Source organism: Cinclus cinclus, chromosome 6 (assembly GCF_963662255.1).
Source record: "Cinclus cinclus chromosome 6, bCinCin1.1, whole genome shotgun sequence".
Classification (NCBI taxonomy): Eukaryota; Metazoa; Chordata; class Aves; order Passeriformes; family Cinclidae; genus Cinclus; species Cinclus cinclus.
In genome coordinates, this window is record NC_085051.1 from 31,865,312 (window position 1) to 31,930,613 (window position 65,302).

The 65,302-nt window shown below is 37.5% G+C and overlaps 1 protein-coding gene across 2 annotated transcripts; it reads left to right on the forward strand.

The window, feature by feature from the left end:
* Window positions 1–25,044: 25,044 nt before the first annotated feature.
* On the forward strand, window positions 25,045–59,253 carry RASGRP1 (RAS guanyl releasing protein 1). Of its 2 annotated transcripts, XM_062494284.1 has the most exons (17): window positions 25,045–25,075; window positions 27,212–27,385; window positions 40,510–40,615; window positions 42,704–42,766; window positions 43,844–43,975; window positions 45,067–45,220; window positions 47,942–48,115; window positions 48,830–48,946; window positions 50,633–50,908; window positions 52,113–52,193; window positions 52,839–52,943; window positions 53,747–53,856; window positions 54,480–54,624; window positions 55,335–55,371; window positions 55,953–56,099; window positions 57,346–57,719; window positions 59,119–59,253. In XM_062494284.1, exons 1-17 carry the CDS (start codon window positions 25,045–25,047, stop codon window positions 59,251–59,253), a joined length of 2,361 nt encoding a protein of 786 aa, XP_062350268.1. The 2 variants fall into 2 exon arrangements, with proteins under 2 accessions (XP_062350268.1, XP_062350269.1); XM_062494285.1 differs by lacking the exon at window positions 52,839–52,943.
* The last annotated feature ends 6,049 nt before the right edge of the window (window positions 59,254–65,302 follow it).

A 65,302-nucleotide genomic window follows, 5' to 3' on the forward strand; every position in this document is an offset into this window, starting at 1 on the left:
AACTTCCCCTGTTCATGTTCATGGTTTAGCTCCAGTCAGCAACAAAGTACCACACAGCCACTCGTTCACTTCCCCTTGTCCCCACTGATAGGATGGGGAGGAGAATCAGGAGAGAAAGAGAACAGAACTCATGGGTTGAGATAAGAATAATTTATTAATTGAAACAAAGGAATAATAATAATAGTAGTAGTAGTAGTAGTGGTAGTAGTAAATGAAAGGAAGAGAGGGGAATAAAACACAAGAAAGACAAGAGCTGACAATACAGTCTCTCACCACATATTTACCAATGCCCAGCCCATTCCTGAGCCACAACTGTCCCCTTTCCAGGTAACTCCCTCCAGTTTATATATTGGGCAGAGCTTTTACGTTATGGAGTATCTCTTTGGGCAGTTTGGTCAGCTGTCCCAGCTATGCTCCCTCCCAGCTTTTGTATGCCTCCTTACTGGCAGAGGATGGGACACTGAAAAGTCCAGAATCACAGAATATGCTGAGTTGGAAAGGACCCAGGGGGAACATCAAGTCCAACTCCTGTCCCTGCACAGCACCATCCCCAAGAGTCACACCATGTGCCTGACAGTATTGTCCAAAAGTTTTTTGAACTCTGTCAGGCTCAGTTCTGTGACCCCTTCCCTGGGAAGCCCAGGGTTCCAGTGACTAGCCACCCTCTGGGTAAGGAGCCTTTCCTTAATATCCAACCTAAACTTTCCCTGACACAACTTCAGGCCGTTCCCTCGAGTCCTGTCACTGCCATTGCACAGAAGAGATTGGTGTCTGCCCCTCCTCTTCCCCTCATGAGGAAGTTGCAGACTGTGATGAGGTCCCCTCTCAGGGATCATCTCCAGGTTGAACAAGCCAAGTGACCTGAGCTATATGGCTGTCCCTCAAGGCTCTGCACCATCTTTATTGAGCTCCCCTGTATGCTCTAATAGCTTAATGTCTTTCTTATATTACAGTGACCAAATCTGCAGATAGGACTCAAGGTGAGGCTGCCCCAGTGCAGAGCAGAGTGGGAAGTCCTTGACCTAGGGTAAGTACAACTTAGCAACAACTAAAATATCAGTGTTTTATTCACATTATTCTCCTACTGAATCCAAAACACAGCACTGCATCAGCTACTGAGAAGAAAATGAGCTCTGCCCCAGCTGAAAACAGGACAAGAGAAAGCACACAAAAAGTTGTTAGCATATTACTGCATAAGCATACTGTAACTTCTGTTTGGTTTCAATCATTCATAAATATACAAATACTCAAGACAGAATTGAAACATACAGGTTGAAAAATCTCAACAACATAGGAATGTGAAGAAATTATCATTAGTAGTTTCTACATTTGTTTATGGCTTTTTGAGAAATTTTCATGTAATGTCAGACATACTTAACTCTATCCACTCACTGCACAAAAATATCTGTTAAGAACCTACAAAGATCAGACAATTCCTATGTTGATAATCTTAGCTGCAGAAAAACCACCACCCCTGAAGCTGACTTCCTGCTTGAGAAACCATAATCTTATTGCAAAACAAAAGGCACGTCTGGAGAGGTCCTCGACTTTCAGCAGTTAGCATTACAGTGTATCTGATGCCAAACAACTTGTAAATGTTTAGCATGCTCTTTGTTGAAGACAGTCTGGTTGATGTGTGCTGCTAATACTGCTGGGTGAGATGATAGAGCATGAAGGAAAACAAGCTGCATCCTTTACTGTCAAACTGTTCCATTTCAGTTGCTCCAAAGAGTAGGCATTTGGGTAAAGAGTAGGCAGCTGCCTTTTTTTTTTTTTTCCCCAGTCAGCTGTCACCTTTACCAAGTCACTTTTCACATGCTAGTTTTTGAAAAAATAAAAAAATAAAATCTTTCCCACTCTATTCAAGTCAGTTACTGAGATTCAAAGCCATGATGCCAGGCTAATGTTTGTTACATGACAGACTATGAAAATAATAACATGAAGAAAGCAACAGGTAACTTGTGGTCCTTAACAGATTGGTTTTGTGTGGCTTGGGTTTTTCTTAAACTAAAATAGATTAATTGATTTTTTTTTTTCATTTTACATTGATGGTGACTCCTAGCTTTCTACTCATTTTTCCAAGATAATTTCCAGTGTATTCAACATCCAGAAGAGCCTGGCTTCATCCTCTTGACATTCACCCTTCAGATACTTGTATATATTGATAACATCCCCTCTCGGTCTTCTCCAGGATAAACAGGCCCAGCTCCCTCAGCCTCTTCTCATAAGTGACCTGTTCCAGTCCCCTTATCATTCTCACAGTCATTCACTGGACCAGCTCCAGCAGCTCCATCTCTCTCTTGTCCTGAGGAGCCCAGAACTGGACACACACTCCAGATGTGGCCTCACCAGGGCTGAGCACAGTGGCAGGATCCCCTCCCTTGACCTGCTGGCCATGCTCCTCCTAATGCAGCCCAGGATCCCCTTGGCTTTCTTGGCCACAAGGACACACTGCTTGCAGGCTCATGGGTCAGCACACTCAGACTGTTACAGTTTAACTTCTGCCACTGAGACTTGTGGCCTTAAGTTAAATGGATTCCATAAAGTTGGCTGGAATAGTATTTCATATTTAAAAGAAAGGCCAGAGTGTTTTAGGACCTGTTTGAATTTAAATGCTGTTTTGACTGATAATCTCAATGTGGGACCTGATGCACAGCAATAGTCAAACCAAGAATAACTTGTGTAGCCACTAAAAAGCACCCCAGAGACCTGGATTTTCCAGTCGAGTGCAGGAAAGATTGCTATGACCACAGTGGCTGCTACTTTTAAAAACAAAGTCCAATTGTAGTTTTAAGGTTTTAAATACTCTAATTTCACTAATTTAGAGATTTTCAAAACTCCTGTCTGTGGATATGAAAACATTTCTCATCCATTATTATTATGACTCTATTTCCTTATTTTTATTGATTATGAGCCTAAGTAATTTGTAAATCATCAGCAACCCCATTAAAATCCTTCTGGCTTTGTTGTGTCCTAAGAAATAGCATCCTGTTAAAACCAGCTTGCAACTTGAATAGCTGCTTGTCTGTTTTTTTAGCTAACTACCACTGAAAATGTAAGATAGATAAGGTTTTCCTTGTTTTGCTGTGTATTACTTGATGAAAAATCATATATGACAAGACTTTAGTCAAAGGGGTCCTTCTGATTATGCCGTACTTTATACAAAAAGAGGAGAAGCAAGCATTAGAATTACATGAGGTAAAACCAGAGAGACAACAATAAAAGACAGGGAAGTGAGATACCTGATTTTATTTCTAGCTTGTTTTTCAGATTATCTAGATAATAACTCGATTTCCTTAAAGAAATTAATTTCCTCAAATATAGGTGTTTATACTGAACTTGCTTATGTGCCTTTTCAGTAAAATTTAATACCAAAGTTCTTGACAAATATTATAAAATATCACATAACTGTCAGGAAAGCAAATTTCACTCATCATCAGGAATGTAGTTCTCATCTCTGTCTAATTGTGTTATTTGGTGCACAGGGGGCGTTTCTCTGCATGGAAATTTCTTCTTCTTCTTTCTTGTTCCCTAATGGAAAATGAGCTCCTAGGTTCAGAGCTTGGAAAGCAATGAAGTTTCCATGCTGAAACCACTTTCTGTTTGTGAGTATCTCCTTCTGTGCTGGTAATGGAATCCTACACAGAGCCAGTCTATACTAATGGTTTTAGTTACTCTCAGTTGCTTTCAGTTGCTTATGACTAAGTGCAAAATCCTCTTTTCTACCCCACTACCAACCCCATCCCCCCACCATGAACCACAAGCCTAACAAGAGAACCAAATCTGTCTCTTCTAAGGTCTTCTTCATAGTGGAGCTAATTATATATAAAGACATGAACACTTCCTTTGAGAGGAAACATAAAGTCATCACATCTGTCTGTGTGCTCAAAACTGCTGCACAAGTATGTGTACCTAAGCTGGCTGTGAGTTCCTCACAGTATTTTTACAACCTGAGGGCTGGAAGGGCCGCAGATGATAAACTTTTAAAAATCTGTGTACATATTCTATTACTTTATAATGTCCTATGTTGTACAATGCCACCCAGTGTTGTCAAAGTATAAGAGACCACTCTCATACATGTGATCATTTCAGGCAATATCTGAGAAGTTTACAATATGAGAGTTTTTCTTGTTCGGCAAATTCTTAACCAAGATGAAAATTTTCCTGGTTTTTGGGTTGGAAGTGAATCAGTTTGTGCCAACACAGTGCAATCCCTGTTCTAGCCAAGGGATCCTTCTGCTGTGTGTGTGTCACTCCTGTGTAAGAGCTTGGGAAGTTTTCAGTTAGCCAGGTTCTGAAAATATAGCACTGGTGTATTGTTCCAGGGAGATGTACCATGAACTTGGCATAAGACAATATAAACAGAAATTTCTCTTGAAATACAAACTAAACATTTTTATAATTCACACAGTTGGTTTCCCCCCACCCAAAATAAACAACCCAAAGCTGTTTTCAGAGATAAAAAAGCAACCAACAAAGAGCACCAAGTGTCTCTGAGCCCTGGGTGGAGTTCAACTCATTCCTAACTGATAGCCTTCTGGTCTTGGGGCCGCTGGTACTGATACACATTTCTCTCTGATTTCTAGTGTTTGCTTCCAAGTCAAACAAGATTTTGCTGGGTTTGCTCAATGGCGCGGCCAACAGAGTCACAGCTTCTGGTTCCCATGTCGTTTGTCTAAGCTTGTTCTGTGCTTTCTCACCAAGCAAAAGATGTATCTAATTGGTTATGGTCCACAGCCCTGGTCTTTCATCTGAATGCCTGTGTATACAGAGGTGTGGTAATCAGAATGCACACAATTACTCTAGACAGTAGGCTAGTATTTAAGGCTTATTCTTAACTGAATGTTAGAATTATAAGTGCTATTTGTATTCTTAGGCTAAGTTTAAAATAATCAGTAAATCATGGAGGTTACAAGGTACAGAGTTAAATTCTTAAATGACAGCAAATAAACTACTGCTCTCAGAGGAGAGTGAGGACATGGAAGAGAAAGAAGTGAAACCAAAGCAATATTTCTAATAGGATAAATTTTGCATTAGGTGAGCAAGTCCTGGCAGCTTTTTCAATAACATGCAATTTTTTCTTCTTCACTTTTCTACACAGAAATTTACTCCTTTCTCTCCCTCAACTAATTTGTTGTATGAATTAAATATAACTCTCAACTGTAGAATTTATTTTAAAGATATCTAGTCTGATTTGTCAGGTGTTACATGCCATACAAGCAGAAAGGTAGAGTCTATCTCTTGAAGAGAAGTAAATTTTCACTTGCCTTTCATACCTAAAAAAAAAAAAGTAAAAAGAAAGATATGCTTTTACTATAATTCGTTCACTTGCTAAAATGGCCAATTTTTACCTTCTCTTCAAAATGAATGGTATCAAAAAATGACCCTCTTGGTTAAAGCATATGGCAAGTGAGTTTGGTAATGCAACATGAAGTGCATGAACATTTGAATTCTGGCTCAAATCGAAGGCTTCAATGAACATCTGAGAGAAAACTTCTCAAATGCATGAGTGCGACCTGCAGCACCTTAGTATGAGAAAAGTTCAGGTTTGACTGTTTCAGGAATTCTGACTAAACAGAAACTACTTGCATATGACTGAGAAAGAAAGTTGAAGAAGAAACTGATATCTGTTGGTGAGGTCAATGCACTCGTTCTTTCAGATTTTACAAAATCACTGCCTGTTTGGCAAAAAGATTTCTCAGAAGCCCATTTTAAAAGCCTGCACCAGGTCACAGTTTTTAGAAGCACTTATACATGCAGTGTAAAAATCAAAACAGAGCATGTAAAAATCAAAGCAGAGCATGTAAGGGCAGAGTAAAACCACAGCTTAAAAACAATATTCCTGTTTGGGTTTTTTTAAATAAGATGATAGTTGAGATACTTAACAGGGTTAGCATTTTGTAAGTGTTCTAATCCTTATGATTTTCCATAATAATATTTTTTTTCCTTGTTTTTAACTAGCAAACTGCAAATATTTGGGCTGAAATTCTTCATGCTACTGTTTGCTACTAGCTGGGTATTCCTCTAAATTTCAGCTACCAAGATAGCACCACCTCTGAAGCAAAATCGAGCAAAACTACATCATGTGGTCTATGTTCTAGACCTGTGTAGACTGAAAGGATGAAATAATAGGATCAACCTATAATCAGACATTGTCAGACATTGTTAAGTTCTCCAAAGTGTGGATTTTCTCACCCTGATTAAAACTTGTTTCACCTGGTAATGTTGTAATGATTACAGCCATTTTTACCAAACTGCAGTTCACTCTTTTGTCTCCCCAAGCAGTGGTCAGACATCTAGTGTCCAACACAGACATCGTCTGTGAGTCATTGCTCTATGAGAAATTATTCAACTTGATCATTCCTGGACTCATGAGGTGTTGTGTGTCCCCGCACCTAGGTTAAGCCAGAGCATCAGTGTGAGTCATTCTGTGAACTGGAGGGCTTGAATGATTTATGCTAAAAAGAAAGAAAACATGCACAAACAAGGCATATCAGCTGTCTGATGTTGTTCACAGCGCAGTGCCACGGTCAGGTATGAGGCAGGGGAAGTGGAATACAGCACTGGAGTCACAGATGTCCAGGCATGGCAAAGACAACAGTGCCTTAGTCTGGAATTACCACTGAAGCCCTGTAGAGTGGAAATAGAGCCTGTGAGGGCTTATCCTCTAACCGAGGCTCAGGCAGACAGTTACTGTGACTGATCAGATCAGCAATCAAATTACACAAATTCGACCTAGTTAAGTCCTTTGCACAACTTGTATCTTAACATCATTTCAGTTTCAACCCTTAACAGTCACCTTGAGATAAAACATTGCTTGCAAAAACATCTCTATTTGATAGGGACAAATTGGGTGCAAAGAAATATAGTCTTTTGTTACAGCTTAAACTAGTGTTATAGAACATAATGGGGGATTTTATATTAAATTGCCTCTTCCATACAGTTCTCAAATCTAAGTATCATTCAAGACAGAGAAAAGAATAAGGCACCTGTGATCTGACTTGTAGCAAAGCTGGGTTTCCTCTGCACAATTTAATGATAGGTATGATTTGAATATAAATTTCTAAATAATTGGAAAATACGATTATAGATATCTTATATGGGACATGCAACATGATTTCATTTAACTCTTTGCATTTTATTCTTACACTGTGGTTTTCTTTATCACAACATGAACAGGTTTTCTTTCAATTTTTACTAGATATAATTATTAACGTCAGAAATGGTAAAATGTAAGCTACTTCCTGTATTCAGTGCAGAGTGCAATAAACTGTAAATAATTCATGCAGCAGTATACTGCAGAAAACAGCAAATTCCTTGTAGGACCATACAAATATCAGACCTAATTTATGTTATAGGTTGCTAAACCTAAGATGCAAATACAGGATACTACATAAGCTAATTATTTTCCTAAATGTTCCAAATTGATCTTAAGGATTATGAATTGGTTGCCCACAGTAGGAAAAGCTATAACCCATCCATCTCCAGATCTTACTGACCATCTCTCCAGAAACTTCTAATGCTTCATCTGTATCATGGAGAATTTCTGTTTTTCCTGCTAGTGTTTTTCTGTTAGAATGAAATGTCTTATATTCAGCTAAATAAACAAGGATTTTACAACAGATTGGACTAGAGCAGAGAAATGGCACAGCTCCTTCTATAACATTTGTTTCACTCTGAAATCATCTTTCTTGAGCTTGGCTGTCTAGAGGTCTTGCAGATGAGATAGCTCCTGCCATCAAATAGCACAACTGCTTCCCAACACCACTGTAGCCAGTGTCACCTGGTGCACTTCTCTCCTACAGCCACATCACACCAGTGACTCATAAATCATTCTGTGATCAACCACCGTGTCCCCACCACGGCTGCTTCCAGTCAGTAAGCTCACAAATTAACAAAAACTCTCAGTATTAGTCCTAAAGAATACTTGTACTTGATACTAATTAATTTAGTCCTTTGCACATGAATGATAGTTCTTACAGTCATGCAGGTCTGCCTGGACACTGCAGCTGCCTCCCGTGTCAGTGAGAAACACGTTTGGCTGCAAGCCAGCTCCTAACTCCTGTACCACCCAACTAATCTTCTTAATGAAATGACAAAACAAGTATGGTTTGAAGACTGACCCTCTAAGAGCTCCAGTAATCACACCTCATAGCAACACTTTCCCTCTCAATGCCACTTTCCCCCCTCATAATATCATCTTCTCAACAATTAGTGAGCACTGATTATCATGTGCACTGAAAGTACAGTCATCAGGCAGGAGCCCTGCAGAAATAATATATTCTTATTTAGGTACCGACTGTCTATTGATGCATGTTTAATTTATCTGCAGACCAAAATAAGCATTTATATAAATCTTTAATTAATTAATAAAAAATATCTTTTTCTACTGTACTAGCACTACTTGAATATGAAAACACCAAGAGCAGAAGAATTAAAATATCTTTTTTTGCTATTCTTTGGGCAAAATATCTTATTTCATAATTGATGAAATATTTTTTGAAGTTTCATGTGAAAAATCAAGGCTAAACTAAATAAAAAAATTAAAATACCAAATGTTTGCAATGCTATACAGAATAAATTAATAAAATCACAATGAAGTATGTTTTGTGAATCCATACTAAGGAAACTGTTTGCCTAGAAGAAAAAAAATATTTTGGATTGACATATAAGAAATGTACTTTCTAATTGTTTTGATTTTGTAACAGAACCAAAAATATAATTAATTTAAATAACCTCTTTTTTTTTAGAAAATGTGAGCTCTGGTGTTCTCATACACCAACCGCATAACTTTGCAGGTTTAGTGTTCTTTTACCACAGGTTTTTCAGGACACAAATTAAAATTAAATATTAGTATGGAAGACACCACTCTGGTCCCAAAGCTCAGATGTCATGAGCACAAATTCTGAAGAAGACTGGACTAATGGAGGAGTGGAAGCACCAGGAAATCTCCCCAGTCTCTGCCAGGAAGCACTTAATGCAGGGACAAACTCAGTGCCATATGTATAAGCAAGCCTGTATTTCTATGATGAAGACATAGAAGCATGTATCAAAACCCATATGCATATTTGAGGTGATTTTTTCCCCTGGTCCTCAGAAAAAGCTAGGAGAAGCTTGAAACAAAAATGAAAAAAACAGTTAGAGACAATTAGTAATGTTGACAGACATGGACAGTGGGTGAAAACAAGCCAAGGAAAATCACCCAGGAAACTGCTCTTTCACATGCATATGGCAGAAATACAAAGTTTACTGAAATGGAAAAAAAAAGTCACATGCGTCTGTTAGACATCATGCGCAATACAACTAAATATTTATTTAAAGGCATAAACTGTCACGCCATTTGGTATAATTACCGGCAAAAATACTCCTTGAATAAACAAGTTCTACAAATTTGACCCTTATATACTTAAAAAATCAATTTCTAAGTGATACTTCATATGTCAGAGTGTTCACATGTAGCCTAGCAACCAGGATGTTATTGAAATTCTACATACAAGTGCATGAGTCATTTTTAGATATGAAGTAAGTATAAAAATGATGAATGTTTAATAAATAGCAGAATCAGTAAGATACGTGTTAGATTTTATAAATGTGCAAACTTAGTAAATTACATTTTTTCATAAATTTGCTGATAAGAATGGATAAATACCTATGGGATTTTTTTCCCCATCAGAATATTAAATAAAATTTTCTGTTTTCAGATTATTTCCCATATTTATCATCTGAAGATTTTACACATCAACTTCACTTATCTCAGGTGTAAGGATTTGGCCTAAAAACATGCATCATATCACTCTTATCCTGCCCCAGATCTGAAAAAGAGTCTTCTCTGCTTCATGTTCAGATTTGTGGGTACAAGTGTCCCGCATCTAACAGACAGAAAACATCTGCCTAAGGTATTTTATATGCCGTTCCTGACACCAGTTTCCTGATACCTCAGCTCTTTGGTGAAGCATTATCCATTTTCTAAGAACAGACTGTTCTGTAGTTAGTGCACAAAACTTGCTCAATGTGCTGCTTCAAAGATCACATGATGCCTGAAAAGAAAAAAAAAAAAAAGTGGAAATAGACTTAATACTCAAAGTGATTTTCTTTCCATTTAGGGGATCTGAAGAGGTCCTGTTTCATGACAGTACTGTTGCATTCATCACAAGCTTGGACTCCAGCTACTTGGGATTCTTGCCTAAGCAGCAGTGGAAGTAACAAATAGCCTATAATAAAGTCTACAAGCACACATGATGAAAATGCAAGATTCAAGGTTGAAAGGAAGGAGCATTGATGCACTCCAGGATGACAGTTCTCACATTCCTAGCACAGACAGCATATTTGCTTCTCATTATTCCAGGCCTTAATCCTCAGTTTAACTCCTCTGTTCCATGCTAATTTGCATGCAGCATCAGTTAATTCCACCTTAGAAGAATTGTTTAGTAATTGGGTTATCGAAGCTTTTTGCTTTAATTCCAATTATGAATCAGGAACAATTTTTGATCAGATAGGAAAAATTATCCAAAGTTTTTGAACATTGGAAATTCCTGAAAATAGTGCATGGTATAGAAATAGGCCTTTGCAAACATTGTATGCAAGAAAGAGACCTTAAAGTAATTGGAGGGAGAAGGTGACTCTGTCAATATAAAACTTATTGCTGGTTTAACATAAACTTGAGAATGATGGACAACTAATCCAAACTAAGATAAAGTTTCACTGATTGTCCCTCATAACTTGCACAGGTTAATACATTGCTGTATTAGTCCAAAGCACAGTACACATTTCTCATGCAAAATGAGACTACAACTGTTACGGTGAAACCAAGAACAGTTTTTTAACAGTTCAGAACCCTTATTTACAGTTGTTAAACCTAAGGCACAAATCCGTAGTTTTAGTCTGTGTTGAAAGAAAAGCATCTCAGAGAAGCAGAGTGAATGAAAAACCTGTCCCTTTTTCTGATATAACTGGGTGTAGGGGTGGTGTGCCCTTAATACTTTATCACAGAACCCATCCCTTGATCTTTTTACAGTAAGGTACTGAGTAAGCTAGGCTTGTGTAGTTCTTTTGAACTTAAAAAAAATTACTTCAGTTATCAGCGTTCGTTGCACCACCAGTAACATCAAAAACTGACAGAATTTCTAAATGTAGTTTTTAATCTTGATTTAGGGAAAAAAAAAGACAGTAATCCTTCCTTCCTACGATCCTGGTATATTTTAAATTGTCAAATAAATGATTGCTTAAGAAAAGAATCCTTAGGAAGGGTGCTTAAGAGCAGAAGAAAATACCAATTTAGATTAATTCTTCATAAGGAGAAGCTTATTTGATTTTTTTTTCTTTTAAATTATGCAGAAAAAGTTGTACCAGCTTAAATTTGGACGGTCAATAAACAAATCCGCACTAATCTGCAGGAAGATTTCAAAATGTTAGCTGCGAACAGCTCAATTTTTTTGTGCTTTGGTGACTGAATGTTGTTTCTGTTTTGGTTAGCTATACAGTAATGAATGAAAGGAATGTTGCTCTATGAATTAATTTTTGGAGTCTTCAGTGAGTATCAGCATGCTAAGCACTCTAAAGACAGGGACAAAGTGTTTGTTCCTCCTTGGTCATACCATTTTCAAACATGCAAAAAGGGAAATGAGATGAGGGAAATGAGAATTTGACCAAAATTACACAACTGACTGATAGCAAACAAAGGATTTCCTGCATTTAAGCCCGATAAGCAGGGAATGAAGCTGCTTTTTACACATACGCTTACAGGGGAAACTAAATACTCTGGTTTTCTTTCACTTGCTAGAATGTGGATAATATACTGGATTAAGAGAAAGTTTTGAGTTCTCTGGTTTTGTGCCTTGTTTTCAGTCTGGTTTGCTAAGGAAATGAAACTTGTGCAATCACGGTGGGTGTGTATGGGAAGCTGTGCACATGTCCTGGTAGTCACTTTTGAACCTGTTGGCAAACTGTAGGAAATTGGACACAAAGTATTGGTCTCACAGATAATGTAATTCAAAACTCTTGGTCTCAAAGGTAATGTTATACAAATGTTGTGAAAATGGGGGGACAGCTGTAGGTGCCAGGCTGTAGCCTGATTGTATGAAAATCCACGTGGCAGAAATCATACTACTTTAGTTTTGATATAAACAGAACCATGCACTTTCTTCAGTTATGTTTTAGAGTTTTCCTCTGCATTAAAAAATTCATTAATTAAAAACCCAACAACAAAGTGAAACCTTGTAAAACAATGCAACATTATGAACTCAGGCTTAAAGGAAGAAAGCCACATACAGTGTTATTCATAATAAAATAATGAACTGGAATAACTACTCAGGGATGGATGGTATCAGATTTTCCTTCAGAGGGTAGAACTGGTGGCAGCAAAAAGCTTGACTGCTGTACTTAAAGGAAGAAAGAGGAAACAGATGAAAACAGGGATGAAGCTATGTTCATGATGGGGAATATTTATGTTAGTGAGCTCAGATGCCATAATGAAGCAAGACCCAGTAAAATATTTCAGCACAGACAAGGCCTCACTAGGGCTCAAGGAAGGCAATGATTCAAGCTCTAACATTAGAGTATTCAGTTTGAGCTCGTGTCTCATGCTAGAACTTGCTTCTTTTCAAGCTGGTGAGATACCCTGCCAGGAGGATGTGATAGAAGCTGGAGAGTAGGTACATATGTTTCGTTTGAGTACTCTGGAGCAGGCCAGAAATTTTATTTCCATTTTTAAAACAAGGGTTCCAGGATAGTTTACTTCCCCCTGCCTCACTGTGAGCTGCCTTCAACTGTACCAAAGCACACAATTTCCATTGTGTCATAAACATTCATTCAGCATAACAATAAAATGGAGAGAGAGACCTTTTTTCATGGGACGGGCTAGGGAACAGTTTTATTCTTGTTGCTATAGTAATGAATACAGCTAATTGTGCAATCACTGTGATTACACATTTTAAAAGGGTGGCACTTTCAAAAAGTAGCAATACAACTGCAGCGTGAAAAAGTGATGTAATCAAGGAAAGATGGAAGCATAAGTCAACAGAATGTTTAAGATGTGTTCATTGGATTATGATGAAATATTTTAAAGAGGAAGTCTGTCTTAGTTAAGATATTTGCATCAGCTTCTTACATTAAAATCAGCATTTTGCTCTTCCACAGCTTTCTTTTGTGACATTAACCATGAAACACAAAGTTGACTAACAGTTATGAGCAGTAACAAGACACTTTAGGTGCTTGGCCATGGAACAGAATCCAGAACCTAAAGTTATTTAGGCTGACCACGGACTACAATCTGAGTTGTGAGCAAATGAACACAGTGGTCATTCTTTCTGATAGATTATATCCTAAAACATCATTTGAGGTGCAGAAGTCTATGCTGGAAGGAGGCATTTCCTTTAATTTGAGGTTATGGGATTTGTTCTGAAGACAGATTCTCTTCAAAGGGAAAGGAAGTTAACAGTCTGGTTTTGTAATGTATTTAAATTCAAGGGTTCAAATACTGGGAGTCCTAATAAAGATGCTCTCACTTACAGAGAATGCTCTGACACTCATGACATTCTCTGAAGTGCCTAAGTTCAATTCCTTCCACTGTTTGTAAAAATTCAAAACTTATCTTAATGTCTTAAATGCCAGGCTATGGGGTAGGATGTTCTCACTCTCCTATTCTATAACTAAAAAACCTTGTGTGCACAGGGAATGCAAACAGCAAACTTGAACACTGCCAACTGCCAGAATGCTTCCTCGGGAAGGAGAGAGTCAAGCAACATATCCAGAAGAGCACATAGCCAATGGATTTTGATTGTGGGGAGCTTATTAGCCTGACCAGAAACAGTTACCACCAGATTGAGGAAGCAGCTATGTCAGAACATTAAAAATTTTAACTTGGATCTAAAGATTTTGAAAAACAAAATACTCTATGGAATAAGATATCAATCCTGCTGAAAAGTTCTTCATTAGTAAAATGATAATGTTGGTAGTTCTTTAATTACCTCACGTTCTGTATGATTAACTACACTGAAATTGTTAGAATATCAGAAATTGCCACTGTATGGCCATGGACAAATAAAATAAAATTACAATGATTTAGCATAGTTAAACAGCTCCAGTGTAAAAGACTCCTTTAAGCAACTTTTCAAAGTATGAAAAATATTGAAAGAATGAAGCTTGCAAAAAGCATGGTCTTTGATCACACAAAAGGTAGCACAAGGACTTTGTATACTGGGAATGTTTTGCTGTTTTTCAAAACATATTCCATAAACTAACTATAAAGATCTTTAAATTATTGCTTTTAAAAATAATTTGTCTTGTGAGAGCCAGAGACAGATGAGATGTAAAGAAATAAAAAAGGAAAAAGAGGTATTTGCACAAAAGATAAACAAAATTTTTAAAAACCCAAAACTACACATTCTGATCTGTACATAAATGGCACAAAAATGAGAAACAAAAGGTTCATAATTGAGATAAACTTATTAAATAGCTGGAGTGACTTCCTGAATTTCCTCTTACTCCTAATGTTTCCAAAACCACTGAGATTAAAGTGCAAGGAACAGGAAAATGAAGTAAATGAAGAAAATAGTTGAGGGCTACAAACAATACCTGCAAAGGTGGCTGCAATGTAATTCATACTGTATATAAGTAAATACAGGCAATTAAAATACAAAAACTAAAGAATTAAAAATCAATTAAATAACTCTTCAGTTCCATATGGTATACCTAAGCATGTTCTACAACCTACACAGCTCCAAAGCAACAACTTCCTATGCAAGCATGTCAAATATTAAAATTATGTCTTCTTCTCTGAACAACATTAGTACAGCATAATCTTGGGAATTTGCATGAAAATGGGATGGTCTAGCACATCTACATATTTGCCTGACTTCCAGCGGTGATGTGCAATGCTGTCAAGTCAGTATGGCATGTGCATGTTTGCACTGGGTGCCTGAGAAATCAGCAAAGCTAGGTTAACGAGATGTGAGGTTGTGAAACCCAAACAGCAATTACTCCTGAGGTGTTCTACTATCTATTTTTTGCCACTTATCCTGCAAAAAAAAGCCAAGGGAGTCTACTGACCCATTCTGGTAAGAAGTCTGAACTATTTTTTCATTGTCACAAACACAGATTGAGACAAAAGCACTTAATTTTCCTATCTGAATGCAAATATTTTGCACCATTTAAAATAGTGATTTGAATATTGATAGAATCTGACATGTCCATCTAAGCATAATTTCTTTATTGTCATTGTTCTACTAGGGAACTATGAATTACATTTTTTTTGTCTATAGTCTTAAGTAATATTCTGTAACTAATGCTGAGAATAATAATGTGTGGCATGCTCTTAAAAGCAACATAAACCAATCTGCATTATGAACACTGGTTCGTTGACAGTCATTCACTGACTCATTAGGCACACAGTTTGCTGCCAATGTTTTCCCCTCCGCTTTGTTTTCTGAACTTTTAAAGATAATGCTAAGTTTAAATACAAATTTTAAAAGGTGCTTGTATTTGACAAAGAAATAGCACATTTTTTTTAACCTGTGAGTCATCCTGAGAAAACATTAACAGATCTTTCTTTCAAAATTCCGAAGTGATAAAATAGGACAGGTAGATAGGTAAAGAGAACACCAGAAACTCTAACTTTCACTATTGTATTATTTTCGGGTTGTCAAACGACTTCAAGGTTCATGTTTATACCACAGGATTTAAGAATCTTTCAGAAGTGTTTGTGCTGGTTTCAGCTGGGATAGAGAAAGGTACTGTCACCTTTTTCACAGATGATTGAAGAAGCAAAACAAAAAGCTGAAAACTAACAATTTTGAAAGACCTTCTACTTGAGGCTACAAAAAGCTTCAGGTACCTTACATAACTGTATTGTAGACTGACAAGCAGAAATATTAGCACCAAAAGTTTTTGGTATATCTTGGCAATTGTGCATTGTTTTCTAAGTTAGATATTCAGTGAGACCTATAATTAGAGACTGAGTTCCAGAACCTAACTATACTTGGGCTAGGGTTTTACAAGGACCCCTTGATATTGCCCCTAGAGGAGATCTTAATAATAAGGATCTATTTTAAGCAATATTAATTTTTAGCATATGAATTTTCAGCTCCCTGTTTGCAGCATTCTGCAATAAGAGTGCATTTAAAAGTGAATACACTGAAATTGCTGAATTGCTGTCTAAATACCTTCAAATGATTCAATTATTTATGTGCTACTGAACACTGACAGTGGTATATATTTACCATTACATGTTATTCAGTACTGCTACAGCTACTGTCCCTGATTAAAACTGAAGCCAACAATAGATAGCGCTTCTAATCCAGAGAAGTGACAATACTACTCAACAATATTGCTATTCTGAGTAGTCCTTTTAAACAGGAAACAATGCACATTGCTTTGAAGTTGATAAGGTAAGGAGGTATAAAACTGGGAAAAGGAAAGGATCTGAGGAGTTCAGGAAAATTTATATAATTTTAGGTCTAAGTAAGTGATGTTGGCCTCTACTGATTTCACATCTAACCACAATGGACCACCAGTACACATTTTCTCTCTGCTTGTTTAAAATTTTCTTTATTGCATTCATTTTCCTGATCCTGCTCCCAACAGCATTTATTTCAAAGTGTCTATTAAATATAGGAAACTGAGAAGCAGGTTTTATGTTCCCTTCTTGAAAGTATAACTTTGATGGTGTTAACAAAAGTGTTAAGTATTTTCCGGTAAAGTGTCTGAGAACAGTTTTGCTCCCCCACCTCTTCAAGGTATTTTCACCCTAACCATAAGACATATAGAGACTGACCAGTGTATTGCCCTATCCTGATGATATTCTTCAGGGACAGAACAGGAGTTCAACAAAGTACTGTGATGGTTAACAAGTTTTGTAAACAGCTTTGAAAAAACCCTCAGGATTTTTTCTAAATAGCTCAAAATATATTATGAAATATCAGTCTCTTCAACTTAAAAGGCATCAATTAAATTACTCAGTCTGCCACCCTTCCTCCTGGGCAGGTGGAACAAAGAGCCTCCAGGTCTAGTCATAAGTATACAGACTAACTGAGAACAAGAGAACATGAGAGTGAGAAATGGAGTCTTAGAGAGCTTAATCTTTCCCTTCATGTACACACATGGCTGGTAAATTTACCATTTGCAGCCCACACTAAGATTGCTTTTCCTTTTAAACAATGGTCAACTCACTGCTAGTTCTTGTACCTACGACAACAGAAGAGAGGCAGCCCTTGGCAGCCACTATTGCCTGTAACCACACGTTCTGAGCCCGGTTCTGCTTCCTTCTGATCCTCCAGAACCACGGGCTTCATGAGTTGCTGGAACGGGTTTGAGGGAAGGTGCTCTTCCTTCCATTTCCTCTCCCTTTCTTCTCCATTTGACTCACATAATGAGCACACCAGAGAAACACAAAGAGGGGCAAGTAAAACTTGGTGAGAAGAGCAAAGAACCTTTCCTTTAAAGTGATGCAACAAGAGAGCCCCTCAGTAGAGAAGAATGGGTCTTGTCTGTGTGGCATATCATGTCCCCTCACATTTCCAGCATTCAATTCAGTGCTCAGTTCAATTCAGCACAACCTTTCATTTCAAGTTGGAAAAGTTCCAACTTGAAAAAAGGGCAGAGAAACAACACTTACCACACCTAAGTCCTGTGAATCCCCTATGACTACTCCTTTCTTCTCACCTCACAGTCAGCAGGAGCTGTCCCTCCTACTTGTCCACACAATCCCTGCCACTGACTTTGTCACTACAAATAACGAGGGCAAAATTATTACCATTGACCTTGAACACTGCAGCAGCAAAACTAAATTTTGTTTGGAAACTCAGTTTGGAAATTTTGAAGCAGCTCTGCCTTAGCTCTTCCTCAGCACAGGGAAACCAGGTCTATATTTCTTTCCAACTTGAAGGACCAGTGTAATTTTAGAAAAAAAAAATTCTGTAAACATTACATTAAAAAAGCCAAACCCCAACACTTCTGTGAGCCCAACTTTCATCCTGTTATACTTTTTCAAAGGGACTTTTATATCCACAACAATTTAACTGTGAAACCAATTGAAAATATTTAAACAATACACTTATTATATTTCTAGAGAGTGATATCTGGCCTCTTGCTGCTGAACAAGAGATATCCTGTAAAGGAAGTAGCTAATTGCTGTCTCCTTGGAAAATGTTTACAAAGGGAGTTTGGGATGATGTTATCTACATCCTGTTTAAGTAGCTATTTTGTTCTCTTAAATCAAATGGTGAACCAAAAAGAAGAAATCTTAGTAGTATTGTTATGCTTTTCCTTTCTGTATCTTGAGTTTCTGGACAGTTATTTCAAGTGTACCAGCTGTTTTTCTTCTTATCTATCCATACTTTATACACTATACATATGTACATATACACTTTATACTCATACTATATGTGTTTTAAGAAATAAGGTGTTTTGTGCTATTCTTATCAAAATACATAGGTAAACTGTATGTACGTGTAAGCAACCAAATCAAAACTGACCAAATATGTTTATTGTGAAAGATCATATAGAAAAGAAAGCTACTTTGCTATGGACTACTGGAGGATAATAAAAGTTATGATAACAATGCTGTTGGACTCAGTTATAGTAAATAAAACTTTTGTCTTTCTCTTATGCCAGAATTAAATGTGATTTTATTGATACAGAATACAGACTCCAGTTTGCAATATTGTGACCTTTCACTGCATATTGCCCCACTGTGTGCTGCTTCTGAAATTCTTGTAAGGTGGGCAGATTGTCCTCATAGGCAGATGATCAGTGCTTGCTGTATTTCTGCATTTTCCTAAAAAGCAAAATATCAAAATCTTGAATCAATAGAAAGGCTGAGGACCTGTGCCTAAAAGCTACACAAATCAGTGTGAATCAACTCAGAAGAATGCCACCAGTCAGTAAAATTACCTAACTCACCAGACCTCTCAATGTTTTTATATACTATCAAGATATATGTTCATTGCTTTTTCTAAATTTTAACAGAATAATGAATTTTAGTCCACTTTTGTTTAATTTTTTTTCTTGATTAAAAGCAACAACAAAAATCTAAGTTTCAATTATACATAGCTGATAGTGCAAGACTGTTGCCAATCAGCAGTTTGCAAATTATTTGTACATTCACCTAATGATAAACTTAGGCATAGTTCTTAAAGTAAGTTGTAGACTCCCTGATGACTTTTAAGAGGGAGTCCAGAGTGCACACAGACTTAAGTTATTAAAAAGTAGAAATATCTAAATTTTACTGCGCTGGCTCACTTCATATTGCAAGATTTGTCTGAACAGAAGAAAAAGGGAAGAGGAATGTGGCCATTTTGGAGGGATTTGTCTCTGCTCAAAAGCCCAATCAGGGCACTGATGAAACTGAAGTACTACATATGCTGCCTGATGCATTTATTCATCTACCAGTCTCAAATTTCCAGGACTGAATGAGAAAACCTCTAATTCGGGTTGCAAAATCATGTGCTTATGTGCATTCCTGGAACATATGAACACTTTCACAAGCACATATGCAATTCTTTTCAGAGTATATTACTAAGCAATTGGATAAATATTTGCCAACACAACTGCATATAAAAACCACAAAACTTAATAGTTCATTGTTGTGAAGGACAGTGAGAGGCTTTTTCCCATTTAATAAGGGGGAGCAGACACACAATCAAGGGCCACAGAATTTGTAGCATTCAAAGTGAGACTATGAGGACTTTTTTTACAAAAAAAAAAAAAAAAAAAGAATTAGCATTACTTAGTCCTTTGCATGCTTGAAGAACATGGTTTGTATTTAATTTTTACTACTGAATGCTCAGATTTCTACAAATTCTGCATGTAAAAGAATGACCAGTCAGCACCTGAGGAATACAGCAAATAAATGTGTAGAAAGCTCTTTTTGGGATCATTGCTTAAAGGGAAAGGAACTCTCTAGAGCCTATAGAACATGTGCAAACAGTTTCCAATTGTTTTAATAATTATCTCAATCATGAGGCAGTAATTTTACTTCTCCAATCCTCATTCCCTACTGACTTCAAGCCATCTAACATCTGCAAACAAAGCAGTTGAAAATGGCAACTCTCATCAGCACGCCTCTGTATTTGCCCTCACTATGTATCCTTACTATGATTTAAATTAAGGCAGAGACGCCATGAAATAAATGACACCATGTTTTATAGTTAAAGGCAATATTGACACCCATACACATGAGATATGAATTTTGAAGTTCACAAGTCTTCAAGGGGCCTCTCTACATGATTACACTGTCATAACTGCAATGCTTTAAATACAGAGGATGAGGCTTTTAGGGATAGATAATTCCTTTTATTAGACCAGGTAGTATAATATAGGAAAAAGTACACAGATTTTCAGATGTTGCTGCTTTTTAAATTCAGTAAATTTTAGTTTTTAACATGATTTCATATAACACCATTGTGTTCAGTTTGGGAAGTCCAGAGGGATAGGCAACTAGGCACACACCTAGTAAAAAGCATTTTGAATGGTCAGGCTCAGGGAGTAGGTGTTTGACTGTAACTGGAGACCAGCAGTGAGCAGTGCTGGGGGAGCTGGTGCAGTGTTCTCTCCTCAAGCTGATGCAGGCAGCATCAAACTGGGATGACGATTCTGTACACCTGAGGCCAGGGCTGCCATGCAGAGAGACCTGGACAGGCTGGAGGGATGGGCTGACCAAGGACAAATGCACAGTCCTGCACAGAGGAAGGAAGAGGCCCTTGCACCAATGTAGGCTGGGTGCTGGCAAGCAGGGAAGCAGCACTGCTGGAAAGGAGGTGGGGGCTTTGCCAGGCAGAGGCTGCACAGCAGCCAGCACTGTGCCCTGGCAGCAGAGAGGGCCAGCAGCACCCACAGGGACAGAGCCAGCAGATACAGAGGTGATTACCTCTAGATGGATCCAGTTCTGGGCATCCCAGTACAAGAAGGACATTGACAAACTGGATTGCCTTCACCAGAGGGCTGCTGAGACTGCTGGAAGCCAGAGCACTTGTTCTGAGAGGACATGCTAAAGGATCTGCAGCTTTTCAGCTTGGAGAAGAGATGGCCTCGGGGGAGATGCAAGAGCAGACTGACTATTTCTGAGAAGGTTATTGAGAAGGAGCCAGGTTTTCACAGCAGTGCACAGCAGAAGTATGAGATACAACAAATCAAAACAAGCGAAGACACTAATTAGATATAGAGATTTGTTTTAATTTTGCAGATTATTTTAACCATGAGATTAGTCAAATGTTCTAACAGGCTGATCAGAGAGGCTGTGCAGTCTTCAGACTTGGAGGTGTTCAAGATCCAGCTAAACAAAGCCCTGAGCAACCAGACTTAGTCCCACAGCCGGCATGCTTTAAGCAGAAGGCTGGAACCTGAGGTCCCTTCCAAAGTCAGATCTTGTGTGATTCTGAGATTCTCTACAGAAATGCTTCTTAAATCTACTCAAAATTTTGTAGCTTTTTAATTGCGCCAGTTAGTTTGATAAAAGTTACTGCCTTTACCCACAAGTTGTCTTGCCTATAATTTCCAAGACTAAGACCCACAGATATTCCATAAGGTGGCAGCATGTTTATACCTACATGGGTCATTACTCGGACTGGACTCATTCAATCCATCCCACAGACCTCTGGCATTTGAAGTGAACAAACTCACAGTAGTTGTAATTACCAGCCTGAGTGCTCACTGAGAATGGTGGGGAATCCACGATTGGCAAATTACCCAAAAAATGTTCTGGCAAAATTAAAAACCAGCAAGTCTAAGTATTTCGTGCTCTACTCTAGGTTCTGGCAGTTTTCCTAAGATTTTCCCTTTCTGCTTTCATGAATTCCGGCTGTGTCTCTCTTTCACCTTGTTCAACTAAAGGCTGATTGCTGGATGTTAATGTTTAACTGAAGTGAACTTTACAGGAGAAATGTCTGTAGAGAGTAGCGAGAGAATTACCCAAAGTCTGATAACCTCAGTGGGGTTATCAGACCAAAACTTCACTAACTCTGCAGCTTTCCAAAAATGGAAATGTTTGATAAATTGGTGAACGTACCCAACACCTAGATCATCCTGATCAAAAGGCATAACCCAGGCTTGGAACAGACACTAGAACCCCTCTACTAGCTACAACAAAAATCAACACTCACACCAACAAACTCTTTTAAGAGTTTTAAGATCTACAAACTTTAATTATAACAGAGGAGTACATTTAAATGATACTTAATACAGGGCAGGTGCTACAGGACAGATGCACCTTTGGCATGTCATAGCTCAGATGAATTTTTTCATGTGCAATTGCTAGCAGGCTCTCACTGAGGACAAGTTTTTAAATCCAATTACCCTGATTACTACCTAGTTTGCATAAGATTTTGCAAAGATGCTGACTTTTCATATTCTTCTAAGGTTTATATTTTCTGTTCTTCTTCCAAATCATGTTAGCAAGCTTTTCTTCTTTTCTGGAACTGCTTCCTACACTGTATTATCTGGCTTGCCTCTCTAATGTTGTCTACTGACCCTGCCACGTATCAGATGTTCTGCCAGTGCCAAGGAACCTTCTCATTCATGATCCCATATCACAAGGACACTGAAAAACTTTCAGAATGTGCTTTTACAATGATCTATGTTAAAACAGATCTAAGTAAATGCTACTGGAAAAATGTGTGGTCCTGCTCTCATGCCACTGTTTGGTTGTGGCAGCAGTTGAGCTAATATGAGTGGGTGGTGAAACAAATTAAATAGTACTGTATGGAAGAACATGTATAAATTTTATTTAGGTTAGCTGAGTTTATTTTTCTGCCTGGTTTAGTTTCTATGGTCAACTCACTGTATGGTGGTACATGCTCCACTAGTTTGCCCACTGTAAAGAGCAGTAGAGAAGAAAAATATCAGACAGAATAAGCTCGAAATAGATATGAAAGCACAGCTTTCAGAAAATTACTTTTACTCTAATTCAAGGCCAAGTTATTTTTGTGGACTGGCAGTAATTTGGAGGGGAAAAGGCATGTCTTGAAGAACAACTGAACTCCAAAGATTCAGCTTGATCTGAGGCAGTAAGATGCTTCTTTCACTTAGTTCTGATGGTAAAATTCAATTTAGTGTTACTATTGTTGCAAAATCTTCCAGGAATCTGAGCACATGAGTACAAAAATACCTAGCTGATCTTGGTCCCTTGGGAGCAATATGGTCCATCCCAGCCATTAGCATCTTGCAACTCTGTTAGCGCAGATCCTTTGTATCACAAGTTATACTTCAAAGCAAATAACTACTGATTGGAGCTCTGAGAATAGAAGAAATATCTTACTTTTCCATAGAACATATCTCTGATCCTCTGAGAACACAAACCAAGCATGAATCTACTTTATACCAGGAGGCCATTTAATCTGAGGAATATCATGTTCAAGGATCAGGATGCCAGACTGCTGGCTGGGCATATAAATTAAAACTGAATATTTGTATGAGATTGTGTACTGCAAGATTTACTTATGGATTACCCTCAGGCCACAAATCCAGAAAGTATTCTTTCTGTCAAACTTCCTTCTATTTGTATAGATGTATGTATGTATGCATGCATGTGAACTTCTCAAGGAAAATGTGTTAAAGAAAAAGCAAATATGGATGGGATGTACTTCTCTGAAGTATATTTCAGCCAGGAGATTGGCTTAACAACACAACTGCTACAGAGGAATGAATAGACCTTGGATGTCTGTTAATGTGTTTGTGCTTCTTAAACCACAGTGACCGTCAAGCTCTATGCTAGGAATGAGCTTACAACTTACTAAAAAGAAGGTCACCTACTGAATGCGATTGCCAGGAACATGTAGGGTTTTTCTTTGTACCTGAAATTCTTCAGCAAAGCACAAGTCAGGTTGCCCTAGTCCCTCTTGTGATAATGGCACTTATCACTGCCTCTGAGAAAAGCCAGTGAGCAAAACGGATCATTTTGGAAACCTGAAGAGAAATGTGCCCTGATTGTTGGCAGAAGATTATTTGGAATATCTGAACCTTGTCAGTTAGTCTTAAAAGTAAAGAATCAGTTTATGAAATCTGTCTGAATCTTGGTGTGAGGCACATTGGCATTATGATGACTAAGTAATGTTTAAAAACATAAACTGAGCTCTAACACAAGATCCTGATAATGCAGCATCTCCAGGACCCTGTATTTTGTATTGCTCTGTTGAGTGTATTTAAAAAAAAAAAAAAAGACCATTTGTGCAATTTTCGGTTACAACGTATAGGGTGACTTTGCCCTTTAATATGTCTTGCCTGGCCATTTCTTCTCAGAAACAGAAAAGATGACAAGGCTGAGTTGGAAGAGCTCTTAGAAATTCCTAATCGTGATACGAGAACCATGAAAAACATTGGGACTCCTTTCCTTTGCTCTGCAGTTAGACTGGAGGGACAGCGTAAGGTGCCTGATAAGCTTTTAAAATGACAATCATCAAAGTGGACACCTGAGTTTTGTGCCTCCACCTCAGCATGGCACAGAGGCTCACTTGGTGAGCCAGCCGCGTGTGCCACGGGGCGAGCTGCACGGCCCGGGCACCTCCCCGTGAGCCGGGCACTCGCCCCTCGCTCCGGCCGCGGGCGGGCGAGCTCCGCTGGGGCGGCTCAGCCACGGGCGAGCCCCTGCGGCTGGCAGAGCGGGAGGGGAGAGGAGGGGAGGGGAGGGCAGGAGAGGGGAGGGGAGGTCCTGCCCTGCCCTGCCTTGCCCTGCCCTACCCTACCGGGACGAGGTAGTGCCGTGAAAAAAAGTTGTGGCTGCTTCAGAGCCGGCAGCGCTTGTGGTGCCTGGTGAAGCCGGCGGCTTCAGAGAAGAACCGCCCCAGCTTAGAACTTCCTCCTGCCGATAAAATCTTCGCCAGCGCTCCTCACGCGTGGCGGCCGCCGCCGTCGCTGCCCTACTTGAAGCGGTTTCAGACTCCTCCCGAAGCGAGACGGGAGCGGGAGAGCGGCGAGGCGGAGGGAGGGAGAGGGAGGAGGAGGAGGAGGCGGCGGCGGCGGCGATGCGCGGGGCCCTCCGCTCCGCCCGGCCTCCTCCGCCCCGCACAGCCCCGCTCCCTGCGCAGCCAGCCGGGCGGCGGAGCTGCGGCTGCAACCGGCATGGGGACCTTAGGCAAGAGGAGAGAAAAACAGTGAGTTTGCCGTGCTGCTTTATGTCCGCGGCGGAGGGTACCGGGTCGGTGTCGGAGAGCGTGCGGCGCCCGGTGGGGCCGGCGCGGCTCTCCCTGCGGCGGGGCTGCCGTGGGACACGGGGGTGGCACTGCGGGGACCGAGCGGGACAGGGAGAGGGAAGAAGCGCGGGAGGGGCTGTGCTGGGAAGGATTTTGTTTCAGCCTTTGGGATGGTGCCAGCGTGCGCCGGACAGGCGGGTCGGCGCGGGTGGCAGAGCCTCACGTTACCGGGGCGGCCCGGCGCCGTCCGGGCTCGGCTACCTGCGGCACGGCCGGGAACGCGGCTGTCAGCGCCCCGCCGGGGGAGCGGCACCTGCTCCGGCATCGCGTATTTGTGATGTCCTCCCCACCGCCAAAGGCGTGCCGTGGAAATGCAGGGCGGGCGTTCCCCGCTGCCCCTCGGTCCCGCTTTCATCTGTCTTGACTCGTCGGGTTCACTGCTGCTGTTCTAATGAATAACCAGAGGTGCCGCCGGCTGAGCTTTGCCTCCAGCGTGGCCAAGTTGGCCGCGGTATTACTGAAAACTTTTTCAGGTGTGAAAACTTCAGATTTTCTCCCTTGTGTTGCCAAAGCCAGAAATATCTTCTGCCTTAACTCCTACTTTGTTACTACTTGCTGGGATCCTCTGCCCTGAGTTGAAGAGGCACTGGAATAAAGCTAGGAGAGGGACTTAAGCTTGTGAAAAGAAAATACTGAAAGCTGATCAGGCTCTTGTTATTTTTATATGAGAACAGGAAGTCAGATCGCAAAGCTAAGAGGGAAATTGAGAAAAAGGGGGAAGGGAAGATAACATTTGCATGTCAGCTACTGTCAGCCTAACTATGGAGGAGCTCAGTGATGGTTACTGCCTCTGAAAGGTCGGGCGTGTATTTTCCTGAATTTGAAACAGTGAAGGCCTGGGATCAGTGTTGGGTTGTAAATGACGGTGTGGTCAGTTTTGTGGCTTTCCCAGCATTCAAGTGAGATGGAAAGGTTAAGGATAAGGCAGGACTTTCACAGGGATGAGGTAGGGTCCAGTCTGTCTTCATAAGGCATATTTTTAACTCCATGCAGGAGTGCCTATTGGGAGATGTCTCTGAATTTATTTCTGCTATCTGTATGTAATACGCACACTGGAGGAATTTCTATGCCTTTTCTTCCTGGGACTGTTAGCTGATCAACAGAGCCTTGCATAGTGCTCCAAGAAAAGCTATGTGAACACTTAAGATAGCAGCTTAAAGACACTGGAGTCACTCGTTTAGGAAGGCTGTGGAGTGTCTGAAATAAACCCAAATTTTATTGAAATGGCAGTGCTTGTTGTTCTTTTGTGAACTGTATGGTTATACTCTGAAGTCAGATTTTGCAGTGGTGCCTGGTGTTTGCAAATACATTTCATCACTTTTTATCCATGCAATATTGTTCCAATTTACTGTTTCATACAGAAATATGAACTTGTATGCAGGCAATGAATAGCCTTTAATATTATCCGTAAACATACACCTCCTTGAAGTAGAATGTATTATATGGTCAAAACATAAGACTAACATTAGATATGTGCTTTATTTTGGTATCACTTGCAACTGTTATTAAATACATTTATTTGCTCATGTATACTATTTTAACACAACTTAGTAGGAAATAATAGTATAGTATAGATGCAAATTAGTGTATTTGCTTTGATTGTGAAATACTCCACTATTAGGTTGTGCGGATATTTTGTTTACTTAACAGTGACTTTTCAAAATTTAAATTTTTAAATTAATAAAGCTAGTCTGGTGTTTTCCAATGTGTGTAATAGTTATATTTTTCTTCTCCTTTACTTTTGGTGGGCACACAAACATCTGGTGGTAGGACTTTGCATATTCTCCAACAAAGAGACAAGACTTCTGATAATCCTGACAGATCATTCAGGGAGCTCTATAACCATGTGCTCTGCAACTGATATTTAGCAGAAAAAAAAAATCACTTACTGAGCAGTCCCTTTACATATTAAGTGGGAGCATTATGCCTTTCAGCATAGAAGGAGTTAATTGTCCTTTAAATCTCTCCTCCTTTGCCATGCAGTGTAAAATTTGCCACTATATTTTCTTGTATTTGCTTCACTGGTGTGCTTTCTTCTAGGCAACCTGCCCAAGCATGCAGCACTGCCCCTGAATCAGCACTGGAGCTGCAGCAGAGCAGCCACTGTCCCAGCCTCTCAAATCACACTCAGGTCATGATGGTGCCATTGGGGCACCTGGCCAAAGGAGCCACTTTAGAAGACCTTCTTGAAACCTGCATTCAGTCTTTTGGTGAGTGCCTGGAGGTGTTCAGAGTCATAGTAATTTGTTTCTGTCCTGTTAAACCCTTAGTAGGGAATTAAATTGATTTATTGGTGGAGTAGAAAAGTGTTGACTGAGAATTGTCTGTGCTACAGGTGATTGTAGTTCTGGCTGATTGATGTGTTTGTGCAGATGTGTGTAATATGTGCTGAGAGATTAGAGTAACTACTGCTTTTTCTTGAGGGAACCAGACAAATTCCAATCATCTACACTTCTAAGAGTAGTTTTTTTGTTCCTTCAAGTACTGATTTTGTAAACTTTACCAAGCATTCATTATATTTTTGCATATTGCAATAACATTCTCATAATGCATGTAAGAAACGTGTTCATATTAAGCATTTTTTAAAGAGAGGGGTTATTTTTAAGCTAGGTGAGATAAGACTGGGTTGTTTTTTTGAGTTATCAGTATAGAATTAAAGTTGTTTCTTTATAAAAGAGAAAGAATGCAAAAAGAAATCACAGCTATATTTTTTTAACTTTTTGATTATCCATTTATCCTTTTACAATATGGATTGAAATATGGATAAGTGTAATCATTGCCTAACCCATGTATCCCTAGTTTCCTTTTCCAACTTCTTCATTAGTAAATGTGTTTGTATTCAGCATTATTAAAGTATGTTATTACTAAAGACACTTCAAAATGCTTCTGAATTATTTACTTATAAGTAGCACATGTTTGCTAATGCTGTCTTTCAGTGCTTTGAGCTACTCCCAAAGTATATGTGGCAAAGTCTTAGTTTCAGAAGTAGTCCTAAGAAGATAAATGTACTTGATCACCCACTCAGCTCTAAAATAATTATCTATATAGTTAAATAGTAACACGTTGTGCTGATCTATTGGTACAGTGCATAAATACTGTGTGAACAATGACTAATCTTTCACATTTATTTTAAATGAGTTTGTTTTGTTGTTTTTTTTTTTAACTTTTAAGCCTTCCAGTCAGTGTGTGCAGAGAAATGCATGTCTGAGAAAGACTGGTGAAACATGTAATTGTCAGTAATGTCTTGTTTCTTTTTTGCTTCTTTTCTTCCCCAATTCATTATTGTGAAGACCCTGAACTGCTATGCAGTTCTATTCCTAAGGTACCTAAAATATAAGGCTTTCAGGTAGTTGTAATATTGTGACTACTTAACGAGTATTAATGTCTCTACATTTTCATGAAAACAACAGTAATATAAATGTAACATTATAAAAATCGAGTATAGATAATAAAATGATTGATTTAAAGTAGTGGAGGTCGAACCCTGGGTAGGAGATTATTTTTGGCTAATACTCTGTATAACAATATAGACATGCTTAGGTGTTCTCAGATTCCTGGACATCAGTATATTAAAAGGAATTAAGGTAATGAAGAAAAGCAACTGTCCCTGTGCAGTTCAGCTACACATGCATGTGAATCTTTCTTAAAGGTGTCACACTTCAGCTAGAATATTTACTAGCCCACTAGATAGGGTTTTCTTGACCTTTGACAAACTATATGTAAGTTGAGCAAGGTGAATTGTAGTGCATCAGCAAACATCATTATGACTCACTAAAGACTGCTAAAATCATATTGTGTGCTGCAGAGGTTTCGACTCTTAATTGGACAATTCATAGTAGTGTCTGTATTTATACATCTTCTATGAAACTATGCATGTTCTTATGCTATGTTGGAACTTCCCATTAAGGTATTTAAATAAAAATACAACTATTACAACGATAGATAACCCGCATAATGAAGCTCATTAAAGAAGGCTCTTGTAGCTATCACCAAAACCAGTGCAAAATTCATTCACATTATTGTGCCAATGAAGGAAGACATGAAAAAACTTTAATCTGAGATTTTGAAGAGGGTTGGGGGCAGGGAGCAAAATGGTGGGAAAAAAGCACAGCTGCAGAATGATTACAAGAAATCTGAACAGTTGAGGAAGATTCTTCTCATGCATAGTACTGAAATCTTCTAACCTCTATGCTAATAGTTCTGTTTAGGCTGAGATTATATCTTCAGTCTTGGATATGCTATATGCTGCCTATAATACTTTGTATATTATTCTATAAAGTCATTACTGTGATTTGAGCAAGTTTTAATGTACATTTATTGTACATTGTACATTTGAAGTTTACTTTCTGGAAAAAGCCATTGATTCATTTGCTGTCTAGTCTTACAGAGAACAAGAGGCATGATGAAATGGAGAGGGTGATGTGTCACGTTTCAGAATATGTACTGCATCTCGTTAGCATTATACTGCACTGGCTGTTGTTGTGCACAAATACAATTCCTCTGTAATGGATGCAGCTGACTTTATATTCCTGGACTCCATTATACAAGTTGAGAAAAAAACAAATAGTATGTAAGAGAGGCTGCTGTCAACAATGGTATGTAAGAAGTTGGCAGCCTTTTGCTGTATATGCAGAGAAATATCTCAAGAAGGTCTAACTAAGAAGGTATTAAGAATCAATGCACACTTAGAGCTGTGAAGAACACAAACATAAGTAGTTTGTCTTACAACATGAATTAGGAGAAGAAAGGAGGAAGGGGATATGCTTAATTGAAATTAAAAGTGAGATGACTAAACTTTACTGCAATATTGTAAATAGATTCCAAGATGTTTTGTAGAACGACTTTGCACAGAGAGCCAAGTTAATCCAAAGTCAGTGCAGTTAACTTAAATTCCTACTTTGGGGTGATTAGTGTGTGCTCTTTCGCCTCTCACACTTGGTCTTCTTTAGCTTGGACTGATGAATGACAGGCATGTGCCTTAGCAACAGAAACAGTGAGGGTCTTAAGTGGTAGTTTTAAGTCATGTAGGTGGTCACTACATCTGAAAGAGCAGCATCATATTCAACAGCATGATGAGGAGATGCTAAAAGCAGAGGTTCCTTCAAGTCCCATGAAAGTTTGAATCAGGATTATGAAGATGAATCATCCTGCAAATGAGTTGCCAAAAGTAAAGGTAACAAAAAACAAGGATATAAGTGAAGGCAAGAGTTTGGGGAAAAAATAGCATGATGAGTGATTGAAGGTAGGAAATGTCTTAGAAAGGAATGTTGGTCCTCTCTTAGGAGATCTGTAGAGACTTGAAACCGTTCTCACAAGTTTTAAGAGAAGAGATTTGATTATACAGAACAGTGATTCAAAACATGTTCCAAAACCTGTCTGCAAAGACCTCTCAACATTATAAGTAGCTACAGGATGGTGTTACTGCTATGATCTGGATTGACAAGAAGAACTGTAGAGCACAAATAAATGCATCACATATGATTGCCTTAGAAAAGAGGGGGAGGAAAAGAGAAAGAAAGAAGGGAGGAGATTGCACAGAGACGAAGAGCAGGAGGTAGGGTGAAATGATAAAAAAACTAGAAAAAATAATAGCTGCAGAAAGGTTAGATTCAGTGCAACCTCTACTTCAGAGATACTAATCCTGAACAAAAAGCTTATAAAGAGATAATTAAAAGTAGCTAACTTGGCAACAAAATGGCTGAAGTTGTAAGTTCAGGCAAGCAAAGAAGTAGTTAATATATTTTGACCTGAAATATGACAGCTCCAGGAGGAAGATAATTTATTCTGGAAGAAATCTTCATTAGTGACTGTGATTGTGGAGTGGAATTTTACATAGAACAGTGACTTTAAGCCCCTGCATAATTTTTTTCCCCCATTATGTAGTACATGAAATGCCTGGAAAAAATGTGCTTTTGACTGGCAGGCAGTTTTCTGAAAGTCAATATGGCTTTGTCTCCTGTTTTGTTGTTAGTTGTAAAGACACTTAATCTATCAGCTTTGTTGTTGAAGCCAGTGCAGTAGGATCTAGTTTGTTGGCAGGTCAGTAGAACACAGGAACCATATGCTTATTAGCACAGCCATACTTTATGCCTAGCTCTTATAGTAATCTTTGTGAGACTGCATAAATGTATAAGATATATTTAGTTGAGAAAGTGTTATAGATCAGAGAGGAAAAATGTATTAGCAGTATTTACTTCACTGGATACCTAATTTGTTAACTTTGTTTCTGCTAAATGTTCATAACATTTATCACCCTGGAGTATCCTCATGCTACTGTGAACTTGAAGTTCTGAATATGTGTTGTGAAGTCACAACTTTTCTAATCTAGAACATTTTCCTTTTTTTTGTACCTTCACTGTATGTTAGTGCACGGTAAGAGGTCCATGTTTCTTTCCTTTGACTCTGTCTATTTTTATCTTATAAATCTACCTTTTAAAATCTAGAGTAAAGTTTAAGTGTGCTTTTTTTTTTAAATAAACACACCTTTCAAAGATCCACTGAGCTATTTTAACATGCATTCAAGCTTATAAACCATGTAGGGTCAGAAGGCCTTTTCCTTGCCCGCACAAAGCATTTGTTTAAGTTGTTTTTACAAGTGTTTAAAGACTCCATTGCAATCAGGACAAGTGTCTTCAACATAGTGCCAATTTGATATCTCCTCGTTTTGTCTGTAGTAAAGTTCTGGAATGTTACCTAAAATTACATACCAAACAATTCCAAGAGTGCACTTGAAAGCAATTGTTTATTTAAACACTTATATCTTCCTAAAAAAATCTGAGGATCATTTAAAAGCTGTGAATTCCATAAGAGCTCAAAATGTTAGGGTTATGAAGGCATTTTTGTCCTTAATCTTTGAGTACAAGATCTGACTCTCTGCCTCATTTGAATGCTGGAAGTATGTTTACTGTAGGGTATGGATGACCTATGCTTATCCTACAATTCAGGCATTTCAGTTAAAAAGAAATCAAGACGTATCATCTTCAAATGCGTGTTACAGTACAGTGTTCCTGTGTTTGGTTTCTTTAAAGAGATGCAAGTAAAAGGCTTTAGGGAAGCAACAAAAAGTATTTCTGAGACCATGTAGCATAATTCTGTGTGAAATCTCATCCACAATAAACTGCAGTGGAGCTACTTGTTTATATAGATATGTCAATTTTCACCTATGGAGGACCTGAAGGAAGTGGAAAAGCTTCAAAGATTAGCAATGTTCTTAACAGAATTTATGTGAAATGAATGCAGTTTGCAACTTCTAATGGTCATAATAGTCACAGACAGTGAGGTCTGGGAGTAGGTTGTGATGTTCAATTGTTCTGCAGTGTTTGATCCATGCTAAACTAGTTTGTTGCCTCAGTGTGTGATAAAGTGACATGTTTTTAAAGAAATATTAGAAACACTGGAAACTACATCCAGACTAATCTGGATGAAAGATGCCACAGAATTGTTTTGATAGAAATAAAACATCTCAGAAAGGTGCTGGTCCTGGTGGCCTCTTAGGTGTAACCTAGCTAAAATGGTACAAGATAATAAAAAATAACTATATTATTAAGTTGTGTAGCTACATGAACTGATTAATATTTTTATGTTGCTCATGTCAATATCATGCAAAAACATATTGAGGCTTAGGAATTCTTTGAGAGTCAGCTACATATTAAATCCATCTTACAAACAACAAAACAGGCTAGTTAGAGTTCGCTCATTAGAGCTGTAGGAATTTTCGCCTCTAAAATACAGAAAAAATGAAAACTATCCAGGTTTCCCCATATCAGTTATCTGGAAAAACCCACTTTACTTTAAACATAAATATGTTTTTCTAGTCTAATTCAAACATACAATTAACTGCTAAAACAATCACAGTTCATCTACTGAGTTCATCCTTTTATCAAATTTACTGTGCAAATTCCAGTATAGAATTCTGATATGAAGGCAATAAATTCTTTCAAGGCATATGCACAGCCACAGAATGCAACTGTGGCCATTTGCTTTTTTCCTCTCAGGTTTGCCTGAGCAATCGTTTGATTTTCTCTCATGCTGCACACACTTGCAGGGTTCTATCTCTTGCTCTTGAGGTGTGGCCTGAATGTTGAGGTCTCCAATTCTGCCCCCCCCAGTAGTTAAATTTTATTCATGCTGCTGTTCTGTGTGAAAATGCTGTTGATCATTTTATGTTAAGTAATCTGAGTGCTATTTGGTCAAATACAGTACAGAAACCTTAGTATTGCCTGGCAACAGAAACTATGTTAATGATCAATTAATGACATTGTGGGAACAGAGAATCATTGCTGCTCTGTAGAATGCATAAAATTGTGGGAACAGAAAAGTAGTTACTGCTCTGGAGAATTCTAAGTGCTGTTTAGCTAACTATTAAAGTTAATTGTGGTTGTACCAAAATGAAAATGATTTCTTTTTTTAACCTGATGTACGTGAAAAAATTTTCCCAAAGAAAAGGAACTTTAGTTATCTTTATATATATATATATATATATATATATATATATATATATGTGTTATAAAGTTCTCTTTAGAAAATTTGACTTCACTTTTCTCAATATAATTTTCCAAAGCCAAGAAGTAACTAGTAAAACTAAATGAAGAAAACTTGGACTTTTTTCTTTATAAAGCAGTCTCTTATTTACTTATATTTACTACAGGGTTATGACTGCAAATTCTGTCTTCGTGCCTCCAAATATGACTTCAGGAAAAATAAGTATAACTTTTATATAGCAATGCAAAATATTCTAATTGCCCACCACCAGCCAGCTGATACCCAGACAGCTGCCAAGCAACAGCAGCCCTGACAAACTTGCAGCCTGCTTTTAAATGCTAAGCATTACATGATACGACATGAAATATCCTGTTGGATAGCTGGGTCTGGCTGTGTCCCTCCAGCCTCCTCGCTGCTGGAGCACTGCGAGAAGGCATCCCCAGCTGCTGGGTTCAAGTTAGTTTGCCATAGTCTGTAAACACCAGCTCCAGAAGTATACCTAGAAGTATAGCAAAGGCTAGGAAGCTTAGGAATGTAAGTGAGGAACATTAGAGCAGGGACCATGCAGCAGTAATCAAAATCGAGGTCAGGAAGTGAGACCCAAGTGATCTGCAGCTTCTTCAAGTCCTTGAGAGGAAAGCAGCTTGGTGTCTACTAGTCTGTTGCAGTTTGATGTCTACTAGTCTGCTGCAGTTTGAACCTTTGGGTGGGACAGGCTACATCATCATGCCTGCATGATCAGTCATGCACTCAGAGGGAAGCTTGTTGTAAAATGCTGCAGTGTAAGGGTTAGGCACACATCTGGGTTCAGTGGTGAGAGATGGACACTGGCCTCAGAAGTTTCTGGTTCTTTTCTGGGAGTCTGTTTTTTCCTATCCATCAGTGCATATGCTAACACAACTCTGTTGCCAAGAATTACATTTAAATTATTCAGGAGCTGCCTGCAGGTCTAAAAATTCCCATCATTCCAGTATCATGACTTAAAGCTTTAGGAAAAGTCTTGAATGCTTGAATTATGTTTTGTAGGCTTTGGAGAAAAAGAGTATTTGATTAAAAAGTTCTCATCTAAATTTGCTAAAATCAATATTTTAAATATGCTGTAGAATGATGTGTGATGTGTGTCCATGTGTGCAAACTTTTTTTCTTCTTCCGTGTACCTCATCTGAGTTTCCAAGGCTAATGGAGTGCTTTCCACCCACGTTGCATTTGGTTTCTCTCAAAGTACATTTTAATTTCTGAAAATCATCCCATTTCTCTTTGACAAGAGCTTTTTATCTCCCTGTTTTCATTTCAAAGAATTACCCACCTAGAGCTCTTTCTGCAAGACGTAGCTTTCCAAAGCTGTTTCTGAGAGAAGGTACTGTTTTTCCCTAGAGATTTTTCTCCATTAATGTTCCCTACCCTCACAAAAAACAGTCTTATTATTCTTTTGGATGCATATTATCCTCACTTTTGTCTTGGATATATCTCCATTGTTTATGCGCATTTGGAGGAACAGGAGTGGGTTTCCCAACCTCCCTCTTCTGCAGGGAGTTTAAAGGGAGAAGTTTTGAAGAACCACCAAGTTTATGGGGCTTCTTCTAACGTGTGTTTACTTGGCTTGTTTAGATTGATCACAAAGTAGTGCAGTTCTTTCAGGAAAGTGCTGATTTCTTCTAAGTTTAGTTTTGGAGATTTTCTTCCTAAGATCAAATACTTGAGTAAATAAATTTAAGTAAAACTCAATAGTTGCAAGCATGTGTGGACAACAAGCCAATTTAAAAAGACACAAACAAACAAAACCAAAACTTTGGTGCAATTCCCTGAGTTTTTTGGTGCTGTCTGCTAAACATCATGTCACTCTTATGGCACGATGGGGAATGCCATCATCCTGTATAGAATTAAATGTAAGCTGGGGAGCTCAGTATTCCACCTGCTTTCTGCTGCAGCTAAAACTAAAAAGAGCATTCCATTACCTAATTACTGTGTCATCTTTGTAAATACATTCTTATTAAGTTATATTATTTCTGAAAGATATTAAGCACTTAAGAAAATTGATTGAGACAAAGAAAAATTCACTAAGGATGAGTGCAAAGTTCTATTTAGAGTAATCAGTCGTAAAAAGAGTATGGTAAAGTCCTTCATACACAGCATTTCTTCAGAGAAGGATCTCATTGTGAAGAGGGACTTTAAAACTGAAAATGGTATTAATTACAATTAATGATACTGTATCACTGCGAAAACTCTGTGTGCACAGAGGGATGTATGTACTTTCATATTTTCTGTACATACATTATACATGAACATTTACTTGCATTAAAATGTAGGTGTATGCAAAGGTATGATTCAATATAAATGATATTAAGAATAATATTCTAAGTCTGGTGCTAAGATCTCCTCTGTAGTACTATATTCAGGTTTTCTTCATAATGGTGCAAGCTACAAAGGGTTCAGAAAACATCGAAGTTGACCAGATAGAAAACCTTACCCTGAGGAATAAAAAAAATTACAAATTTGGTGTTTCTTAACTCAGAAAATAGATGAGGGATGCAACCCTGAAACAGAGAAAATATATTGATAATGTAAAGAAAGTTTTCTTCTGTGTGCTGGAGTCTGGGCTTAAGCAGCCCAAGTTGCCTAAAATCTTTGGTTAGACAGAAAGGAGAAATCTTAAATGATAGAGAAGCTCAAGCACTGGAATAAGTAATCTACAAAAGCTGTCAAGTCCTCATTGCTGTGGAGTTTTAAGAACAAATTGAACTGGTTCTGAAGCACGATTTTGAGAAAGCTGTTTCTATATTGGAGCAGCAGAATAGAATATATTGGCTCCTAGCCCTGGTATCTGCCATCAACTGAAGATTCAGCAGTCATTAAAAAAATTAGTTTAAGTTAAATCTGTTTGCTGACCCTCAATAATGGTTTCACAACGGATAAGGAGAATGGTGGCTTCTTGTGACTCTGGTTGTGACCAAATGTATTCAATTTAATGAGGAGAGTTAAATGATTAGTTCTGTTACAGGGTATCAAATTCCAATACAGAAGTGGTAAGTCTGGAGTAAGAAGGTTACTATGGGTTGCAAACGTTTTAAGCTGAAGGGGAACAGACTGTTTCTAGTTTGTAAAGGGAATTTGCAGGGAGAATCTGTAAAATACTCATGAAATATTTTATTTAGTTTTGGTTGCTTCTAGCCATTTCAAAGTTATCTTGCAGTACATGTGGGGCAGATTCGTTGACTTAAGTCTGTCATTTCAGTCACTAAACCCTGCCACATACTCCCGCATGTACCTGCATATTTCATACATGTGTGTTTCATCAAGGTCTTTGAAACCTTGAGACCTTAGGAACATAAGTTCCCTCCGTTTTCAGATCATAATAATCTTTGCAGACATTTATAGCGCCATTCCCACACCATCTCCTTTAAACTGCTAGAAAAAAAATTTGCAGAAGTCTTGAAGAATTCTGTGTAGCACATCAGAATAGCAACCCACGACTTTCAGCTTCACACTTAACTTCTGGCAACTGTTTGATACTTTTGTTTTTGGTGCTATATTTTGATAACCACTGGAAGACTTAAGGGAGTTTACAAGAAGTTATTCGTGTTCTTAGTAGCTTAGTCACTGATCATGTGATGTCAGTGCTATGTGATTCACTTCTGATTCATTTCAAATTGTACTCTAGGTGATACAGTAGGAACCTGCTAATGAAATAAAGATGGTACTTACGCAATAAAGGCCTCTTAAACCTAGAAAAGCTAAATTTTCTTTCCTGCAAAATTCAATTTGCTTAAGACATCCTTGGCGTTCTTACTGCTGCCTTATCATTGTGTTCATGCATTGGAGGGAAGCTCTCAATACAGCAATCTTCTCTACGGAACATATTCTTTCTGTTAAGTGTATTTACCACAGGCTTGTGGCCATCAGGACCTGGAGAAAAGCAGGTAGTTTGCTCTTAAAGCCTTTCCGACTTTTGAGCAATTTGTTTCTCTAAAGCATTATAGGAACAAGTGATACTTAAGGTATTTCTAAATCATGGATTATAGTTTACAAGGAGTCACTCATTGGTTCATGCAGTAGGGTGGCTGGTGGGCCTAGATTAGAAGGTTCCTACCCCTGTGTGTTCTGAGTCTCACATATGAAATGGAACTTTTGTAATTGTTGATTTCAGTGGCTTTGTGCTACTACATAGAACATAAAATACTTATCATTAACTGTCATTGTTCTTTCAGTCATGGAGTTAAATGCTAGGAAAGCATATTCAACTTCTGCTTTCTTTTTTGTTTCAGAGTATATTTATTAAAAAATCTTAGTACAATAAGGGAATTTACAGGAGAAAAACATATAAGCAGTTGGTTGTTTGTGTTTTGCTGCAGTGAGACAAACCTAAGGTTTACACAGTAATTTGCAGCTTTCTTTCATGTAAATTGACTAACTGAAACACACCCTTCCCACTTGAGTTGTGTTCACTGAGTGGTTTTGCTCAGCAGGCTGTGTGGTTAGAAGCAGGTATACAAACGGAAATGAAAAGGAGTTTTAAACCAAACTGCTGGGGGCTCAGGGGAGTTTGCAGAGGCACTCAGAGGCACGCTTGCAGCAGTCAGGACAGCCCTCCTAACTGGCTCCTCCGTCTGCACAAAGATGCTTTACCATGGTAAATTGCGTGCTGGTTCAATTCCATGCAGGCTTGCTGTTCACTGCTCAGCTGTACTGGGGACATTCAGGTTTCTTTTTGCAGAGTGTTTATTTTGTTTTATAAGCCATCATGAATACAGTGGGGTTCTTTTGTGAAGGTGAGCCTTTTAGTTGGATGAGAGAACAGATAGCCCCAGACCTAGTATTGCTTTAATGTGTGCAGAATAATTTAATTTCATAGTAATGAAGTGGATCTCTGTTGCAAGATAATTAGGTCTGGATGTGGTGAAGCATAAATACACTTTTATTATGCAGGAAAACACCATAAATGTGTTGACCTAATTACTAATAGTAGGCAGAACATACTGTTTTTCTCTGCACTTTGTGACATGAAAAAGCTAAATGGAAGGGAAACTTCTAGAAAATAAAAATTTAAATGGGAACCTGTGGCCAAGTGATACCTGTGTTATGTCATAGCAGAGGAATTTGGAATGCAGACAACAAAAGTGCTAAGGGAGAGATAATATTATTTTCTGTCTTTATTGTCGGGAAATGATCTATACTGAGCACTTATGAGAAGGTTTATATTCTTAGTAGTATGTGTGCAGATATCCATTTGGCTTGCAAGTAAAGCAAGCAAATATACTGAACTGTTTTACTGATTAAACAGGAGCTAGTGGATGGAGCTTCTGGCAGAACACCAAATTTTGTCAAAGGATGAAAATTCATACAGACCTTTGTGTGCAAGGCTTAAACTTACTCTTCGTGAAGACACTGAAAGAGTACAAAATGCTAAATACTAAAGGCCTCAATAAGTATTGATTCTTCTTGTCCCAGCCTTCCTCTGCAAATTTTCCACTTCTCTAGCAGGATAATTTGCTGGTTTGCCCTCAGTGTTCATGCTTTAATATCTAGGCAGTTTATATCTCAGAAGGATTCTTTCAGTAAGGAATTAAAATTATGTGTGAACACAAAAAAGGAGCACATAAAGTTTTTAAAATGAGAACTCATAGCATGCTGTTACTTGGGGTCTATACTGCTCTCAGCCATGGGGCTGTAGGACAGGCAGACTTTCCCCGTGTCCATATCGATGAAGGTGGATACATTTGGTATCTTCCTGGAGAAGGGCATGGAAATTCTTGTTCAGTAAATTACATGGATTACCTTGTTTTGCAAATGGGCTGTTTAATGTTCCATTTTGGTGATGTGCAAGTTAAAGTGCCTTCTCCCTGCCTTTCCCAGCACTAGATGTCATTTCATATGCTGGAAATCTGCTCTTTCACATCCCTTTTCCATTTTACCATACTGTACTTTGCTTCTCTATCTTGTTCCTGCTACTGCTTTTTAAAGAGATAACTACATTTATTCCCATAGAGGTTAATCTATTTAAAATTATTCAAACAGATAAATTTATTTTGTATTTGAAAGAGCGTCAAATTCCAGTTCAAGCTACTTAGGTTCTCATATGACTGGCTGGGGGACAACAGTGTCATTTAATATTTACAAACAATTTCACAACTGTTTGTTACAGAAATGGAAACTTTCTTTTTCAGTATTCGGCTACATTTCATGTCCTTGATCTTTTTGGAATATGGAAAAAAAGCCCCCACAAGACCCAGAAGACAGATGTAGTCTAAAGCTCTTTGTCTGCTGAAATCCTTGTAATGCAAAGCTCAAGCTGACGTGCAGTACATTTAGGTCCACCACAGGGAGTATGCACAGGCTAACCTGTGTTTCTAGCATGTGTTGTATCTCATTCCATGTGCATCTATGCACATCTGTGATCCTATCCTCTGTGTGCACTTTGAGAATATTGCTGTTCTGTTTGATAAGTGTAGTCATATCAATGACTGGCTGATATGGATCAGTAACTGAACTATTTTTCTCTGCAGTTCCATTATTTTTTTCCAAGTTGCTATTCATAGGCCTAAAGCTAAGCATTTAAGTGCGTTGCAGGGCTTAGTTCATTATGCGTAATTATCTGGGCAGTTTAAAGACACAGCTGCTTTTTTTTTTCTTTCCTATTTTTTAAGGGACTTCCAAACACAGTAGTGAAATACAGTAGTTGTTATATGGCTCTCACCAGAAAAATCATGCACTCTCTAAATTAGTAAGTTACTTCTGTCTTTTAAATAGCATACATGAACAGACCTGATTAAAATTAGGATTCTGAAAAAGCCTGTTGCAAATTGTTTATGAAGGTACAGCAAGATTTCAATATGAATAATCCTTTTTTGTTTTTTAGATTTAGAAGGAAATGCATGTCAGAACAACCAGCTGCTAAAAATAATTCTGGCCATGCATCAGTTTTTCATCTCCTCTGCAGACATGCTTCAGAAACTTGTTGATCTATATCCTTTGTAATCTTCATCTGCTTTTAAGGTAACTTAATAGCCTGACAAGTTTTAGATGGGTAAGTAGAGGATATTTAATCTATGGGTGTGTTAATATTCTGCTAATTAAATTGTATACTTGTTTTTTGCAGTTTTTGGTAGTGTGGTGTACTTTTGTTTGGTTTAGGGTTGGCGTTTTTTGTTTGTCTGGTTTAGCTTGTTATACACAGAGGAAAAGATGAAACTCCAAATCAGGTTTTAAACAGGATAAATCATCCTCTGTTGGCTGTAGAGGGAATATCTAGCAGGTGTTAAATGAATGTAGGGACCTCAATTCAGTACTGTGAACCTGGGCCTAAGTTTCAGATCTGTTTCTCTCTCTGTCCCCTATGAAGTCAAAGAGCAAAGAACAAAACTGTATCATCTGGATATGAAAATTTTCAACAAAAATTATTTCTCTCACATAGGCTGAAAATTGCTGAAATGAATCATAAGCATTTCCTTTCTATTTGTTCCCATTTTGAGTTGACTGCCTAGACTCATATGTGTGTGTTTCTGGCTCATTAGATTTTTCACGATGTAGCTACTAGATCATGTTCCCAATACTAGCCTTTCTTTGGAATTTTTAATTGTGGAGTATATTACCTGTCTTCTTAGCTTTACAAAATGTTTACTCCTAATTAGATGAGCACAGTACAGGATGGAGACCTCTCATGCTAAGAATCTCCATCCAATTTTGGTACCATTCAATTTAGTAATTCTTTCTTTCCTCAAACTCTGTATCTTCCAGACATTTCCAAGCAGCTTCCTTGACATCGGAGCTTTACTGGAGCACTGACTGTCTGTAGCAGGACTGTCCTGCTGCTTCTCCAATCGCAGGTGTTGGATCAAGTGTGCTAAGCTACAGCTGTGCTGTAGTGTTGTGTTTCACTTAGGCTCCCGGGCTCTTGGAAAATGGAACCAAGTCAGTGCTTGCATCTTCTTTCTGAGATGGAATGTTTTCTACAGCCAGAGAAGCAATTCTTTTATTAGACTTGCATATTTTGCTAGCTTGGCTTTTAGCTCAGTGTATAGCTCCCTGTAAAGACATTGCAAGTTAAAGACAGTTTTGGATGGATCAGGTAGTCCGGGCTCTTGTATTTTGCAAAACCTTGCAAGTGTTCCCGCTGCACCATTTCCCATCTCCCGAAATTATGGGAGTGATTTTAGGTGGTTACAAGTTCTTTGTAAGTCATCTAACTTTAGACATTCAGATAAGGCCCTAAAAAATATTTGGAAATTTACTCAGATTTCACCAGTTCCATAGTCAGCCTAATGTAAGCAGACTTGAAGGGTGGATGGTACATTTAGGCTGTGGTTAATTGCAGTCAGATTGTGAGTAGATCCACAAGGTATTTCCATGAAATTATGTTTTTCAGGCCTGATACGTGTGTCATCTCCATCAGAAGAATCAAGACACTCATAATACATTTTCAAAATGGATTTTCCATGACTTTAACAGACATTGGCTGCAATAGCAAAACGTATTTTAAAGAGCTAATAGATTAAAAATACGGTTGTTTCTTTCAGCTGCCAGAGCAAATTAAATGAAAACTGTTGTGTAGCTAGGAAGGTGAGGTTACTATGGAGAGCACATTACATTTTGCTCTACCATTGTCTACAACTGCTTATTTTTAAAAGAAAATAGCTTTTTTTTTTTTTTTTTTTTTTTTTAATCTTTAGTGAATTAGCTGAAAAGGATCGCTTCATAAATGCATTGACTGATAAATTTGGTATGAATGTTTCAAATTTTAATGATGTGTCAGTGCACAAGTTTTAAGAGAAATTGTGAGGCAGGTTGCAAAGAAACATGTAGAAAACAGAATCCCTTCACAGGTTAACAGCACTCTGGCAACTGCATCAATATTACTCATAGTAGTCATAGTTGCAATAAACTTTGGTAAAAACCTTGTGATGTACTTTGTATATGCTTACATGAAAACCTAATCTGATACAATATTCGCCATTGGCAGGATGATTCTTGTTGCTTACATATTGGGAAGTATCAAGCATGTTACATTTTACATCATAGGCGAATAAATGTGGTTTTCCTTAACTGTTTCCTACCTATCTTAATGCTTTAGAAAATAACTCCTCCATGCTGTGTGTAAAGATATGCTATTTTGTAAGGTAAGTATATTCTTGGTTGGTAGCTATTAGTTGGTAGTCTGCAGTCATCCATGTGACAAATATAAATATGTTTTTGCATATCTGAAATTGACACTGAAAAGAGAAACAGCTATTCTGCTTAAGCTTTTCAAGGTTCTCTTTAACAGCTTTTCACAAAGAGGTCCAATTGGCTTTTAGCAGATCTGCTTAAATCAGTGCATGAGTTGTCAGGTCACAGTTTTGAACTGAGTCTGTATGAATCTGTATCTTAAATGTCAGTGAAAATTGGTAGTGCTCAGGAAATTATAGAAGTGGGTCTAATATTTTTATATAGATCTGATAAAAATTAATTGGGATATTGCAGATATTTTTATATTAAGCAAAGCTCTGTTGCATTTGGTAGGTAATTCTTAGGTAATTCTACTTCATCACTTGCAATGGTCATGGAACACTTCTATTTTTACCTGTTAAGGGTAATAAAGTTTGATATCTCAGTTTAGAGAAAACAGAAGGGAGGGAAAATATTCAGCTCTAATGGACTGGTGATACCTCTTCTTTACACAAAGGGGGAAATTATTAGTAACAGGAAAGTAGAATTTGTTTTAAATTGTGATGATTTTATTATCTCAGAGCAGATTATTATTGGTTATGTCAGAATGCTTTAGTGTTGTGTGAGATCTGGTAACATTTTTGCTTCCAGGCAAGTTCATACATACATGCATCTGTAAGAATGTGCATTTCCATTTTTCCAACAAGCACAGGTTTTTACGTGTATAGTGCTGGATGCTGTGTCTGTCTGGGGGAGTTAACCTTCTTCATAGCAGCCTCTATAATGGTGTGCATTGAATCTGCAAATGAAGCTCAGCATTATTTTGCCTATGGCTGAACAGTGACTGCACAGTATCAATGACTTCTGTTCCACACTCTGCCCCTGCCAGTGTGGACTGGGGGTGAGCTTGAAGCTGGGAGGGGACACAGCTGAAACAGCTGACCTGAGCTGACCAGAGGAACATTCCGAGATATACAGAATCATGCTAAATTTCAGCCTAACCAGATCATTTTTTTTTTTTTTGTGTGTGTGTATTTTAATATTAATAGGTATTGGATTACAGAGTTCTGGATTATGTTCAAAACAGACTCTAAACTATCCACAGCTATGGAAGAATTTCAAGAGGTGGTTCGAGCTAATGGTGAGGAGTTACATTGTCGTCTAATTGACACATCTCAAATGTGAGTGTTGAAGTCTCAATATAGTCAGAAAAACAAACCTTTGCTCTGAATTTCCTTTCTTCAAATATGATGTCTTTCATAAGTCATATGTTAGTTATCCTTAGAAGAATTTATACTTCATTGCAGATTAAATATACATTGTGTAGAAGAACAGAATGCCTTTCAGGAATGGCTTAGGTTGAATTTAGTTGAAGTGTGGACTTTGGGCTGATTCTCTGTGACAGCTAAGTTTTACTCTATCCAGGGAACTTAGAAAATTTGCAGATGCCTAATGGTTTTGCAAGATCACTTGAAATCAATGAAAAAGGAAAATATAATTTGATTGGGTAACAGATGAGGTAAAAAAGGTGTGTTTATATTTTAGTAACAAAGGTAAGTGAGGATATAGTTTATTACATTGTCATACTCTTGATATTGTTTAGATTATTTTGGTTATAAAATACTTGTAGTGACAAGAATAAATCCTAGAGCTGCACATCACATAGTTCTTTCTTGGAAAGACAACTTTCCCTGTTATATGAGAGTGAGATAGTTCTGTGGAACAGTACAGCTGACAGAACAAGTGTCAGCTGATACTTTGGAAATGCACAGGCTAAAGCAGAGTGGAATTTGGCATACATTTTGTATCTGGTTATGAAAATTGAAATAAAATTTATTACTCTATGGCAAAGGGGGACAGTTCATACTCAGGTTGCTCAAGGAAATCTAAGAATTATTAAAAGGAGGAGTGCTGGATGTGCTCAATGAAGACATAGTTACAGTCAGCTATTCTGAAAATGTAGAACTGATTGCAGAAATTATATAGACTGTCATGATGTTTAGTAAGACAGTTGTAGTGTACTTAAGATGCTACATCAATACAAAAAAGACTAACAGTAATATTTTGTCATATAATCTCTAATGCATGAAAGGAGTTTGCTGTTTAGAAATACAAACAATTCACTTTTTACTGCAGTAAGGAATGAAAACAATGTTACCTCTGATTTAGAGAAAGAGGAAAATTTTGTTCTTCAGTAAATAACTTGGAGTTATTTACAATATATAAAAAATTAAAATAAAAATTTTAAAACAAAATTTTTTTGTTTTAAAAGAAATTCTAGGGATTGGTCTAGAAAGCTGACACAGCGTGTAAAGGCCAACACCAGTAAGAAACGGAAAGTCTCACTTCTTTTTGATCACCTTGAGCCAGAGGAGCTGTCAGACCACCTGACCTATCTTGAATTTAAGTCTTTCAGAAGAATATCAGTAAGTTATTTTTATTTATTTATATTAAGCAAATATGGGAAAGACATAGAAAATATGGCAGAGAAGTAGTATTACCAGATGAACTCTGCCATATAAGATGTTGGACATGCTGAATCTGTTTCCAGACTCTTTATTCCACTAGTATTGAAGGTGGCCAGTGGAACTTTGATTCTGAGTAAATACCCTCCTGCTACAACCATATGAGAGCGAGAGAATGAACCTCAGCTGTGGAAGAGCTGGGGCAAGATCAGTTGGAAGGAAGAAGAGTAAAAACCTTCTTCCATATCCAAGATGTTCTTCCAAAGAAGCTTGCTGTGTTAGAACAAGGAATGTCATTGGACCTAGGAACAAGCAGCATCCTTTGACTCAAATCAGTAGTCAGGCTGAAATAGGATGAAGGAAACTTGAAATATTCTCCTAGAATGCTAACCTCCTGTGGCTGCAGTGAACAGTGCAGCAATCCTGTGCAGTGGTTCATGGGCTGCATTGAAGATGGCCCCTGGACTCTGCTTTTCTTTTTTGATTGTGCATTACAAAATAAAGACTAGAGATAAGAAAGCACTTTAGAAAATGCCATTTTTAATGTAATGGGGGGATAAATGTATTTTATTATACAAGCTTTCACATACACAAACAATTCTTAAGGATTTATCTAATTTATTTTTTCTTTCATTTGATTTTTCTCAAAAATGTTTGTAGCTGATAAGATGTAAACTTCCCTATGCACCTTGGCTTCAGTTGCATCATTGTATGCTACAATATTGCCCCTTTTCAAACCTGATACAGTTTACGCATGGAAAGTGAATGTTAGAGACCAAAATGTAGGAGGGTTGCTAAGTCTGTATGAAATAAGACTGAAAGTAAAGTGATTTTTTTCATTGTTTTTTATTTTTTCTGTTCCTGTTTTTTAGTTGTTTTTGATGGTGGTGTTTTTTTTTGTTGGTTTTTTTTTTGTTTTTTTTTTTTGTAACAATACAATATGAAGCTGAACCTATGCAAGAAAAGGGGCTCTCACTAGATAGTGGAAGATTTCTGAGTCGTGTTTTAATGTACTTTATTTTGAGCTGACAGTACGTGACTCTGTTTTGTGTTCAGTTCTACAGCGTTTTGAGTTTAAGTCATGCACAGATTGCTGCCTGTAGGCAGTAATAATATGCAAAGCTTATATAACTTACCGTTTTCAAAACCTCTGTGCAGATGTAAGGTAATTAATGAGTCTAACAAGTACGGTTTTAGTCAGAGTGTCAGATGTGTCATGGAGTTCCAACAGTTACACACATGCATACCTTTTATATGCAGGGTGCCTGCACATGTCTTTGTATAAATTGAGCTTACCAAGACTTTGGTCAGAAAATAATATGTAATTAATAGTTAGCTATATTAATTGAATCTTTGCAGAATATGTTCATGATGTCCTAAGCCACAGAATCCTTTCATTATTTTAATATGGCATCTTATACCAGGAGAAAGACTGAAAATGACCAGCTGTGTTACTAGTCCCTGAAAGAACTACTTAAAAGCTTGGGCATTTGAAAGTCAGAAGCGAATATTTGATCACATACACAGCACACAGCAAAATCTTCCACGAGATACCATCTATCTTGCAACAAATTAAAATGTCAGGAGTGGTGTTCACAGAGTAATGACTGGAGGCATACTGGTGCTTGGAAAGTATTTTAATCTGTAGTCATAAAGTACAGGGAGGCCACAGTCTTTTGTAAGAACCTTGATTCTGGATTCCTTTTGAGGCTCTTAAGTTAGCCATCACAATAACAGACTCTTGCATTATTTAAGTACATAAACTTCTTTACTGTATCTACCACTAACAAACTTGTTACAGCTGACCTCAATAAATTTGTGTACCTCAATTAATTCAAAACTTTCAAGCAGCATTTTAGAGCTCAATTTCTTCAGCACTTGAAAAAAGAAAAACAAAACACTTTTCTAAAGGAGATGACTGCTGAGGAAAAAAAAAAAAACATAAACTGATTTGTAGTTGTACTGAAACTGCAATGAAGTCCATAGTTATTTAGTTAGATATTGAAAATTATCTACCTGTACAGAGTAATTGCTTAAATTTCAAGATCTAGCCAAACCTGGCCAGGCTACAAAATTCAAGCAGTAATTGTAATGTAAGTACTATGTAATCTCAGAGACAGCTCTACTTATTACTAATATTTCTTCCATTTTTAATTTAATAAGGACAAATCTAGAGGTGTCTGCTGTCATCTGCTTTTAAAGTACTAATAGTTCTTATTAAACAGACGGAAAATACAAAGTTGCAAGAAGGTGAGAGAGGGAGAGTAAGAAACAAACAACAGCCTGACAATTCATGACCTTTGCTTAAACATCAGTGCTATTCCACATATTCCTGTGGAAAGGAATGTATGTCTCTTACAGCTATGAGTGGTTTTGGTAAGATCTTAGTGGTCATAGTAAAGAATGGGTGTAAAAATCTCATGTCACATTTTCTGATGATTCAAATTATTTTTGTTAATGGATAAATCCACTGAATGGATAAAAATTGCATCAACAAAAGCAAATGATTTCTTCTCTTTAATCTTAGTGTAAGAATGGATATCTCAGTTTCACACTAATCATATTAATACAATAAATATAATCATATTATATTAACAACTGAACTTTCTTTTTGTATTGTGTAGTTTAATTCAGAGGTGTATGAACCTGCATGAATTTTCATTTACTCTTCATTTGTTCAAGTTCTCAGATTACCAGAACTACATTGTGAATAGTTGTGTGAAAGAGAACCCAACAATGGAAAGATCAATTTCTCTTTGCAATGGTATCTCTCAGTGGGTGCAGCTAATGGTTCTCAGCAGACCAACACCACAGCTTCGTGCTGAAGTGTTCATCAAGTTCATTCACGTTGCACAGGTCAGTTAAAATCTGGCATGTTTGGTGTTTGTCTTTCTCTGATACAGCCCTTTTTTCTGCTCTTCCCATGCTGCTACTGTCGGGTGAGCTGGGAGTGTTGGCACTGGTCTGGTTCATCCACACCACATTTGTATTCATGTACGTGTGCTGTGTTAGCAGGTGTTCAGATGTTACAGAGTCGTGGCACCAGCACTTTCTCACGTTCATTCTGAAGAAGTTATGTTGACTGTAAAACTAGACTTGCTTTTGAATCAGCCTGTGAGATTTCCAGTTGTGGCTGCAAAGCTTTCCAATGCAGGAGTGATTCTCATTGCTTTGGCTGTAATCAGAAGCGTTCTACCAGAAACATCCTTCTGAATAAAAGCAGAGAGCTATGGTCCTGTTTGTACTCTTTGCATACTAATTCAACTGCAGTCATAACCAAGATAATAGGCATTGTTTCCTAGTTGTGGTAGACTGTGGCAAGAAGGGGAAGTACTGAGGAGGCACTTTGAAGATTTGTTGTATCTGAAAATTTAATATTTGATTTAATAGCAGTAGAATAAGTTCACGTTACACCCAGTAAAATCACAACTCATTACTAAAATACATGAAGTCAAATGGCACAAACTTCTAAGTCTTCAGAGCAAGACAATAGAGGAAATGAAAGTTTGGGTGTGCACTTTGAACAGCCTGAACCTTTACTGATTGATTTTTTTTTTAATGTCAACACAGAAGCTCCACCAGCTGCAGAATTTCAACACATTAATGGCAGTGATAGGAGGTCTCTGTCACAGTTCCATTTCCAGGCTCAAGGAAACAAGCTCATGTGTTCCTCATGATGTAATTAAGGTTGGTATTGCTTCCCTAAGTTTTATAAATAAGACAACCTTTAACTTTTTGTCACTGCACACACTAAAAGCAACCTTACTTCATTGGATAAGATGGAAAGACAGAGCAAAAATTTATTTGGTTTTGAAGGGTTTTTATTTGTTATTTCATCTCTACATCACCAGTTACTCATACACTTCTTGCAGCCACATCTTTCTTCAAGACTTGTCTAGATTCTCTAAGGCTTCTCTAATCTCAGATGTGATAAGCTTCTTTTTTATTTGCATGCAATAGTATAGAATAATATTCAATCATGAAACAGAGAATTGGATCCTAGAACATTTGAAAACAAAACTATTGTTTTCCATAGTAACACTAACCATACTTAATCTGTAAAGTGCTAGCACAGAGCTCTGCACTTTCAGTGAAAGGACTGGTTTTGTTTATCTGATCTTTCCATGTGACAGGTTTCATTTAATTTAGACTTGAACAAATGTAGCCCTATTGCACACATAGTATGGTGGAATGTTAGGAATCTGTTTTAATTTCCAGTTAAATTCTTGTGAAATACTGATGAAAGCTATTAAAAAGGGAAGGAAGGCTTATTTTTTAGCAATGCTTCTTAAGAAGCCTTAAGAGACTTCTTAAGAGAATACGATACTTTATTCTTTCTGGGGCCTGAAAAAATCTGTAAAAGTATCTAATGAGCCTGTTTTGGTCACAGTATGATCAAATTAAATGAACAGTACATACCTGGAGTAAAGACCTGAAGTGTGACCTCCCTCTGGAAATGGCTAGAGCTATCAAAATCTATAAAATCAGTTAGAAAGCTTATTTTAGAAAGATGTTTTTCAAATCTTTTCATTTTAAAGACTGCATGTGTGTACATTGTTTGAACAACTTTTTCTATCAAGAAATTGTATACAGCTGCTAATAGAAAGCACGTAAAAAAGTCTGGTAATTAGTGACTTGAGAACACACTTCAAGGTTTAACTACGTCAAACAGTTTGTAAAGGTTGCAGATTGAGAACTTTGACAGGAACTTTGCCGGAGAAAACATTGGTCCATTGATTTTATTATGTTAATGAGTCACTTTTGTACCTGTATCATTTTAAACAAGGGAAATATTTAATCTGTTAGACTGAAGATTAATTTGGCCTTTATAAAAAAACAAGATACTGTTTCTAATTAACTTTCGTGGAAAAAGTTTTCTTAAAAAGACAGGTGTGCCACCTTGAAAAATTGTTTGACTTCTGATCACACCATGATGCAATCATGGCACAGCATAAGGTTTCTCTGCCAGGACCTCTGCAGGAATTCCACCTGGTGACCTGAAATCAGAGAATGCATTCCACATTTTGAAGATGACTGCTTTTATGAATGTCAGAGAGGTTGTGCTGTGCTTACACATTGACTGCATGTACATCCCCCTGATTTGAGAGAATCTTTCTTTTCATTTGACTAGATGGGGAGGTTAAGGAGACCAGCATTATAGATTAGATTATATATTAACTATATATAATTACATATTAATACCTAATTCATGGGTATAGGAGATCTAGAATACTTAGATGTCACTTGAAGTTTTAAAATGTTTTTCAAGAGTCGTGAGTAAATTCCTTAATGGTTACATGCAAAGTTCTTGTGCTGTATAACAAGAACAGGAAAAGTAACCAGTGCTGGTTTTTTGTTTTTTTTTTTTTTTAGGTGTTTAATGAAATGACAGAATTGCTTTCGTCTTACAGAAATTATGATAGCTACCGACGTGCCTATAATGAGTGCAGTAACTTTAAGATCCCAATCCTTGGGGTCCACCTGAAGGACTTGATATCCCTTTATGAGGGCATGCCAGACTACTTGGAGGACAAAAAAATTAATGTATACAAACTGTATTCTCTGTATAACCACATAGATGAGCTGATACAACTCCAGGAAATGCCACTTCCCCTGGAGGCTAATATGGACCTCGTTCACTTGCTTACAGTAAGTGTGTTAGATAAATACCATCCAATTAAAAAATTCATATACCTATCAGAGTTTAGTTACCTTTAGTTACTTTAGTTACCAACTAAACAGAGAATTCAATTAATTAATTATGAATACATAAGTTTGTAAGATATTTTTTCCCAAATGGGAAATGTACAGGAATAGAAGAGGAAAAAATTGGTGATTTATCTGGAAACAAGGGTAGAGGTGCCAGTTCATCAGTATGCTTCCAGTTATTTCTATAAGGGAAGGAAATGTTTATTTCTGTTCCACTATAGTAGTATGTACTCTGTGTACTTTCAGTAAAGAAGATTCCTTGTGTTGAAAACAAAATCACACAAAAGTTCAGTCCCTCAAGATATCTCATTTCTAGCCAAGTTTCTTCTGGTGCTTAAGAAACTGCCTGACATAAACATTAGTCAAACATATTGATGTATTTCACTTCCATTCTATCTAGTCAGTACGATGCTACTAAAAAATTAATGCTACCTAGGATGTTGTTAAAACAGTATTTTTGGCTTCTCCTAGTAAGTTGCCTTCTATTAAAATAGTAAATCTTCCTTTCTTGTTTCTCAGCTTTGTTTGGCATTATCAAGGATCTTGTCTTGGAAAAACCATAGAGTCCACTTCCACTTTCTGGTTACAAGCCCTGTTTCAGGAAAAAGCTAATAGATAAAAGTGCTTATGTGCCTGAGGTTATTTGTTCTCTTGGAGAGCTTTCTTGTGTGAAATTAAGCACACATGTCCAGGGCCTGAAATACAGCTGTGTGAAGTAATGCACTTCTTACTTCTTCCTGCTATTTGTTTTAAATGTTTTGTTTGAAATTATTCTAAGTATTTTTTTTCCTTCTAAATAATGTTTTATAAAAATGGGTATTACAAATATGTAGAACTTCGGCATAATTTCATGTAGCTATATATGACAGGATATAAACGAGAAGAAATACTTCATTTCAGTGCAGGTGATTCTGAACTCCCAATAGTCTGTGTTACAGATTTTCAAATAATGACAATAACAGTCTAAAATGTGGAATTGGGCACCTATCAAATCACTGTGAACACCTGTGCAGCTCAAGATAATTTCTTTCTAGATGTAATCAAAATTGAAAAATAATGCAACAAAAATATGAATGCACTCTAGTAACAAGTTTGTAAAGTAGTAGTGACTCTTCTGGGATTAAACTAATGTATTTATTTTCAGCTGTCCCTTGATCTTTACTACACAGAAGATGAAATTTATGAACTTTCATATGCACGAGAGCCACGAAGTCACCGAGCTGCTGTAAGGGCCTTTACAGATTCTTAACAAAAGGAGGGCTTTTATGAATGATATTAATTTAAAACCAGGATTTTTTTTTTTTAAACAAAATGTTATCTCTTGCATTAAGTTTATTATTTTGTTATATGCTAAATTGAAAACATTTTAGCTTTGTAGACTGAGTGAAATCTATTAAAGTGCAAATTATCTGATCGATGATGAAGCCTAAGATAGAATATATGGTAGAGTTGACATCATATCAGGTTCAATAATATGAACACAAAGATAAATGAAGTTGCTGTGTGGAGACATGGCATCAGTCTTAATCTTGGCAGTTGATACTGTTTTATTCAAATGGAAAATTCTTACATAATTCAAATGATGAAACTCAGGAGTGTTATGTGGTAGCTTTGTTCCTGTTTTATAAATATGGAAAAGATGGTGATTTTACAGGGCTGTCAATGAACTGTGACAATTTAAGGAATGATTGCTGTTTTGAACAGTTCAAGGAAGAGGTTAAGCACCATGTAATTGTCAAAAGAACGATGTCAGATCCAACAGGTCATTTCTGCACTCTGTGTCACATAATCCACTGTTACAAATGGAAGAAGTGTAGTACTGCAAATCTTTCCATGTGGTACTAATGAAGTTCCTTTCAATTTATTTTAGCCTACGACACCTTCCAAACCACCAGTAGTTGCAGACTGGGCTTCAGGAGTGGCCCCAAAACCTGATCCAAAAACTATCAGCAAACACGTTCAGAGGATGGTAGATGTAAGTAAGGTTGGCCAGTGTGCTTCATATTATTGTAAATCTTTGTAGTCTTAATCTCAAGGTGTGAGAAAATACAGGGATGGGACTTCTGTCCTCACAAACACACTTTTGCTTACCTGTAAACAGCAGGAGTGGCACAGATGGAAATTCCTTCGGTGGGTAAAGAGCCAGCAGGAGGTGTGAATGCTGGTGGTGGAGGTAGAGACGTAAAGAGTTCGTCTTTGCCCACTTCCTTCACCTCTTTTCTTTCTAAGCTCTCTTAATAATGTGAGGCATCCTTTGGTATATGCTGTTTTGGAATATATTTCTAAATTTGTTCTAGGTGTGCTCCTTGCCTTGCAGCCAGTGACAAACAATAATACATTCCACAAGTGGAAACAGGTGTTTGCCTGACAGTTCTACCATGACTGATTTTTCTCATACCACTGACCTGAGATAAAATAAGTTAGGCAGCTACACTGATTTGGCTACAGAAACCACCATTGAAAGCACTAATTGAGAGCATTAGTGCAAGCTGTATATGTGGGCCTGGACAGAATGGTCTTAAAGCAGAAGTAAAAAACAGCTGTCATTGTGTTGTGAAGCTTTTAGTCCAGCCTTTGTTGACTTACCTATGTTTTGCTGCAAATCAAGAAATCATAATGCTTTTTTAGTCTCATGCAAAAAAAGCAATTAGACTGTTGCGCTGTTTAATAGACACTGGGAAAAGATGGGAGAGGAAATGCATAAATAATGCAGAGGCTTTCTGAAGTGGTAATTCGGACCATCCTCATTATCAACTATTTTGCTATTACCTCATGCAGTCTGTCTTCAAAAATTATGACCATGATCAGGATGGATACATTTCCCAGGAAGAATTTGAAAAGATTGCTGCCAGTTTCCCATTCTCATTTTGTGTAATGGCCAAGGACTGGTGAGTACCTGCTTGTCAACTTTGTAGTGTCTGTTTTGGGAGGGGTTTAGGGGATTTTGTGTTTAAATTGTAATTTATCATTAGGGTGGTAAAAGCATCCTCTTCAGGCAAGTGAAAACATAACTGACAAAAACATCTTCTAAATGTGTCATGAATGACCTTTTCATTGGGCTTACAGCAGTGGTATCCAAGCAGATTTAGAAGGAAAAACAGACAACAGAAAAAATAAACATTTTTCAAATTATATTCAGTATATACTACTAAAGAATTTTCCCATGATGAAGCTGTCACTTAAAAATAGAGTTGACAAATGTATATTTTGGTAAAATCAGGGACATTTTTCTTAGCATATTAGAGCATGGAAAAATAACAGCAGTGATTATTCAGAGGTTTAATATGAAGCATCACATGCAGATACTCCATTTATCCTGTCAGTCTGCAGTTTAAATGTGTCGATAAGCTTCTGTGTATTTTGGAAACAATTAGCAAGATCACTTTAGTTTTTCACGGTTTTTTTTTTTTAACTATTGCTATTATAAAATGTGAAGAAAAAGATGGTTAATGCTCCTTATGCATTTAACACAATATATGTCTCACAAACAACTTTTCTTGTTTATTTCCAGGGAAGGTCTGATTAGCAGGGATGAAATAACAGCTTACTTTATGAGAGCTAGCTCAATCTATTCCAAATTAGGACTTGGCTTTGCTCACAACTTCCAAGAGACCACTTACTTAAGACCCACTTTCTGCGACAACTGTGCTGGATTTGTAAGCTTACTTTTTAAAATTATGTTAATATTCTTTGGAATTATGCCTTTTTTATCTCATAATTTTCTTGTGTCATATACAGAAATGGATCTATATAAAAATCAGTGAAGTTATATAGAACACCAGATTTTGCCTCTGTAGATATTTAAGGCACCCTTTACTGCCGTCTTAGCAGTGCTAATATGTTTAAACATGGCTCATACTTTATGGGGTTTGGTTGTGTCACCAAAAGCAGTCTCAGGCAAGACTTCCAAATGCAGAGCTTTCTATTCCATGGGGCTGCTAGAACTCATGTCCTGATACAGACATGGCATGCCTCTGCCTGTGGCACAGAAGGTTTAATAAAACTGGCTGTCCTACCAATCTTCCATTCAGCTGAGATCAGACAAGGGCACTGAGACTGAAGAATTCCCCATCTACTCCAGCTCCACAGCTTCTCAAGGAACTGCCAGATCTGCTAATGTACTCAGGAGGCCAGCTCAAGATATTTTGTTTGTCGTTGACACACACAAAATATTCCATTTACCTTGTGCTAAAGGGATAAATAGTTCTATTTTGACCTTATGATTAAAAGTGCAGAAAAGCAAGATATTCTGCAATTTCTCAGATCTTAGAAAAGAATGGAGCTTTCAGGGTATTTTTTATTTGGAGGTATTCAACATGCAGAGGAATATATTAATATGTAGGCTTTCTGTTTGTTTGAATTTCAGCTATGGGGAGTCATTAAACAAGGATACAGATGCAAAGGTAAAGTCCTTTATAATTTGTTAATTTTAATCCATAATTGATAGTAAATGACAAAAACCTGTGATCATCCTGAGATCTATGGCTATATCCATGGATCCATTTAATCTGATCTCCCAGGGAGGTCAAGAGTGATTCAAGAATAGTATGATAGACAGAAGAAATGCAGAGGTGAAGGAACTTGTAACTGACAGCTCTAATGCTTTGCAAGACATGACTGAATTCAGAGGTTTGGGAACAGACCCTTGGACACAAACATCACCACTCTGTGAATATTGTGCAGCACATTCCCAACATCTGTTTTGCAGTTTTCTTCCTTACACAGGTATCAGCTTTCTCTGCAGCTCCTACAGTCAGGGCACTTTTTTGACTGAATGGTGCCATTTTGTACTTTGTACTTAATGAACAGGAATTTTAGTCATACATGGCAAAGGGATGGCATTTTACAGATGTATGTCAGTACAGGTAATACCTGTCGAGAACACCAAAGAAGGTTCTTGTTTCCCAGGAAGGCAGTAGTGTCAGAGCTACCTTAGATGCTACAGCAGAGCCACTGAATCATGTAAACATTATTTTGTTTACAGACTGTGGAATGAACTGTCACAAACAATGCAAAGACCTGGTTGTGATAGAGTGCAAAAGAAGACCCAAAATTTCAGCTGCAGACAGCAGCCCAACATCTGCTCTTGCTTCAAGCCTCTGCCCAGTAGGAGTCAAAGAACAATTCCATGGTGAGAAAAGATCACATTAAAAAGATTAAAATATGTAGATAATCTTTCCTTTGCTCCTTTTTCTTTTAAATCTGAGTTATATATAATCCTTTTAGGTTTTGTCAGTTGATTGCAGTGTTTTATCTACAAAGAACCTAGAACCAGGTGTATATGAGCTTGTATGGAGTGACACCATTCCTGCTCTAGACTGAGTAAGAATGGATTCATTTTCTGGCAGAACTCTTGTCACATTACACAATGTATGGTGCACAAATGCCACCAAAAACTGAGTAAATCTTCTGCCAGACTCTCATCAGAACTAGATGCCATGTGACATGAAAAGCTGACAGGTTTCTCTCGCCTTGTAACAACTCTCTCACCTTGTAACAACTTTAGCAAGTTGTAGTAACATTGACTACTGCACTGTTACAACTCTGACTCAATGTGGAGTTTATAAAGTCAGTTTTCTTACATATCTGTGTGCTAGGAAAACCAACAGCTAATTGTCTTTATTTTTTCCACTTCAGTAGCTGAATCTATAACTCCTATTCATTTCTCCATCTTCCACAGAATTGGAAATGAAAAATCTACACCTCTCTGTTCTTTTTTCCTTTTATCAAGCAAGCTGTATAACACTTTCTTACTGCGTAGCACTGCGTAGGCTTTCAAAGAAAGAATGCCGTCCTTGAATAATACCTAATTTTTCAAGGTTAATTTCAAGGCTAATTCTGTTTTTATTTTGATTTTCATGTTCCAACTCTCTGCATATTCACTTCCTTTGAATTTCTTTCCTGCTCTTTGCCTGTATTTAAAGTTCTTCAAATCTGCTTCCCTACACTTTGATTATCAATGTTTTGTGTTTTAAGATTCATACTGCTGGATTCTGCCTTTGGCTTCCTGTTAGCACATATGTAGAGCTCAGTGCCCCCCTTTTCTCTTGATACTGACTATGTGCATCTCTGTGACTGTGTCTGAAATGGCTGCAGCACTACATAATAATAATCTCTTATCATATCAAAGTTTTTCTCAAGCTGACCTTGATGCCACACCCGTTTTCTCCTTACTGATCCATATCTGTGTTGCTCAGTTGTTTCAAGAGACACAACATTGAGAAACTTCTAATGACACCTATTTTGCAGAACAATAAATATAAAAGTCAGTAAGAAATAAATGTTTTATTTATTAAAATCAAGTTTAATTATCATGCTACCTGTTTCTTCTTTTCTGGGAGAAGACCTTGCCTCAATTTACCATATGTATTTTGAAGGACAAGAAGAAGGATCCTTCACCTTTCCTAATGGAGAAGTAGTGGAGCACAATGAAGACAGCAAGGATCGAACCATTATGCTCATGGGTTCCTCAGCTCAGAAAATCTCAGTGAGACTGAAACCAGCTGTGATTCATAAAAGTACACAGACTGATCCTGTACTTATGGCTGGTGATGTATCTCGTAAGCGGAGAGAGAAGAAAGAACACAGGATGCCAGAAAATCCTTATCTCCAGGCAGCTCCAGCATCCACATTTCCAAGCCCAATTCTAGGCCGCAGAAAAGCATTTGTTAAATGGGAAAACAAGGATTCCAGCCAGAAAATGAAGGAGGAGCATCACAGCTGTAAACCCTCATACCAGGAACTTGAGCAGGTACATACATGATGGAACAAATTCTGTTTTACACAACAGGTCAAGTGGTTGATGTGTGGGGGAGTGACTGGGTGGGAAGGTGTCACTTTACTCCAGTGCAACTAATTGCAAATTTAATTGCAATTAAAAACCTGTGAATGGCATTATAAAGCCTTAGCCACTTTAACTTCCAGCAATGCTTCATTTAAATGATACATTTTAGTGCTAGTATAGGGCTTCGAAGACATAGTTCTGATTACATTGATCCCTGTCAGTTCTAGCACGTGAACATAATCCAATCACTCAGGACAGAATGTTACTCCATAAAATGAGGAACATAGTTCTGAATTTCCTCCTGATTTTAGTAGCCTCTGCTCCCTTAAGTGACAGAATATGTGGAGCTGGGAGGTTAGGCAGCTCTGCTCTTGTTCAACTGGAAAGTGTAAGCACCACCAAGAAATTTTGCTGTGAACAGTTATCATGCTTCTTGCTAGATTTCACCTGCATCATCCCAGTTGTGTCTCAGTTTACTCTAAAGTGTTCTGGCAAAATAGCTATTCATAAAACTGTGTCACCTCAAACATGGCCCAAATTCAGGTTTGTAGAAACACCTTTACAGACAGATTAAAGAGACTATTACAGTTCCAGCAGTGCAACTAATAGATGGATCCAGCTATAATTATGAAGAACAAAGACTTATTTTCGTACTTTTTACTCAATATTTATCACTATTCTGTGATGAAGCAACATGGAAGCAGTCCACCAACAGTCTGCTCTTTGAATGATGGCTATAACTTTCAAAATATCTCTTGCTGCTGATAACGTGAACTCATGTTTTATCAAAGATGAATGGTTTATTAAGACAGAGATTAAGACAATCTTCCAGTACAAACCACTTCACTTTCAATCAACAGTATATTCAATACAACAAGGATGTGAAGCTTGGATGTAACTTCTAAAAATGCATTCTTTAAAATGTCCTATTCATGTGAGTCCCGTAATTTACACTTGCCCTTGCTCCCTCCTCAGATTCTGACCTCGATTACTAAACAGCAGATGATGTTATGAAATAATGGCTTCACTTCTGGTACATCAATTTCTGCAGCAGTAGAGTGGTAACGTGTGACATGAGCTGTTGTTTCCCCAGACTGCTGTTGTTATGAGAGGTGCAGTGGAGGATGGATAAGTGCAGGTTGTGGACATGACTCAGATACCAGCTGCTGGAAAGCCGTGGGAGTATACACAAAGGATAGAACAGGGACGGTGGAAATAGTCAGATAAGTTACTGGTTCTGATGAGATCTACACCAATTTATGTTTATGGCAGTCAACCTAAGTATACAGCCAGACATTCCTCAAACAATGGCACTATAAAATACAATTCTCTATTATTTTGTTTGTTTGTTTGTTTGTTTGTTTAGGAAAGGAATATTCTAAAGGCAGACAATGAAGGTTTAAAGATTCAACTGGAACAGGCACATAAAACAATTGAATCTCTCACAATCCAGAAAAGAAACCATGTAGTTGACAGTCTACAACACAGAGACTGCTCCTAGCAGATGAGAGGAAAATCTCCTATGGAATGGAAGAATGTAAGACTGAAAGAGGGGCTGTGATAAAGCTGCTTTCCAAGTGAACTGGAGAGAGAATCTGAAGGACGTTAAGCAGAAATTTTCTTCTTACTCAATACATTTCCCTTTTAAATATGCACTCCCAAATGTATAAAATCATTCTTTTGACCTTGCAAGGTAATTTAGCATTATCTGTGCAATGAAAATAATATCTTCTGGGTTTGCTTTTAAAAGGAGTGAGAGTGTTGCTGAAGCCTCTGTTCATGTTGAAGACCATACTGATTTCCCAGTGACTTACTTGGCTGCCAGCAGCACACCTTACTGTAGAAATGTTCTGACAAAGTAGCTATTCAAAAGACTGTGTCACCTCAAATTTGGCCCCAAGTCAGTTTTGTAGAAACAGATGTTTGATAAGGCTGAGTAAGTAAAACTTCTTTCTTGGAGCTGAAACCAATTTAAAACATGAATTGAATGGTCACATTTAATTCCAGAAATTAACAAGAACTTTAAAATAAGCAGCTAAGCTAATGATATTTGATTGATCCTTACACTTTAATATAAACTGACAATTTTTAGAACATCTTTCAGAGCTTTAGAAGTTCTACTGCTCAAGCATTTAAAATAATAGAAGTGAGACTGTAGAGACTTGACATTGAAGACTGCTTCCATTTTTGTGTTCCATGCCATGACTTGGAACACTTAATTCCACTTATTTGGTTTAAGGGGTAGCTTCTTGTCCCCATACAGTAGATATGGGACAAGGCTCATTGTATTTCTGTCACATCAAAGTAGAGCAGATTCACATCATTGTTGAGCAGAACCTTTAGAGCCATATTATGAGGGAAACTGTACAGCAATCTCTGTGCAATAGCTACTGTGTTTCAGAGCTCCTGACAAGATTTCTCCATTTTCTCTCTCCTGGATTTCACATGCACTTTACATAAAGAGTCAAGATGAGTGTGCTCCTATGTCTGTAAATTTTGTATAGTAAAAGGTGTGAGGGAGTTAACTTAAAGACACAAAGTGTATATATTGTAAAAATAAGTCTTTTGAGTTACTGATAAATCTGCTTCTCAAAATAGCCAATTTGAAAATTGCATTTGCATTCCAAGATAATATGTATACTTCGAGTTGCATAAAACTTTCTTGTATTTATCAGATATTTGTCATCACACATACAAACATCAGAAAAAAGTTCACTTAATGCTCAACTCTTCGAAGTTACCCAATCCATTATAGATTGAAATTTAGTCAATGACAAGAGCATCGGTGCTTTGTGTTCAAAGTGGCATAAATATACATTCCATCCAAAATTTACAGTCATTATCAAGTATATGAATGCTTTATTTATACAGGTAATTTGAAACTACTTGCCAGTTTAGTGATTCAAAATTCTTGTTTTGAAACTGAATTGTGCTTGCAACCCTATGTATAAGTAAAAATAAATGGAGTAAAAGAGCAGTAGTAGTAGACTTTCTGTAACATTACTGTAAATAACTGAAATGCATAGGAAAAAAGCAGCTCTGAAGACTGTGCAGCTTTTTAAACTCATACACTAATCCTGAATTATTGACAAGTAACATGGAATTCCACTTTGTTCAGTGAAGCAGTCAGGACTGTCAGGTCATGTCTGCAAACTTGGTTTGCCCATTTTCTGTGAGCTTCTTGATTTTGTCCTCTATTCAGGGAACTACAGCAAGGTATATTTCTAATAGGCATCTAGCAAATAAAAGTCTGTTTCTACAACTATTGAACAAGATAAAAGTTGAATATATTTTCACTTACTTTAAAAATACTCCAGAGGAGCAGCTAAGCCTCTCAAATCTTGTCGTACAGCCAAGGTAACTGCTCACTGGTGGTCTGAACTCTGGATTAGAATAGAATTTGTGTGTATACATACACTTTGTCTGTTATGGAATATGGAGATAATGAACAAAACCTCATAGTTAAAAGGAAAATTCCCTAACATCATCAGCTGGCTGAAAGGCTACTGTATAACTAAGTACTTAGTACTCCAAATTGAGTTATGACCACAGATTTGCACAGCCCTAAATGCTAACTTAATGTTTCCCTGTGAAGTTTGCTTGTTCAAGCTGAAAGATTTAAAAGGGATCTGTTTGCAGGAATGCCTTAAGGAACAAGTGTGCAGTGCTTCATGTATTCTGAAAACTTCCTGCTTCAAAGAAGTCAGTTGATACCTGGATAACTTCAGAGCTAAGTACCTTCAGGTTCTCTGTTTGCCCAAAGCCCCTAACAGTTATTTCTTCCCTGCCCCCTCCCCCCTTTTTTTCCCCCTGAAGTGCTGTTAGTCCCTTCTTTTCTTTTGGGACTTTCTTTTTCCTGCATGAAAGACAACAGTAGACCCTGACTAGAGGGAAACGTTAAAACTGACAATGCTATCCAGGAAGAATCATTTGCCTCAGTGTTAGTCTTCAAGCTGCTTTATGTTAGGAAAATAAGACAGAACGAGAAGTGCTGCTTAGAAGTCGTGTTATCAAACAGTGATCCCAAAATTTATCTTGTCATGGCTAAGGTAAATGGAACACATCTTCCTTTTCTAGGTTCAGCTATACTTACAAGAACGCAGAAAGAACAACCATTCCCCATTTATTTTTTAAGCATGAATTCTGATTGTGTAAAGATAAAATTAAAGAGATTGAGTAATACCATAATTAATAAGGCAGGGCTACTGTTCATATTCAGGTTCAATACAATTGCTTTTAGATTAGCTTACATATGTTTTGGAAATACGTTTTTGTTCTAGCAGCATGTTTTGTTGTGACTGATCTTTTTGGCAACTTGAAAAAGTTTAATGCTGTCTCAGAAAACTGAAAAAGTGTACAGATTGTAAAGATTTTATGTAAATTGTAAGAGTTTGGTTTAATATTTATAATAGAAAAAAAAATTAAAATTGCATTTCATGCCTCTGATTTTGTATCTCAGAGAAATCTATACAACCTATATTCATCTTCCTTGACTGTCATGTGAGATCCTTTTACAGCATTAATCTACTACCAGTCTCTAAACCAGCTTCACCTTCCTTGAGCCTTGGAATGGTGCCCAGGAGAATTTAGGAAGCTACGTATTTGCAGATTATTTGTTTGGTATTTTAGTGGTTGACACAGTACAAACACTATGTTGCTACTCGCTATTCCAAGGATTACAAAGCACCAATCTTTAATATCATAGTCTTTCACTTTTGTTAAGAATGCTAATTTTCAAAAGATTTCTCAGCACAGTACCCAAGTTTAAGCAAGGCTTCTGTGGCATCTGCTGATGCTGCCTATTGCACAGGCAGAACTCTAGCACCCGAAAGACTTGCTATTTACCTTATAGTAAACCTCAAAAATACTATACTTTAAATTGGTTTTTCTATGGGGAAATGGACATCCATTCAGTTATCATCAATCATGTGAGGGAAGACAACAAATGGTGAAACTCCTATTTATATGGCAAATCTGCTCTACAGTCTTATGCAAAACAAGTTGTGTTTTTTTCATAATTATAGAAATTAATAAAACTTGAGAAGTAATTGGAGGGTATTTCCTTAGTTTACGTAAAGACAAAAGCAGTGATCATATAGATCAGTATGCTTTTAACTTTTTTTTCACCAAGATAAAATGTAACTGAAATTCCTTAGCATAAAAATTAAGTCTCATCACTACTGTAAATCACCAGCAGGAATTCTTTCTTACAAACAAAGGAGAAACATATGATAGTGGACACACAGATGATGCAAATTCTTTCAAATACAATACTTTATTCCTCAGTGTTTACAGCTGTTGACAAAAGTGTCTCTCTCAATTCCTGAAAAAAATCCCCAACTTTTTTTTCACCTTTTCAACAAACAAAACAATATGTAGGTATTCACTAAGTGCGAATAAACACAAAAATGTTCACAAATATATATAAGAAAATCTTTTACTTATAACAGAATTTTTGAAAATACTTTTTTTTTTCAAAACAAAACTTGAGCTTTAAATCAATTATGTTCATGGTGTTATTGCATCATTCGAGAAATTAAATGCATGCCTTCTGACAAGAGGACAGCAAAGGATACCTCCATGAAATATGGTGGTGCTTACTTTAGTTTTCAACTACTGGCTTGACATTCTGAAGTTACTTAAGAAAAACTGAAATGGTCATATTAAAAAAGAAAATCTCCAGGCTATTTGTATTTCCATATTTTACATGGTCTACATACATATAACTGAAATATGACACTGAATTAATTTAACTGTTAGAACTGAAGTGGGCATGTACCTGCTTCACTTGATGGTTTACTTAATTCAGAACTGTCCTGCCCTACTACAAACAGGATGGACTGATGAGTATAAAAACACCAAGGCACATCCACATCTGCAGTTACAACAATCCAACTAAACCACTGTAACCTTGCATCCTAAGACTAATGAAACCTTTAAGCATAGATAAGTTGTTTTTCCCAGTGTATTTCCTTGATGAAGCCACATGCTTGAGTGCTGATGACTTGTAGCAAAAAATAACATTGAGATGAGCAAACGGAAATTAAATTAAGGCTTTGGTGGTTAAAAACCTGCTCTCGATTCCTTTGCTGACCAACACTTTGCTCCACAGCCAGCAGTCTCATTTGGTATGTCATCAGTTTGGATCAGCTTTTCCACATCATTAGGCAAAATCCAAGCTCAGAATCAAGAGAACCAGTCCTGTTCTCCCAAGTGACCCATGAGGGGGTCCCTCTGTAAAGACTGCAGAGGCTGTCAAGGGCTCAGGCCAGTAAGAAGCATAGAAAAAAAACTGGCAAAGGAATTACAGTACTAGCAGTTGGATACCATTAAGCCATTAGTGCAAAAGTTCACATCCCAGCTAACATGTTCTAGCAAGTAAAATTTCTGCTTTTTTTTTTTTTGCCAGGCACCTGCTGCGACCCTAAAGCATGGGTAAAGCCGTATCTATCACATTAGAAACAGCATTCTCAAGCAAATCAATGAGAGAAAAAAATAACAAGAGAAAAACTTTTGAAAGACAATAATTTGATTTGGAACAGAACTTTACATTCATGCATGAAGTTGCCAAGGAAACGGGACATGATATGTATGCTTATGAAGGTTAAAAAAAATCTTTAAAGCATACCAATGGACACTAATAGGAAACTTGTGCAGAAAGAACTTGTAACTGAGGAATATAAATCCAAAACCAAATCCTTAAGTTCAACCTGCAGTTATGCCTACAATTACAAGTACTTCAAGTCTGCTATGCTATTTAATCATCAGACACACCAGGTTAATCAGATGCCTGGATCTCTCTGTAGTGACCTGATCCTGATAAATGCTAGCACGAGGACATACTCAAGCATCAACCCCTTTCCACCTCTGTTCTCAGGGCTGGCCTCACAACATGGGAGATCTGAAAGATATTGGACAGTAATAACTGACTTCTTTAAGTGACAGCTCTAAATTTAATTCCTGTCTGCATATATTTATAGCCATGATGATATGACAGCTAACTCCTTTTAGACTAACAGTGTATGTGATGGAGAAGGCACCCATACCATGTCAAGACAGGGCTTCTTTTAAATTGGCAGAGAGAGAAAAGGCACCTGCTGCATAAAGTGTCTTAACTTGTTAAACAGGCAGTTGGTGACTCCCAAACACAGAGCAGGTAGGGGAGAAGATAATTTAAAAAAACAAGGGGAAAGAAAAAAAGGCAAGAAGAAATGTCACATTCTTTCTTATGAAGCTCATCTTATTCAAACTTTGTGTCTCAAAGCCGATACACAACATGATAAACACACGAATTCATACCAGACATGATGGCTGCAGGCTTTCTGCCCAATATGATTTTAAATTTTTTTTTTTATGAAACACCAACAGTGGAAAACAGTTGAAATAAGATACTATCAAAACCCACTATCAGTTTACAGTACATGCTCTAACCATTAAAGGGTGTCCGAAACATTATGAACACAAAAAATAACCTGATTTGATTAATTTGTGTAGAGTACTAATTCACAATGTTATTATAATGTGAAGTTCTGCAAGAATAATCAAATCTA

Excerpts from the sequence above, each read along its gene's own strand:
- RASGRP1 (XM_062494284.1), top strand. The coding sequence starts at position 25,045 with ATGGGGACCTTAGGCAAGAGGAGAGAAAAAC. Across the intron at positions 42,767-43,843 it reads AAGATATGCTATTTTGTAAG|GTATTGGATTACAGAGTTCT; the intron begins GTAAGTATATTC and ends TAATATTAATAG. Across the intron at positions 52,194-52,838 it reads CACGAAGTCACCGAGCTGCT|CCTACGACACCTTCCAAACC; the intron begins GTAAGGGCCTTT and ends AATTTATTTTAG.